The 72,089-nt window shown below is 37.8% G+C and overlaps 2 protein-coding genes and 3 long non-coding RNA genes across 5 annotated transcripts in view; 2 read left to right on the top strand and 3 right to left on the bottom strand.

The window, feature by feature from the left end:
* The window catches only part of LOC113297928, a 2,989-nt gene extending 1,332 nt beyond the window's left edge, over positions 1–1,657 (bottom strand). Inside the window, exon 1 of the long non-coding RNA XR_003333903.1 lies at positions 1,489–1,657. This is a non-coding gene — a long non-coding RNA (uncharacterized LOC113297928). The remainder of the gene's footprint in view (positions 1–1,488) is intronic.
* A 25,679-nt stretch (positions 1,658–27,336) lies between these two features.
* Positions 27,337–33,950, top strand: LOC113294967. Its single transcript, XM_026543334.1, has 2 exons — positions 27,337–27,762; positions 32,925–33,950. Exons 1-2 carry the CDS (start codon positions 27,384–27,386, stop codon positions 33,272–33,274), a joined length of 729 nt encoding a protein of 242 aa, XP_026399119.1. The 5' UTR covers positions 27,337–27,383; the 3' UTR covers positions 33,275–33,950.
* LOC113297926 lies at positions 29,285–30,984 on the top strand. Its single transcript, XR_003333901.1, has 2 exons — positions 29,285–29,626; positions 30,555–30,984. It is a non-coding gene; the product is annotated as an uncharacterized LOC113297926 (long non-coding RNA).
* Positions 33,951–34,056: 106 nt separating the features above from the next.
* LOC113297927 lies at positions 34,057–35,097 on the bottom strand. Its single transcript, XR_003333902.1, has 3 exons — positions 34,913–35,097; positions 34,757–34,843; positions 34,057–34,673 (listed from the first exon to the last, which is right to left on the bottom strand). It is a non-coding gene; the product is annotated as an uncharacterized LOC113297927 (long non-coding RNA).
* A 10,152-nt stretch (positions 35,098–45,249) lies between these two features.
* LOC113297925 (AP-1 complex subunit gamma-2-like) lies at positions 45,250–53,394 on the bottom strand. The gene is made up of 18 exons (XM_026546532.1): positions 53,054–53,394; positions 52,155–52,457; positions 51,933–52,074; positions 50,892–51,065; positions 49,866–50,045; positions 49,496–49,650; positions 49,146–49,236; positions 48,771–48,934; positions 48,584–48,638; positions 47,984–48,106; positions 47,804–47,899; positions 47,398–47,525; positions 47,043–47,147; positions 46,677–46,936; positions 46,288–46,554; positions 46,031–46,206; positions 45,784–45,888; positions 45,250–45,692 (listed from the first exon to the last, which is right to left on the bottom strand). The coding sequence occupies exons 1-18, from the start codon at positions 53,083–53,085 to the stop codon at positions 45,597–45,599; spliced, it is 2,652 nt and encodes an 883-aa protein (XP_026402317.1). The 5' UTR covers positions 53,086–53,394; the 3' UTR covers positions 45,250–45,596.
* Positions 53,395–72,089: the final 18,695 nt, after the last annotated feature.

The following is a 72,089-nucleotide window of genomic DNA, read 5'->3' as shown; positions in this document are numbered from 1 at the left end:
CTAACGGTCAACGGGGTCAATTAACAGTCAACGTCCAAATAAGGTCAAGGTCAAGGTCCTGGTCAACTGAGTTAACTCAGTCAGACACACTAAGTCAGAAAGACTAACTCAGCCAGACATCTGACTAAGCTGAAAGATCACTGGCCTGAGCCACAGTACATCTAAACTTCTAATGCACAAGCAAAACAAAAATACAAATACTCAACCTCTGCAACATTCTATCTATACACAGTTCTATAAATTACAACTAACTTCCATCTCCCAATGTCTTGTTTTCATCAAACATTACACTTTGCAATTCCTAACTCTAGATAACATAATCTTCACATCTATACATAGCTTCATAATCTGGGCATAACCCACTTGTACCTAGAGTTGTTCTCCATTTCAATCTTTTACACAAAATCATACATTCATAGCCATCCATCAACAAAACCACTACCTACAGCTCCACCGGCAATTACTATTTTGCACATTGATCACCAACAACTTCAATGCATTTAACCCACACCAGCTCAACTGCACCAACACTGTTAAGCCTTAATTTGAACCACCTCCATTACAATTTACAGCTCCACCTGCAACATCACACCAACTCCAGAGTTGCAAACTTCTCACTTTTTAAACTTCAGTTTAGGTAGCTCTGTACCTTCAACCTGAGTTTCTACCAGTTCAATTAAACTCAGCTTCTCCCATTCCTGTCACTGCCATTTAACCCAACAGTAAAACATCACAGCAACAACATGTTATTCTCTTTCTTATTCCACCTGCACCATCTCCACATCACGTGATCAACACCATCATCTCCAGGATGAAGTATAACTCCAACTCAACTACAAATGAATCTCAGCTTAATCACTTCATTCCCATACCTCCATCATAACTGCCAATAATCAGTTCATCTCCATCTTTTGTAGTTCAACCCTGCTACAATCTTCTCCACCCCATTACCTACATTGAATCTCAACACAATATGCTCAAACCAAATACAAGCCTTTCCATATTGAAGTACACTTCAACTCTTAAGACACAATTCCATCTCTTTCACAGTCTCAAGACAGAACCACAACCATTACCAGTTTCTGACCAACAACATCCTTCCATAGCAGCACCTCCTAATCAAAACAACCAACTCCACCAGTTCAGCTGAATCATAACCCAACTCATTGAAATCTTCCACACAACTTCCTATATATGTCTTCAATTAAACCACAATAACCCATTCACATCCTGAGTTCCATAATTACACCACCACTGTATCAACACCTCAACTATCATTGCAATCATCTAAATTTCAACTCAGGAACCCTAACTCCAATTTGAGGAAGAACAACTCAAACCCTAATTCTCTATGAAACTAAAATTAAATCTTATTCAATCATGTCAACCCTAAATAATAACAAACCCAAGAAATAAAATACCAAACCAAACTCAATTCCATAAAGGACTCAAATAAAACTGAAACCCTTAATTTAATCTTCAATTTACCTTTTCTGAGAATTCTGCACACGATAATCGAATCAACACCAACACCATCACTCGATCCTTGATTAGTCTCCTCTTAACTCGATCTCAGAATCTCTCATTCGTCTCTCAAATCACCAGCAGGAACGAACAAAGAAGAGAAGAAGAAAGAGAATGAAGAAGAGAAAATGAGTTTCTCTTACGAATGGTTTTGGATAAAACCAACGAAATTACCAAGTCACCCAATGATGATATGGGCAGCCAGGTCGGTTTTTCTGCAAAATACTAATTTACCCTTCAAACAAATCCAGTGATATCTTCTTCGTCTGGTATCCGAATGACACGTTCGAGTAGTCCATTCCTCATAAATTTTCGAGATCTAACCAGCGGTACCAGTTTCATATCTGGATCGTTGTTAGATTAATATCTAAGAATTAAGGTTCATCTTAAATTAATCGAGTCATTAGCGGCTTAATCGTCTCTTGACTGGTCCAATAGCGTTGACGAGCTTGAGGGTCCTTACAGGAGCAGCATCTCTGGTTTCTTGTTGTTGTGCAGGAGTTTTAGCCGCGCCTTTCCGGAGCAGAGCCGTCTGGTGCGCTGGTGTTGCACATTTGGTTTGTTGTTCCGCCGCTGGAGCCTTCCTTTTTCCTCCTTCACTCACTACACTTACAGAGGGGCCGGTATTATACTGTTTGTTAATGACACGCTTGTTACCTCGAGTCTCTCGTGCATCTTCACTCCTGGATGTTCTGGTTCTTTCCAACAGTGATGGTGCCGTTGTAGCCGACCGTTTTGCAGCTTCATGGAGTTCAGAAAATGTCTGGAAGCGCAGATTTTCTAATAAAGCGCGATAAATAGGAACCCTACCGTTAATGCATGACTCCACCAACTGTTGTTCTGTCACGTTTGGGTCATGACAATCCAGTGCCTGAATTCTGTATCTCTTGACATAATCATTTGGATGCTCATTGTTTCGTTGAAACATTCTTCCCATGTCTGAAAAGGTGATTTGCTCCGACACGAAGAAATATTTATTGTATAAAGCGGTCACTATCTCACACCAGTTGAATGTGCAGTTTGGCGCGCTGTTGTTGTACCAGGTGTATGCTCTTCCGGTAAGTTACTTTGAAAATTCCTTGAGGTGGAGGACATGATTGTATTCGTGCTCTCTTAAAGATTCCAGAAAGCGAGAGATGTGTTCAAGAGCATTGCCAGTACCATCATAAAGGGAAAATTGAGGAGAAGAGTATCCTCTCGGGAGAAAAAATCTTTGCACATCAGGAGGATAAGGAGGTTGATGTTGGTGCAGGTCTACCGAGATTTATTTGCTTCGATTTTGAAGGAGTCGCTCCAGATCTTCACGCGTGATGAAATTGGATGGCTGGTTCCTTTCCAATGGGCGTTCAGGAGCAAAAAGAGCCTCTTCATCTATAAAGGTGCGCCCTGCTGAGGTGCCTGCGACGAGAGTATTAAAAGTACTCCTTATTGGCTCCATTTGGGGTTGACATGATTCTTGAGGTAGCTGCTCCGTTTGTGTCTTGAGGAAAGTGAGCACCTCCTGTTTATGGGTGAAAACTATTTCTGCTGGTTTGGTAAATTTGGGTGTGTGTAGATGAGAAACGAATCTAAACCCTAAACAAATGCGCTGCACGGGAGTGCTTTTGATTCGAGAGATCAATCTATACAATTCTGACCTAAACTAAGAAATGGATGTTTCAGACTTGCTCCGGTCACAAAGTGAAGGTGATGGGGTTGATCTTAGGGAGGGAAGAGAAGAAGGTGTTGAGGTTGTGAAGGTGTTGGTTGTTTATTACTTGTATCAGAATGTTGAACTGGCTTGCACAATGTAAGCTATCAGTTCTGGGTGTTTTCTGCATACTGTGACAACACTTTGTTTCTCCGTGTTGTTTGAAAATAGGTGAATGACCTATTTATACAAGTCATTGAGCGCAACCCTCATCTCATAGGAAGTGGAGGAAGTGGAGTGATGGAGCAGTGGGGTCGTGTATGGATGATTGTCACACGATCACGCCTTTTCCCACTTCCCTCATCATCGTTAACCGTCCATGCCTCCTAACACGTTCTCGTAATGGGCGCGTTGCACGCTGCACGCTATAAACCGCCATACCAATACCCCAGTAAGTATCCGCCAGTTTGTGACATGTTTGATGTCTCGAATGAGTGGGTCAGGTCATGGGACCCACCGTAGGAAATAGCATACGGTGCTATTAAATTAAATAACTGAGTTATTTATGGAATTGATATTCATGAAATATCGTGTATGCTCGATGCATGTAACGCATCGCTTTAAAGCAAGCAGCTCAAAACAATCGATATGCATAAAGCATCGTTGTTTTAAAGCTTGATTGAATAAGTCACGGATTAAGCGTCTTAAAATGGAAGCACGTCCAACCATCTTCGAGTGATCGGCTGGAAGCCGCATGTGCGGGCCACCATCTGGTCGATCACTCCTTGTGGTAGAGTGGCGGATGGTGATCATTGAAGTGCTTCATCGTTCGCCTAATTTTTAATCCAAGCCGTCCGACCAAGCTGGCAAAGTTGGACGGACGAGATGATTTACGGCACATATTTGTTGCCGCTGATGGAATTTTAGGGTTTTTAGAGGTGCGCAAGCATCCCCCTTTGACTTGATCGAATTCACACATGGGCGTTAACTTTAAGTGAGTCGTTAGGCGTGCGTGACGACGGCTCACTGACGTTCATGCTTGACCCTCTTGGTCCCACAAATATTCAATCTTGGCCACTCAGTTTGATCGGTAAAGATGAGTGGTCATGATCGATTTGCGACAGAAACATGTTGCCGCAAAGAGGTTTGAAGGTCGTGTGGCATGCCACCTTTGGGCGCGCGTTTCGAGGCGTCGTGCCTTAGTCTGCATAGGTCATCCGGTCACACTCAAAGGTGGCCCCATGGTGAATACGTTTACATCCTTGGGACCTCTTGAGTCTATATCTACACCCTCCGTTTATGCTGGTGAAGATGGATGGTTACGATCGAACTATGACATATATGCATTGCCGCAAACCCTAATTAGGGTTTTGAATCAGTCACGCCCTTACGACTTTGGCCAAACGGTTTGGCACACTGTGGGCCTCCTTTGGGGAGGTCGATCATGTGGGGCCAACGGTGGGCCGGTGGTGAACACATGTGTTCCTTCCTGATGGTCCCAAATGCGATCTAAGCCATCCAAATAGGCTGGCTAAGTTGGATGGTCGTGATCGATTTAAGACGCTAGCGGACTTCCGCGATCCTTGAAAGCATCATGCCCGCCATGTTTTGAGCAAACATTCATTGCTCCATGACCATGCCGTGAGCAAACCGATCAGGTGAAGGAGAAGTGGGCCCGCCAACGTGTGCGTTAGCGCTTCTCATATCATTCACGGGATGATCTAATCCGTCCAAATAGGCTGGCTAAGTTGGACGGTCGTGATCGTTTTAAGACTGCCCTGAACAGTCTATATTCGATTGAATCTCTACAAAGCAGCACGGCCACCCTACTTAGGGTTGGCGTTTGACGTTGCTAGGAGATGTTCGTGTGATGTCTGTTCGGCTATGGCATAAGTGGGCCCTCCGGTGGTCATCACGACAATCGCCTATTCTTGCCAGGGTTTGGCTAGGCTTGTTAAATTGCGAAGCCAACTTGTGTGGCCGCGATCGTTTCTGAGACTGATATGGACAGTCTAGATTTCCCTTAAGGAAATTAAGCATGCTCGATTGGGTTAACCAAAGCGTGTCGATACGAGACTCTCTATGTCAGAGAGTGGTGTAGCCTGTGTGGGTACTTCGTGCATGTCTCAATATTGGCACGGAGATTCATGCTATTCTGCTGAGAGTAAACACTCAGTCGTCATGTCATGCAAATAATGAGAGTTCGGCTCAGCATGGAAAATACTAAGCAAATCATGCATTAATTATTAAAGCTAATAAAATTCACAGAATATTTGGGATTGCTGTCGCACGCACCATTCTGGGTGAATTTTGTGTATTTTATTGAATTGCTTCGAATAAATAAAGTGAAGAGGTTTTATGCACTCATCACTTATCAAAGGGCTTTACCCTTTACAGGATGTCAGCGCATTAAATTTGGTTTTACAATTTTATCCCCGAACTAAAATCCACCATCAACACCTCTTTTTGAGTTGTGGCCATGTCTGTCTGAGCTTTAGCGAGAACTTCTTGTCTCTCCATCAAATCAACAATGGTAATAGGGGTTTGGTTTCCTCTGGCTCCTCCGGTCTCTCGCGCTGATGGAGAGGTGGTAGCGGCTCTAGTAACAATTGGGGGTGTTATGCTCGAAGAAACATTTGGAGTGGCGGAAGCGGCCCTGGCTCTGGTGATAGGAGGTATCACGCTAGAGGAAATGTTTCCTGCGCCGCTGGTGTTGGCAGTAGAGGATGTAGTGCCACGTATGTTGATCATGCTGGTAGGCGGTACATTGGTGTCACCAGCAGGGATGTTGATGCCAGGGATGTTTTCGGCGCCAATAGCATCCGGATTTGTTGCTGATCCAGACCTAAGATCCACCATCTTGAAATTGGGAAAATTGAAATGAAATTGAAAATTGATCTTGCAACCGAGAGATTAATCTCCCACTGTGGTCGCCAGTTGTTTATGGGGTAAAAACTGATTCTACTGGGAATGGTAAATTTGGGTGTGCCGCCGAGAAACGAATCTAAACCCTATACAAATGCACTGCACGTGAGTACTTTAGATTTGAGAGATCAATCTGTACAATTCTGGCCTAAACCAAGAAATGGCCGTTCCAGACTTGCTTCGGTCACAAAGTGAAGGAGAAGGGTTGTAATGAGGTGTCAAACTCACAAAAAATATATTCCTTACTCTTATTACACTAACAAGTAGCACAATAATAAGCAGGTTCGTTCCTAAGGGAGAGTTGAGCTAAAGTTGTCGATTTAATTTCTGAAAATATGAATAATGCAAAAACTACAAAACAAATATGAATGTGAACAATGAGGATGAGAATGATTAGGGGTTCTTTCTCCACTAGTGAACATGAATCTTCTTCAAAATACGTTTATTAACAATTTTAGACAAGTTATAAGTTCAACAAGTCCATTAAACTCCAAAGTCACTTCGTAGAATAAGTTCTCTACTCGTGTCTAGTCAATCAAGCCACTTTGAATAAGCTCTCTAGTGTAACTTAACTAATCGGTATGTTCTACGAGTTGAATTGCTCCTAACCACATGCTCGTAAGTTCGACATGTTAACTTAGGGTTGTAAAATACACATCAAAATTCACAACATCCCATTGCAACGTTGATGCTTTGCTACTTGTGATTATATTACCATACCGATTTCGGATTAGGGTTCTAAAATCTAGCATTAGTATCGCAAACAAGCTATTTGATTGGCCACTCAAACACCCTGCAAACAATTCATGGTCATAAACACGGTAATAGACAAGCAATAAAACAATATAAGAAGAAAAATTAACCTGAAAGTTTATTAAAAACCCATATCACGTAGTTTCAAAATAACCCTAACCAAACAAGATGTTAGAGCACTGCTCGGTCGAACTCGCATGCGTTGCTATCTCAAGCATGTTTGTCAATGTTAGTGATCAAAATTATAAGTCTTGATTTCTAGTCTACTTATAGCTAAGTCTCGGACTAGGATAGAAAGTGTAGTTGAGCTCAAGACTCCATGGCGATCATCATACAAAGACGAAGAACTACTCAAGGAACTTGTGAAACTTCATCGACTAAAAGGTATGTGGAGACTTGAACTTATCTGTCACTCAAAAGTCTATCTACTTTATCTCCTATCTTGAGACAAAAGTCGTATTGTTATATAGACTTTGATTATACACATTTGTTATTTTGATCCGAGTTTATCTCGCGTATCTATTTCTCGAAATATGTGTTGGTAAGCTTTCACTTTGGCCAAGTTCATCTTTACTAATGACGAAAGCCATATTAAGTTTCAATTACTTGAAAATGGCTTTGACGAAAAATGCTTTGTGAATAACAATCATATAACGTCCTCTAAGAATATTTCAATGATTGAAATGAGAGTTTAGAATATATAACCTTGGAAGGATATAAACATTGTGTGGTAACACATATGTGTGTAAGTCCTTATTCCTTGAACCAAAGTATGCGTACTTTGCTGCTCACGAAAACTGGAACTAAAGTCCGCGCACCATCGGAAATTCACGTCCCGTGAAAATCTGCTGGACTTTGTGAACTGAAAAAAAAAACTCATCTCGGGTACTTGAGTCCGCGTACCAGTTCGCGTACTTAGGTTGGTTATTTTCTAAAAACGATTATTCGTGAACTTAAACTTATATAAACTAAGGAATGCATAATTGCAAACCGTGGCTATAAAGTTCATGAATTGATTCGAGTGAATCAAATCGTTCTTGCTTCGATTGTGTTTTGTATACTTCTATAAGATCTAAGCAATTGAACAACTCTCTAACTAGTTCATTTGAGTCATTTGAACTAGTTGTGGTAAATAAGAATATGTTTGATATGAAAGTGCTCATATGGCTAACCATTTGGTTAACTACTGTTGAACCAACTAAGTGTACATGTTTGGGTACGGTTACACAAATCTAAATAAACGTGCATTTCATTAGTGTGTAACAAGCTAAGTTCGATCTAACGGTTGAAAGATATTAGCTTGAATCTAATCAGGTTTTCATCTAACGGTGAATATTGAATGCTTTGTTACCAAGGTAACTTAGATTGCAAACCCTGATTTGAAAGTCTATAAAAAGGAGAACTCTAGCAACTGGGAAACCTAATCCCCACACCTCTTGTGTGATACTAGTTGTATTAGCTAGAGTTGATTCTCCTTTAACCTTAGGTTTCTTCTCGAGAATATGTAGGTTAACGATTTGAAGACTTTAATGGGATTGTGAAGCTAGACCCAACTATTTTCTCTGTAGTTGCGTGATCTGATCTTGTTGTTTCTATCGTATTTGAGTAGAATCGTAAGATTGGCTTCAGATTGATTTCTCAGATAGGCAAGATATAAAAGAAGTCACAAACACCTTCGTCTCATCGTTTATGATTCCGCAATATCTTCTTTCGCTAGCCGATTAATATTATTGTGAGGTGATTGATATTTCTAGGCTGTTCTTAGGGAATATAAGTCCGGTATATCAATTGGTTCCTATTCACCTTGATTTATCAAAAGACGGAACACAAACTTGTAGGTATTTCTGTGGGAGACAAATTTATCTATTACCGTAGACTTTTTTGTGTGATACAGATTTGTTTATTAAAGTCTTCAAATTTGGGTCGTAGCAACTCTTAGTTTTGGGTGAGATCAGCTAAGGGAATCAAGTGTGTAGTATCATGTTGGGATCAGAGACGTAAGGAGCGAAACTGTACCTTGGATCAGTATGAGATTGATTGGGGTTCAACTATAGTCCAGACCGAATTTAGTTTGTAGTAGGCTAGTCTCTGTAGCGGATTAATATAGTGTGTGTTCAATCTGGACTAGGTCCCGGGGTTTTTCTGCATTTACGGTTTCCTCGTTAACAAAACTTCTGGTATCTATGTTATTTCTTTTCCGCATTATATATTGTTATATAATTGAAATATCACAGGTTGTGCGTTGAATCGATCAATTGGGAAATCCAACCTTTGGTTGTTGATTGAAATTGATTGATCCTTGAACATTGGTCTTTGGTATCGTTCAAATAGTTTCTATTGTATTCAATTAGACTCGCATATTTCTATTTTCTTGAGTAAGTATTGAATCGAGAAAGAGAGATATAACTCTTTGATATACTTTTATTAAGATTGAGTCTGACTGTCTAGTTGATTCTCTTAAAAGTATATTGGAGTTTGTCCATACAGATTGTTAAGCGAAATATTGGGTGTGGTTGTTGTACCCCCACTTTTTCACAAGAGTTTAGCTACTGGAGTTCATGGAAAAATAATCAGAAACTAGAACTCTAAACCAACAATGCAAACCAAAACAAAACAACAAGTGGAAGATATTGAATGGCCTGATGGTATATGGATGTGAACTGGTGAGTGGTCTGTATGGATGTTAGAGCATAGCTCGGTCAACCTCGCATGCGTTGTTATCTCAAGCATGTTTGTCAATGTTAGTGATCAAAACTATGAGTCTTGATTTCTAGCCTACATAGCTGAGTCTCGGACTAGGATAGAAAAGTGTAGTTGAGCTCAAGGACTTCATGGTGATTCATCATACAACGACAAAGATCTATACAAGGAACCGTGGAACTTCATCAACAAAAAGGTATGTGGAGACTTGAACTTATCTATCACTCAAAAGTCTATCTATTCTATCTCCTACTTCTTATGAGACAAAAGTCGTATGCTATATAGACTAGATCATACACATTTGGCATTTCGAGCTGAGCATTCATTGCTTATCTTTTATCTCGAAATCGTGTGTTGGTAAAGCGTTTCGCTTTGATCAAGTTTATCTTCACCTAGTGACGAAAGTCATGAAAAGTTTCAATCACTTTGAGAATTGCTCTGACGTGAATCGGTCTGTGAATAACGGCTACATAGCGTCCTCTGAGAATGTCTCAATGATTGCAATGAGAGTTTAGATTACATAACCATGTATTCCTTAAACCGCAGTTTTCGAACTTTGTTGATCAAGAGAAATCGGGAGGATTGTGGAGTTGGCTTGCCAAGTCCGCGAACCCGGTCCGCAGACTCATTCCGCGAACTGTCGGAAGTTCTCTTTCCGAGAATTTCTGCCAGACTTTCCAAAACTCGTTTGTGTGCTAAGTCCGCGAACTCAGTCCGCGAACTGGCAGAAGTTCTCTTTCCGAGAATTTCTGCTGAGTTTGGAAAACTCAACCGATTAACTTAAGTCCGCGAACTTGTTTGTGAACTTAAGAGGTTATGATCTAAAGATGTGCTCTGAACATGAAACATTAAATTACTAAGGAATGCTTTATACAAACAGTGATTATAATGTTCATGAGACGATTCAATCGAATCGAATCATATTTGTTTCAATTGTGTCTTGTGTAGTTACATAAGATCTCATAGCAATTGGACAACTCTTTAACTAGTTCATTTGAGTCAATTGAACTAGTTATGGTGAAGAAGAACAAGGTTAATATGAAATGCTCATATGGTTAACCTTTTGGGTTACTATGTTGAACCAACATACACGTACATGTTTGGGCATGGTTTTCACAAACCCAGTAAACGTCTACCCAAGTGTGTGTGACAAGCTAAGTTTTCGATCTAACGGTTGAGAAATATTAGCTTGAATCTAAATCAGGTTTTCATCTAACGGTGAATAAGGATTGCTTTGTAACTAAGGAAAAACCCTGATTTGAAGGCTATATAAAGGAGACATCTAGCATTGTGCAAAACTAATCCCCATACGTTTATGTGCTACTAGTGCGCCCGCTAGAGTCGATCTCCATTAACCTTTGATTTTCTTCTCTAAAATCAGGTTAACGACTTAAATACTTCATTGGGATTGTGAAGCCAGACCGATACTACTTTTATCGTAATTGTGTGATCTGATCTTGCATCTTCTGTCGTACGAGTACAATCGATTGATTGGCTTGAGATCGTGAGAGTTCTCCGATAGGCAAGATAAAGAAGTCACAAACATCTTCGTCTCATTGTTTGTGGTTCCTCGACAAACCGCCTGTGTAGTCAGGAAGGATTGTAGAGAGGTGATTGATTAATCTAGGTTGTTCTTCGGGAATATAAGACCGGATTATCAATTGGATCCTGTTCACCTTGATTTTATATCTTAAGACGGAATAAAACCTAGGGTTTATCTGTGGGAGAAAGATTTATCCTTTGATAAACTTTTCTGTGTGAGACAGATCTGTTTATTATCAAGTCTTTGAGTTTGGGTTGCAGCAACTCTTGGTTGTGGGTGAGATCAGCTAAGGGAATCAAGTGCGTAGTATCCTGCTGAGATCAGAGGCCTAGGAGTACAATTGTACCTTGGATCGGTGGGAGACTGATTGGGGTTCAACTATAGTTCAGTCTGAAGTTAGCTTGGAGTAGGCTAGTGTCTGTAGCGGCTTAATACAGTGAGTATTCAATCTGGACTAGGTCCCGGGGTTTTTCTGCATTTGTGGTTTCCTCGTTAACAAAATTTCTGGTGTCTGTGTTATTTCTTTTCCGCATTATATTTTATATAATTGAAATAATACAGGTTGTACGTTCGTGATATCAATTGGAAACCCAACATTTGGTTGTTGATTGATATTGATTGATCCTTGGACATTGGTCTTTGGTACCGTCCAAGTATTTTTTTTTATTTTTGATAAAGACTCGCTATTGTTTTTAGCTTGAGTAAAAATCAAATCAAGAGAGAGATATTAACTCCTTGAGATACTTTTATCTAGATTGAGTCTGACTGTCTAGTTGATTCTCTAGTAAAGTATTTCGGAGTTAGTCCATACAGATTGCTAATCAAAATATTGGGTGGTGTTGTTAGACCCCCGCTTTTTCAATGGAGAATATTGTTGTTGAATTGATGTTGCCGTCGATGGTCTTGAACTCAGGCCTGCACAGTGCTCTGGTGGTGGTTGTGTTGCTGATCTGGCTTGTAAACTGATCTTAATGATGTTGTGGATGATGATGATGGTGATGGATGGTGACGATGTATGCAAACTGGTGGGTGTATGCAGATGAGATGGGGAAGTGCAGGTGATATGCTGGTGATGATATGTTGTGGATGGAACGGGTGGAATGGGATGTATACAGGTGGATGAGAGGTTTTGGAGAGGATCAGAGAGCTCCTTTCTGTTGGAGATGAAAAACAGGCGTGAAGGGGGTATATGGGATCTCCTAGCAGTTCAGCCTTTGTTCTTCTTATATAGCTTACTCAAACCCTGGAATTTCAAAACAGATGACAACACATGTTTCCTAATTTATCTCAAACTCTAAGTTAGCTCATATCCCAGCCATTCATCATACGACAGCAGCCTTACTTGGGACTGAATTCTCGGCAGTAAAACTCTTTCCATATTTGAGATTCACACAAATTCTGTAATACAAGTTCCTCTTGCCTTTTTTGAACTCGTGAATTTCTTATAACCGATCATGTATGACCCTCAGACCCACGGCTAGCCACTGGCAAAGAAAAGGAATGTCAACTGATTGCTATGAAACCTGACCTGTGGTTCAGGCTTTTTGTCGAACAGCTGCTGCGCGTCTGGCAAACCGGCCATTGCTAAGCACTTGCTGTATATTGGAGATTGCACAACTCCTTCCCTGCAAAGCTTTCATACACAAGCACAAACCCACATTTCTAATTCGTACTCAGATCTTAGAAACACATCATTTCTGGCACTCATTCAACCAAACATCATTCAACAGGAAGTGTCATTTCTTCTCCCCATATTTCCAGCCTTAATCTCAAGTTCTTGTCTGTATTGCAAATTTGAGATAAACCCATCTCCCCTAAACCTGCACAGACTCTAATTGCTTCTATTTCCCTTCCATTAATCACCCTTGATCGATGGTATCAGCTCATCTTTCTTCCCTGCATTTCTCGGTCATTAATAGGACCAAAATTATTTGGAAACTATACCTTCTTTATCTCGGCTTCAATAACCCATTTTAATCCTTAGCAGGTACTAATGTAGTGCACGAGATGGACTTATGTTGGCATGAAGAAAGGGAGCGTCGAGCACGCGCTCACAACTAATACCGGCTGTTTTATCTAAGTTTGGTTACTTTTGAGGTTAGTTTTGAGTTATTTTTAGCTAGTGAATAAGGAATATCTTCCGTCTTTATGTCTAGAATAGATATTCTCTTTATTTGTTAAGATTTTTTAGCTTTATTTTCTAGTTTCGGTTGAAGTTGTGAAGCCTGTATATAAAGGCTGCGTCAATTATGTTAATGGCGGTGAATGAGAGATTATGAAAATCACTTCTAGTTGATAAGTTTTATAAAGTGTGTTGTTGTTTTCGTTTGCCGGTACTAACATCCTACACCATTTGGTATTCAGAATCCGGGTATCGATCCTTCCAATATGGTTCGTGGTAGAGGTCAGGGTGGTCCTCGCGAAGCTTTGGTTGATGAGGTGATGGAGAGAACTAGGTACGATGAACTGTCACGCGCGGTTGAGCTGCTCGCCGGTCAAGTAGCTACTTTGCTGCAACAACATGAGCGTCGTCGTCTTCCTATTGATGAATCAGACATCGAGCGAACCGATGATGATGATGCTGAAAACCCATTTGCTTATCGTGAACGGGAGAACTTGCATCATGAACGTGACTCTAGAAGGTGGGAATCTGCATTCCGTGTGGAGATTCCTGAATTTCGTGGTAGTGGATTGACGCCAGAAGATTGTATCGACTGGTTTTCTACCGTGGAAGAAGTGCTTGAGTTTAAGAGGGTACCGGCTGCTCGTGTGGTTCCTCTTGTTACTACCCGCTTTCGAGGAAGGGCTGCTGTTTGGTGGCGGCAATTGAAAGCAACGCGTATACAACAAGGCAAACCAGCGATTTCATCTTGGGCTAGGCTTGAAAAGTGTATGCGTGCAGCATTTTTACCTTTTAATTACACTCGAGAGCCATATATTCGTCTTCAAAATCTTCGTCAAGGTTCTCGTTCCGTTGACGAATATACGAAGGAATTTTATGATTTGGTTACTAGATCGGGTATTATGGAGCCTGAAGAACAACTTGTTTATCGCTATATATGAGGTTTGTGTCAAATATTTCAAGATACTCTAAACTTGTTTGATTATTTTTCTGTTTCTAAAGTCCATCAGCGTGCGTTGCGCTTGGAAAAATAATGGACCCGTCAGAATGTTACGTGTCTTGTTAGTCACCCTCCTATGGTCCCGTTACAGAATGCTTCCACGGTACAGGATATTAGTTCTTCGTCAAAGTCTACTGCTAACTCATGTTATCGTTGTGGAGAGTCTAGTCATTTTGCGAAGGATTGTCGCAAAGCTGGAAGGTCTGGCAAGTCCTTTTTAGTGGACAGTGATGCAAAGGATGAATCTATCGCTGACACTAAAGAGAAAACGGATGTGCCACAAGAAGTATTTTTGCCTGGAGATCAAGGTGAGTGTTTAATGGTTCTCCGTCATTCATTTTTGACTCCAAAAAATGATGAGCCATGGCTGCGAAAGAATATTTTTCAGACAACTTGTACTATTGGTGGAAAGGTTTGTCGTATGATTATCGATTCCGAAAGTTGTGAAAATGTCATTTCAGAGGAAGTCGTTCGTAAGTTGAAGCTACCTACTGAAAAAAAAACCCCATCCGTACTCTCTTCATTGGCTTAGTAAAGGTTCGGAGGTAACGTTGTCTTGTGAAATTTTCCATTGGCTCTTTGTACCAAGATAGTGTGTGGTGTGATGTTGTGGTTATGGATGCCTGTCATCTACTGTTGGGAAGACCATGGCAGTATGATAGAGAAGTGGATCATGATGGTAAGAAAAATTCTTATTCATTTAATTTTAATTCCACACGAATTACACTAGTTCCGAAAAAAGAACCGATTTCGGCGACTGTCTCTACTGTTGCTTCTAACTTGTTTTCCGGAAGATATTATGAGACCAAGATGTTAAATACGGAATAATGGGAACCAAATTTCCAATTTGTTCCTAACTTACAGCCAATAAGTGTTACTGACAAGACATTATTCAAGCAATCCCAAGTGGTTCCCAGTGCCAATGCTACTACCCATAACTTGAATGACATTTTCAGCAAGTATAAGTCAAATATAGGCTGTCATTTTCACCACGTTCAGTTTGCTATTGGTGATTTTGTTTGGGTGCTGCTGCGCGAAGGGAAGTTTTTAGCTGAATATTCCCACGACTTGGATCCTCGCAAGGTTGGTCCTTTTGAGATCATTGAAAAGCTTAATCCTGATGTTTACCGTGTGAAGCTTCCAAGTCATATTCAAGTTGCAGATGTCTTTGATGTGTGTCACCTTCTTACTTATGAAGATTCGCTTGACGACCCGCCTAATTCGAGGGCGAATTTCCTCCTTCCAGGGAGAATGATGTAGTGCACGATATGGAATTATGTTGGCATGAAGAAAGGGAGCGTCGAGCACGCGCTCACAACTAATACTGGATGTTTTATCTAAGTTTAGTTATTTTTGAGTTATTTTTATCTAGTGAATAAGGAATATCTTCGGTCTTTATGTCTAGAATAGATATTCTCTTTATTTGTTAAGATTTTTTAGCTTTATTTTCTAGTTTTGGTTGAAGTTGTGAAGCCTGTATATAAAGGCTGCGTCAATTATGTTAATGGCGGTGAATGAGAGATTATGAAAATCACTTCTAGTTGAGAAGTTTTATAAAGTGTGTTGTTGTTTTCGTTTGTCGGTAGTAACGTCCTACACCAGGTACTCACAAGAGTCAATACACCGGCAATTAGCCCCTGGTTTAGTCAAGAAGAACCTATGGCAGTTGACTGAAGAACGAGACTTGTGGTCGTTTCCAGCTTTTGTATCACGACTTTACTCCTCAAACACAATAATGGACTTGAGTGTTTAGCTTACTCGACCTTGTTTTAAATGAGGTGGTGCCCCTTAACGAACTTAATCTGTCGTTAGCAATTCACAAGAGGCAATCCATTGGGAATCAAGCAAGCACTTTTAGTCTTGAAAATACAATAGAAGAATATACACTATGGTCCGGTTGCAGAACCGAATATAATGACTGTGTGGTTTGGAAAATATGCCATGTGAAGAACAAGCAAATTGTTGTTCAATAAAACACTTAAGAATTTAATCATGATGCACGTACATAAGTGTTTAAGTGATCAGTGAAGTCTTAGAAGTGTTTAAGAGAGACATAGCAATGCTAAACACATTAAAAAAAATTAAGTCTTTGAGCATCTGCTAAATTTACTGGGACAGTTGGTAAAACAGTTTGTGAACCGTAAGGCTTGTTCACGAGTCAGGGTGCTACGGTTCGTGAACCAGGTTCCCCAACCCTACAAGAATCCGTAACTTAGATGGATACAGTTCGTGAACCGAGTTAGCCAACTGCTAGTTTTTTAATACCAACATAAAAATTCAGTTCGCCATGATCCATGAACTGTCCCCATCTGAACTTATGGTTTGCGAACTAGTTCGCCAACCTTCCGTGTATTTCTGAAACTCAGATATCTATGGTTTGTAAACTGGTTTTCCAACCTATCTTGAGCAGAAATATCAAGAGTTCATGAATTTGTCTCTTACGATGTTTAAAACATTCCCAAATGATAAAATCACTTATATGGCGATGTTCAATTGATCCACAAACTAATTCTCAAACAACGAATTGTTTCAATTAATTTTGTTAAGGACCGTTGAACATCTTTGCTGGAATCATATTTCGAGATTTTTAACAAGACAAGCTTGACTCGAAAGTTCTTCTCTGTAAATCTACTAGAAGTTATACGACATAGTCTCAACAGATAGAATGGTAAGATAGTGAGTAAAATAAAATGGTTTCAGTCTCACATACCTGATAAAAAAGTTGTCCAAATGTCTTCGTCGATCTTCAGTCTTCGGGGTGATATCTGATACTCAACTACCAAATTGTAACCGAGTCCAAGACTTGAGTTAGTAGACTAAATCAAGATATATTTTGATCATCTAACATTGACAACAAGATTGAGATAGCAAAACTTGTGGGTTCAACCAAGAATTTCTCTAACAATCTCCCCCTTTGTAAATTTTAGTGACAAACTATTCAATACATATGGATTTAAAATAAATAAACTTTTCAGCTCAAAATCCACTATGCTTAATTTTCTTGGTTCTTCAACAAACGTCTTGAATTCTTCGTACTTCAAGTTCTTCTATGGTTCTTCATGTGTTCGTTCAGCACCATTGTTGTTGAAGATCCATATAGATAACAACTTATGAGAATACTCAAAAAGATCTTTGTTAGAATGAAAAAGTCACTCTACTCATCGGTTGTTATACAAAAACATAGTATTGATACCTTCCTCAAAGTTCAATCGCACCGCAACTTTGAAGCAATACTATGGTGATATTTTCTCCCCCTTAGTCAATACTTATATCTTTTGCAAAATAGATAAAACCTATAGATGATAATCCCCGCTACATTATGCTCCGGAAAGCCATACATTGTAGTAAGATGCTACTTAATAATTCTCTCCCTTTTTGTCAACAAAATTGGAAAAGGCGAAAAATATGGATCACAATTTAAACAAAATAGTAATCAAGATCAAAAAACACATACCAACTTTTAGTTTAGACGATTTTACCAAGAAAACTCGTTTTGCGTCAAGGAGACGTTTAGGTACAAGAATCTCCTACAATTCCACATCCGCTTTCCCCATAAAGATATTAGTTTAAGCGCAAGTTCAAATAAACTCTCCCTTATTTGATGGCATTCCCGAAAGAACAACATGAGCGACCTTTACTCTAATCACAAGAGAAGAATTTTCTTTGGACATTAACAAACTTACTTGACAGTACGAACAAAGTGAATTTGTATCCCAATATTTTTCTCTCTTCTTTCAGTTACGAACAAAGAAGTTAAAAATAACGGTCTTAATGTTAGAGGCACTAAGATACAATATTTTATTGAGAAAAATAATCATTGACAAAAACTATTATCTACGCCAGTTATGAACAAGAGAACCATTAGTGCGATATTACTCGACATAAGAATTATAGCTTCTCTATACATGTACGAATGTAGAGATTGAAGTTTACCACTTATCCCCTGGCGGTTATGCAATCAAAAAAGTAAGTAAATTCCTAGTGAATATCTTATGGAATCCTGTGGCAGTATATTCACAAAAGTGTAATTGTGGAGAGATCAATATTGTCCTTCTCAAAATAGTTTACTCCTCTTTTGCAAGAGTTAAAAGCTTAAAACATGAGAAAATATGAGATAAATCACCAGAATATGATAACAAAGAACACATCTCACAAATAGAAAATTTATCATGATGAAAGTTGGTCAAATCATCTATAATAACATTTGTTGATTCCATCATGAAATTGGTTCTGAGATTGTATATCCGGGAACCACGACTATCAGAAGCATAGCCTAGGAAAATTCCTTCATCACTTTTCGAATCAAATTTCCCTTTTTGTTCTCGATCCTTAAGAATGTAGCACTTATTTCCATACACACGGAGATAACTCAAGTTAGGTTTCTTACCATACCATAACTCATAAGGAGTATTTAGGGTTCGTGACCATAGGTAAACACGGTTGATCAAATAGCAAGCTGTAAAAACAGCTTCTCCCCAAAACTTTTGTTATAGAGCATTGCCCTAGCCATTTCTTGGATATTACTGTGCTTTCTTTCTACAACTCCATTAGCTTGTGGAGTTATTGGTGGAGAATATTGTTGAATAATACCCAGTATGTCACCGAACTCAAATACCTTAGTATCTTTAAATATTGTTCCACGGTCGCTCCTAAGTTCTTTAGTCTGCGACCTTGTTCATTATGGATTCTATTTAAAATAATCTTAGATTCACTCAGGAGATCATTCTTATGAGCAATGAACTCCACCCAAACGAATTTGGTGTATTCATCAACCATTACCAAAGCATATTTCTTTCCTCCAATAGTAGGTTGTTGGATTGGACCAAACAAGTGGAGCTTTCGTGGGAATGTTTTGTGATGACTTATGTAGAACTCTAGCTTGTTTACCTTTCTGACAAGCACCACAGAAACCATCCACTTTGGCACTGATTTTGAGTACACCTCTAACAAGTTCTTTGTTAATGATCATACCAAAGTTGTGTAGATTCCACCTTAGTCAAATTACAACAAATACTAAACAAAATATCAAGAAGATAACAGTTATTTTGCCACGAATGCCACGAAAAATTATTTTTCCAGACTTATCTTCAATGTCACATCCTTTAGCATTGAAGATAACTTTATGGCCTTTGTCACAAATTTGACTAACAGAAAGTAGATTAGCAGACATACCTTTGACGTAAACAACATCATGAGTTCCGGGAACTCTTGGAAGTTTGATTGTCCATTGTTTGTTGATATAGCAATAACTCCCGTCTCCAAAAGTCACAGTTCCTCCTGTAAAATCATCTGCATTCACGAACCATAAAAGGTCACCTGTCATAGTCGGCTACATCCACTATTAAGAAACCATTTAAATGGTGAGGTTGACTTTAGGGCAAAATCTCCCAGACAAACATTACTTTTCCTTAGATTAAGATATCTTGTCATGCCTTATGTAAGTCTTTCAATATTTGACGGAAGTTTTCCAGCCTTTTTGTGTAGAACACTGGAAGCTTTTAACTTCTGTCTAAAGAGATTACATGTATGTTGATGGTAATTACACGAAGCACAAAACATACAGGAACCTAGAAAGGTTGTGGGTGAATCATTAGGTCCTTTCGATGAAATATGAGTCAAATCAGGTTTAACAAGGCCTGGACCTCTCTTATATCTTGATTGACGATAAATTTTTAAACAAGAATCAAGAGTAGTATGACTTAAGTTATTTAAGAAGCTATACATTTCTTTTTCATATTTTAAATTCTCAAGAACTTTCACTAAGGTAGCCTTTGATTCATCTAACATGGAAATCGTATCCTTGTTGATACATATTTGATCATCCAACTCCTTTTGAAGAACTTTTTCTCTTTCAGATCCTTCTCGAAGATCTGAATTCTGGATATACAGTTCACAATGAAGTCCATTAATTTTCCTTATCAATCGTTGTTTCTCATGACAAAGATTATCAATGACTTTATTCAAATCAATATTTAGATCAACATCGATGGTTTTTAGAACACACTCGAAATCTGTTAATTGACTGCTTCTTTCAATTCAAGAGATCGTCATGTCGGTTGTAACTTAGTATACGAATTTTCTCTGATACCAATTGAAAACGCGGGGGTACTAAATACACCACCACTTTTTTTGTTTTTGATTGGAGTATGAACCAATGTAGCACTTTTGACAATCAAAAGATGCGGAAAAATAAAAAGCACACACACACACACACACACACAATAATTTTATTAATGAGGAAACTGCAACTGTAGAAAAACCCTGAGACCTCGTCTAGATTTGAATTTCAAACTGTATTTAGTCGCTACAGACACTAGCCTACTATCAGACTTTGGATCGGGATGTAATTGAGACCGAATCCACCCCCAAGCGATTCAGTTACAGTCACGCTCCTTACATCTCTTGAACCTCGCAAGGCTTTATGCAATTGATTTCCTTAACTGACATCCTTTACAGCCTAAAAGTTGCTTCAACCTTAGTGAAGAATTTTGATACCAATCTAACTCTAACAGATAATCCTATTTGATTTCCCTTTACAACAAATATCAAGGCTTGAAAATTTGTTTGCAATAGACAAAGCTAGCAAACCTCACAATCCGGAACATTTACTCACTTAGATGAGAATCCTGGATCTTTTACAACCTCTCAAGAAAAATCTTTAAAAAATCACTTAAGATCAATTTCCAAATATATATATATTGAGGAATCACAAAATCCGAGATGAAGAGAACTTTGCGATTTCTATCTATCTTTCCTGAAAAAGATTAGATAAACTCAATAACATAAAATCAAGATCAGGATACAGGAACTATCAAGGAAAAAATAGTCGTACCTGGCTTCACGAACCCAAAGCGCAGCATTTTAGTCGTAGACCTAATTATGTTTCTCATAGGAAACCTAGGTCAATAGAGGATGACTCAAGCAATTAACTAGGACACAAAGTGTCAAGGTGGAGAGTGAAACTGGGATCCACGCGGTCTCCCTCACCATCTCACAAGAATATTCAGTATACCAAGGACCAAGGCAAGGTGTTGGATTTCAGCAATAACATCCGCCAATGCCATTATCTCCAACAGACTCTAACAGAACTTGATTCGAGTCGGCTAGAACCCGGTTATCTTTTTTAACAGGTTTCTTTCAAACTAAACGGAGTTAACTTGGTTAAGATGGAAATGTCAACTAACTATTAACTTAGCGGCCTTCGTTAGTCTACAACCCTATTGCACCAAGTGCATGTTTTAGGATCCAAACTCTAATTAACTCATAAAGTTACGACCCTTTTACAAAATATCTCTTTTTTGAAAAGGCAACTAGATGGTTAAAAATGGAGATCCACTATCTCTTTAAATATTTTCCTTTTACGTATGGATTCACTATCAAGAACAATGTTAAATGTGAAAAAAATGGCCTTATCAAAGATATAAATTAAAATCTCTAGATATGTTCCCAAGGTAAGTCATCTACTATTTGCAGATGACTGGCTTATTTTCTGTAAAGCAAATGCTAAAACTTGTCATAACTTAATTGATATTTTTAAAGATTTTTACATCACTTTTGGGAATCTTAGTAAATCAGGAGTGTTCGCCCAAATACAGATCCAACAATAATAAGCAAAGAAAATCCTAGGAGTAAAATTTATTAATCTAAATGACAGATACTTAGGATCACGGATGTTTACTAAAAAATCAAAAGTTCAAAGCTTTGAACCTTTGGCTTAAAAATGAGTAGTATGCTTCAAAGTTGGAAAGGAAATTTTTTGAATTGTGTATGTAGAATAGTAATGATAAAAATAAAAAAAATCTTTTTTAGCTATTTGTCAAATGCATTGCTTCAAATTCCCTTTTTATTTATTTATTTTTTGCAAAACTCTAACTAAACTTCAGAGAGACTACCGGTAGAAAGAATAAAAAAAGGGAAAATTAGAAAGATACGAAAGGAATATAGCTTAAGCATGGAAATCAGATTGTAAACCTTTATTTGATGGTGGACTAAGACTACAAAATATTGAAAAGTTCAACTTGGCTATGAATCTGTGACAGCCAAAATGACATGGAGATTGAAAGAAAATCTGCAATCTACGTTTGCAAAAATTTTGAAATCTAAATATTATCCTAAATGTGATACCTTACACATAAAAGATAAAACAAATGGTGGAGATAATTATATTTGGAAAGGGGTTCATTGTGGGTACTAACAAACCAAAATATTTTCTACTGCGAATTTGGAAATGGCGAAACTATAGATATCTGGGATGACCAATTGATACAAGATACCAATGTTCCTATCTGTAAACCTGTCTCAGATACAGAAAATCTCAACAAGGTAGGCCAATTTTTCACTAATAACAATGAGTGCGACGCCAATAAACTGAATGTAGGTTTTGACCATATAAGGATAGAAAAGATAAAGAAACTAATCATCCATAGACACAATACAGAGGATACATCTCATTGGAATTTAAACACAAATGGTACTTTTACAGTCAACTCTTTTTATAGTTCCATAAATTGTAGCAATGATAATACTGCTAACTAGAGTATGATATGTAATCTAAAACTAAACACTAATTATTAAGAATTTTATTTGAAAAACGGCACATTTCATACTTCCAACAAGTCTAAGAGTAGCTATCATAATGCCAAACATTGTTACAAAGTATAAGCTATGTGATGTCGTGGAAGAATCCTTAACTCATATTTTTATTAAGTGTAATTTCTCGTCCGATAAGGGTGCATTTAAACTATATAATGAATAATTGTAACACTTCTCATGATTGGTTAAACTTGTGGTTCATTGACAGTAACAAGGGATATTTGTAGTAAATTGCCTGAATTTTGTAGCATAATCATTTAGCATATATGGAAGGTTATATGTGATGTTACTTTTAAAAATTCAATAGAATAGTGCAACTACAAGAAAAATGAATGTGAGATTCATTAATGGCTGCATGGATGTAAACAAAACAAACCTACAATATCATGCAATCACTCTACTACAACCCTATGAAGGATGAAGCACAAATATTAGATTGAGAACCTGACAAGGAAACAAGGTATACGAGTCTGAGAATAACAATAACTTATTCAATGTTTAGTCCCATAACACTTCAGGAATGTGACTAACTTTAATTGATGTTACAGGAGAAACTATTGAAACAAGGGGTCCTATCAGACTACAACAAGGGAACAAATATAAGAAAAGAGAGTGATGGGCAGCTAAATGGGATGTAAAAATGCGGGTGTACCAAAATACACCACCAACCTTTTCTTAGGAAACCTGTATGGACCAAATTCAAATACAATTCCGAGAGTTACAACTTAATGAATCTCAATCAGAAATTATCTGAAGAGTTTATATTTTTTTATCTCGCAATCAATATGTAAACAGAGACAAGTCTGTGAACTTGATTATACCGTGAGAGTACTTAGACGATTCCAAATATCTATATCCAAGATCAATCAAGTTGTATCCAACAATTACGATGGACGTATCAACTTTGATTGATTTACGTACAACCTGTGATATTTCAATTATAAAGATAAACAATATAATGCGGAAAAAGAAGTAACACAGACACCAGAAATTTTGTTAACGAGGAAGCCACAATTCAAAAAAAAAAAACCGAGACCTTGTCTAGATTTGAACACCAAATTGTATTAAGCCGCTACAGACTCTAGCCTACTATCAAAACTTTGAACTGGAATGTAGTTGACACCCAATCCACCCTCACAGTATTTCAGTTACAGTCTCGCTTCTTACACCTCTTGAATCTCGCAAGACTCTGCACAATTGATTCCCTTAGCTGACGTCCTTTACATACAGCCTAAGAGTTGCTTCAACTCAATTGAAGACTTTAAACAAATTTGCCTCCCACATATAAGCCTATATGTGATTTTCGTTCTGATCAAAAGATCAAGGTGAGATATGAAATCTTTTGCAATAGACAAAGCCTAGAAAACCTCAAAATCCGATACTTAGGACTCCCGAAGAGCAGCCTATATTATTATTCACCTCACAAGTAAAACCTACTCTGATTTTAACAAGGAATCGTTATAGAGCAATATACCTGCGGAATCACAAAGTCTGAGACGAAGAAACTTTGTGATTTCTATCTATCTTACTTGATCGGAGTGAGACTCAACAATCAGTAGCAAGATCAGGATACACGAATTATCAAGATAAAGATAGTCGGACATGGCTTCACGAATCCCTAAGAGAAGTCTTTTTAGTCGCTAACCCTAAAAAGGTTTAAAGGAGAGGGCGAATCTAGTTTATAACTAGGACACACAAGAAAAATGTCGGGGATTAAAATATCCCAGTTGCTTGAGATTTTCCTTATATAAACTTTCAAAATCAAAGGTTGCTTTAGATTTAAGCTAAGGTAGCTTTGGAATCAACCAATCAATATCCATTGTTAGATGAATCTTTGATTTGAGACTAACACAACAAAATATACACTCTGGTTAAGATGAACCGTAATCGAACCGTGTACACTGACTTGTTCATGAAAGGTTAGCCGAAACTATCCAGACGAACTATAAGCTTAACCATTTTCATATAACACTTTAAGACTTTAATCTTGAGTCACAACCATAGGTTATGATGTGATCAAATGTATCTAGATGTGTTTTTAGAGAGTTGTTCAAATGTCGATTATCTCGTAGAAATAATTCTGATGCATCTGAAATATTCAACAGGTTAAGTACGTGTACCTGGTATGTGTACTTACTTTCTATTTCATGAGTTATTTTGTCATTGTACGTGTACCGGGTTTGTATACCCTTAAGACAAAACAAGTTCAGGAGTCCACGGAACTTTTTCGGTATGCATGCTAGGTATGTGTACCATCATGAGCTCACGAGTCAACAGATTTTTTTAGGTTTGCATACTCGGTATCCAAATTTGCAGCAGTTCTATATCTCTCTAATAATCAATTTGAAACATTCCCGAATAACATCAATGACACATATCATTGTTCCACACTATTTTCAAATGTTTAACTTGAATCACGATTTAGGTCATAAACAATAAATTGTTCTTAGCCAAATTCATCAAGTATGAACAAATGTTCTTAAGCTTAGTCAACATATTTCGAGAATAATTAACAAGATAAACTTGACTCGAAATTTCTGTTGTGCATGTAAAGTCCACTTTAGTCATGCGAAATTGTCACATAGATAGAAAGGTGAAAACTTGAGAAATAGGTGGTTCAGTATTCACTTTCCTTTTGTTGATGAAGTTCTCCAAAAGCTTTGGTTGATCTTAGCCTTCAAACGGTAGAATATAGTGATGTATGGTACTCAACTACACACCTCCATCCTAATCCGAGACTTGACTAAATATAGACTATAAATCAAAATGTAGTTTTGATCAACTAAATTTGACAATAAGCTTGAGATAGTTTCGACCGAGCAATGCTCTAACAGGATGGTCATAATGTCATGTTCCAAAGTGATTCAGAACCAACTCTAAAACTAGAAATGGAAGCATATGCAGAGGCTAGAGAAGAAAGATAACTAAGTTTCTTCAATAAAAGTTTGAGAGGCTCTGTCCTCGTTTTCCAAAAATAACTAATTCTCAACTCGGGTTATTATTGGTGCGAATCAATCATTTAGTTGATATCTATATGGGTTTTGTTATCTTGCGCACCCATGCACAGGATAAGAGCAAATTATTGGCATGGGAAATTGAAAAAACAAATAAAAATATAAGAGAAATAGTGCTTCTTTGTAATGGAAAATGTAATTGTACGGAGAAGTTTAAAAATCCATGAATATTTGCATTTCGAGCCGGTACAAGCAAAAACTATAGACATCAGGAAAAAAGGAACCAAGGAAGCAAACAAATGTCTCGTATGAACACGAATTGGCCGGGACGGACGATGGAGCACAGCTGTTGGATGTGATTGTTATAACCAGCAACATCCCTAGCCAACATGTACATGTATATATTTTTGACCAAGTACCAAAAGTTCAACGAGCACAATCTTACCAAATTTTACATTTTAAATCTGGGAATTATGGGACCAAACGATCTTTCAAAGTCAGAAGTTTTTAACACAACAAAACACAAAATTCTTTTCAAAATGTATGTGCGCTATTTATTCCTTTTACGAGCACTTTCATAAGGAATTAGATTGTCAATCAAGCAGTGGCTGACTCGGTCAAAACTCAACACAAAATTCTTTTCAAATACCTATTTTTTTTTAATTGAAAGCCAGTCATAATCTATCTGGCCGTAGTCTCGTAGTAACACGCATCAATGGTTTCATTACGTAAATACTAAATAGAGTAGAACTTCGCTACCTGCGAACTAATTGCAGTGCTGAAGCAGAAATCCTAGCCTAAAATGCGATGTAAACGGACAGAGAATGAGCATCCCTCCGAAGGCATTAAACAAGAGAAGATCAGTACACTCAAGGATGCAGCCGTGCGGTGAGCACAAAGCAAACTATTCTTTCTCCTTTTAACTTCATAGTAATTACAACGATGAAAACATGAAAGTAGAGTCAAACTAAAGACTACTGGTCAAGAATCAAGATTCCAAATTTTATTTGGTCTTCGGTTTGCCCTTTTCTTTTCCCTTCAAATCTATTTTCATGACCTCTTTAAAAAAAAATTTAAATATACAAAATTAGAGCAAGTATACTTCTACTACTAGGAAAAATTAGAGCAAAATTAGAGCAAATGAAATCCTGGAGCACTTCAACACTCTCTACATCCAAATAATCAAAGGAAGATTCAGTAGAAACTACCACAAGGAAAAACAGACAACGAATGAAGAATCCCTATTACATATCAAACCTGTAATTTTTGTTTTACTGGGTCTTAACCTGTTACATAAAACCCAAAATTCCAAGCTTTGAATTTGGTTATAACTTGTAAGAACCTTAGCAATGGGTCTAATGTTTGTCTAAACAATGACCACGCTTGCATTATTAGCAATCCAAATCCTTAGGCTCTGCCCAAGTTTTCTTAAAAAAATAATACTTCTCTACTAGTAGTACAACTACCATTTCAATTCCATGCATGACCTATGCGTTACGTACAAGTGTTTGAACAGAGACTCATTTGCTACTATAAATTTGGATGCAAATCCCATCTCCGTGCATCATCAATCCTCAACTCTCAGCATTGCTAACATACAAGAAGTTTTTGTTCTATATTTCTCATTACTAAATATTCTTATGGCTAGACAACTCGGATCCATTTTTGTTTTTCTTTTTGTAGCCTTAATCATGTTTGTATCGTATATACAAGCACGTCCGCTATCAGTTTTGCAGGGTGGCATTAACTGCAATACCGGAAATGTAGTTTATGCCAACAATCTGGCTCTGACAGCAGTAAAGTCAGGACCTAGCCCCAGAGGGATTGGTCATCTATCTATTATGACGGATGTCATTGGTGGAAAGAAATCAGGGCCGAGCCGAGGAGGGGTCGGTCACTCCTACGTAAATGGTATTGGCGGAAAGAAATCAGGGCCGAGCCGAAGAGGGGTGGGTCACTTCTACGTGAATGGTATTGGTGGAAAGAAGATCTCTGGTCCAAGCCCTGGAAAAGGTCACTAATGCTGTTGTGTTGTGAACAAAACCAAGAATGATCTTTACTCTTGCTCAGATTTTCTGTAGCGCATATTCATCATTATTTTTATGCATATTAAAGCCTAATCGCATGCATTCTTTATGATCTTTCAAATGTAAGCGTAACAAGCAAAAATGTAAATTATGAGTGGCAACAAAATGTAAATTAAAAAATTATTTTTAATTAGTGCTTTCATGTATACTGCTTCGGCTCTAAATAGGCACCAAGATTGTACGTGGATAAATATCTTAACAGAAGAGGAAAACCATGAAAATATCTTGAGAAGAAAGTGCAGAATAAATTAACGCTATATCGCCCTCCTACTGGTCTCACACATCCATGCCTGACGATAGGGTGTAAATTCGGGCAGGCCGGGCCGCCCGACCCAAAAACTAAGACAGGCCGGGCAGGCCAGGCTTAATATTTGTGAGCCCGTAAACAAATTCAGGCCGGACAGGCCGGGCACAAGTAGATAATTTGCTACCCAAAGACCGCCCAAAACCCGCTTTTTATACGGGCAGGCCAGATCGGGCCGGACAGGCCACTATTTTGATTTTTTTTTTTTAAGATTAAATTTTCAAATGAACGGTATTAAATACAATATCCTTTCCTTTCCAACATCGCATATCATAAGTGATAGTATTATTTTATATTTAAATTACACTGACAAATATTTAATTTTAGCCTATAATAAATAATTAATTAGAGTACAATAAACTTTCTAATAAGAAAATATATTACCATTAATGTTTTGAAAAGGTTAATTATAAGTAAAAAAACAATTATATATTTTATTTTTCTTGATACAAAATTGACAATTATAAAATTGTAACTTTTAAGTCTTTTAAGAGGATATTAAATGATTAATGGCACATAAAAGGCTTTCAGGCCGGGCACCAGGCCGGGTATCAGGCCGGGCATCATAATTAATCGCAAAGCCCGAGACCGCCCAATAAATTAATCCAGGCCAGGCCGGGTGGTCCATGACGGGCCATAACAGACTTTGGGCTACTTCGGGTACAGGCGGGCTCGGGTGGATACAAGCAAGCCGAGTATTTTCGAGTATTATTTACACCCTTACCAGACGATTAAGACCTCCACAAAAACTTCTAGACTTCTAGTGATCAGGTTTCCTTGCCAGAGGAAATATACGTGCCATTTAGCATCGTAATATTAATTGCTGCACGATTTGCCTCTCAAAGGTAACTCTTGACCCCGACAGACAGCATATCTCACATTTCAAATGAAATGAACAACAGAGATCAAGATCAAACCAGAAGTTGCAAGTTGTTTACGTATCTTACTTGCGTTTTTTTTAGTTCGTGACTATGACTCAAGACTTGCATTTTTCTTAGAGCATGCCCAGGATTAACCTACCTAGTACCAACCCTCATTGATGTGATAGTCAGCGCTAATCTAACAGTACGTACTTGACCCTTTTCTTGTTTCAAAATATAGTACAAATTAAGATTTTTTTCTTTTGTTTTTGTTCAGACAAATTTAGAAAGTAGGTTGGGCCGTTGAACGCGGTACAAGGTCCCCTTCATCCGGAGTAACTACAGTTGAAGCGTTTAGCACAGAGGAAGGGGATATAAACGTGTGAAATTTACAGCCTCACCCAATTTTTCAGTTTTATCCCACACTCAAACCCACATGCGTGAAACTTAACGCGCGCACCCATTTATTCTGAAAAACTTATCGGCAGAACCATTTTTTTAAAGTTTTAAAGTTGATGATTTTTTTATTTCGATGGCTAGTATTCTTTACAGGTTCCTGCAAGGAAAAAGAGGGAGGCGCGATATTCATAAACTGAAGATTGAGAGTCGAAGAGGGGATCTGCAATTGATAGGTAAAGATCATTCATCCTTTTTATTTCATCGTTTCAAAATCTATTCGTCGTATTGTTTCTTTTCGATTTCGATTTTTGTGTTTTTTGATTTTAATGTTTTCTAGGTTTCTTAGATCTGTTTTTTAGGATTACGATCTAAACATTGAAATTGATTAGTTACGATCAAACCCATCTCGTAACATAGTTTTATATTAGTGTATATAAATCTCTTTGAACAAATCTCCCCAGAAAATCCCTGGGTATCCGAGATTAGTAGGTTACCCATTTGTAATCAAAGATGATAATTATCAGAGAGGTTATATAAAAAAATGGATCTAATTATTTGGAAGCTTTTGCTTTTGCTATGATTAGAAACTCATTGAACTTACTAGGTTTGAAACGGAGGTTTTGCATGTTGGATTTGCTGAAATGAGATGATAAGGATGCGAAGAAATATGGGTGATTAGATCGGCTCCAAAGATGAGTGGTGGAGAATCTATAGATTGGTTTTTGGTTTGAAGATAAGAATATGTGTTTATCTGTGTCTTTGTGTTTTTTTGAGTTCAGTATATAAAATTCTTTTAAATTGGAACTCAAAACTAGTTTCCAGATAGAATTCCTGCTGATTGCTTAAGCGGCATGCCAAAGGTTTATATTTTTGTTAGTGGATTTCATTTAAATGCTATAGAGGGGTGTAATGTTTTCCTTTAATTTATGGGAGTTCAAAGGATTTGTGGAGCTCTTTGAGCACTTGCAGTTGTTGCCATACGACTTTCTTTCTCTGATAATCATTTGAAACCAAAGAAGTTTCAAATGTACCGGATGTTTTGGAGCTGCCCTTACTCGTGCAGTGTGTGCTTGCTTTTATAACATTTTCTTCAGACTTGTATTATAGAAAAGGCTCACGCCTTTATTGTAGACTTTATTATCTCTTACATGCTTGTTGCAGTGAAGGGGAGATGAAGCTACATATGGTGTGCTACTGAGTTGAACTGCAGTCGATGTGTGGTGCACCGTGGTTGCTGTTGTTTGTTGCAGTGAAGGGGAGATGAAGCTACATATGGTGCAGGAAATGGTGTTGTATGTTATTGGTGGTCTGAGATGTGAAAGAGTGTGCTACTGAGTTATAGAGCCCACCATTATTATGTACGGTGTATATAATTTTTCATAAGGGAAGATTTAGGTTAGAAACTTTTGTCGCTTGGGTTGGTGAGAGATTTTCATTTTAGGTACTTACTCGGCGTTTTTTATAGCCATTAATACTTTAAAATGTCTCATATATGATCATGTTTTTCTGTGGAGTTTGTATCTGCACATCCCTTATGTTGTTTTCAAAGCTACGGATGAAGGATAATGGTTGGATAAGCTGAGTTCGAGGAGTTGGTGTTGTTGGTTGGAAAATTACAGATGTATTGGTCATGTTGGTGTTGATCATAATGGTTGAATAATTTGTTATGCAACTATGAAAATGTATGCATAACCTGTTATGCATCTACAAAAGTTGTTGCATAACTTGTTATGCAGTCCAGAAAACAGTTGCATAACACGTTATGCAGCAACTTTTTTGTTACCATTGAAACCAACAAAAACAAAGACTGCAGTCGTGAAAATGGATGCATAACGAATTATGCAACCACTTTTTTGTAAACACTGAAATAAAAAAATTGATGCATAACCTGATATGCATCCGTAAATATGGATGCATACTGCATTATGCATCAATTTTTTATGTACGCACTGAAATCAACCAAAACAATGGTTACATAACTTGTTATAGATCAGGGACGGATCCAGGAAAGATAAATTTCCTTTTAAGGCCCGGGCTAGAAGCTTTGGTCGAGAAAAAAAAAAAGTCTTTGGCTTGTGCACTGGGAAGCCTACCCGGGCTAAAGCCCCCTTTAGCCCAGCTGTAGGTCCGTCATTGTTATAGATGCATAACTTTGTTATGCAGTCGAGAAAATGGTTGCATAATTCGTTATGCGTCTGCATAATGTGTTATGCATCTCTTTTGGTGACTGCATAATGGTTATGTAGTCAGTTTTCAAAAAATTTGCCTAAAATGATGATCACCTCCGATTTTTTCGTGAAAAACAAAAATTTGATATTGTTGTTTGTACTCGTTGCGTAGCTTTCTTAAAAAAAATTCCAACAGTATAAAATTTGTAAAATTCTAAGGCGCGGCTTTTTAGATATGTTATCTCCAAGTTGCGTTGTCAATTATACCCCTGAAAAATTAGGCTGCATAACTGAGTTATGCCTGAAAAGATAGTATGCATAACCAGTTATGTATTGATTCCTAATAATTTCGGATAATTTTGGGTGTCACAGTATCTAGTTTCCCTATAAACGTGCATGTCAAAAACAGAAATCAGAGGCGACCATGTATTGTTAGTCATTAATGAATATACTTCAAACAAATCGTTGTGCTGCTTGTGCATGTTGACCATCAAATTACATATGCTTATGCTTCAAAAAAAAAAATTACATATGCTTACCTTATTCCATTGTGGCAAGGCTGCTAATGGGGTGCCGATTTGTTTGGGGCTGTACCAACCCAAAGGCAATGGTTATTTTGTCCTATATGTATTTTGGTACACCCCCAAGCAATTCGGTACCCCTATTAAAAATCTTGCATCGTGGACCATCTTTCAGGGAAACCATACTACTACGTATAAAATGTACATGCGCCGCTAAATGCTTTCAACAGCTAGTTTTATAACCAAACACTAATAGACAAGATAGTTCTATAAAAACAAACTTACCATCTTTGCATTTTACTTTGAGAAATTTGTGACCTAATGCATGTTTCAAAGTCAAAACTTTGATACAACACAAGTTTCTTTGAAAATATCAAATGCATGCATTTGACTCACTCGCAAGTAATATTTTCCTAAGTTTGATATTCAATCATGCAATGGCTGACTCGGTCTTAACTCTAACAGTTATTACCTCATGCCAAAATTAAACCCCAGTATCAGCTAGCAACTTCGCAGTAATCTCACAACATAAAAAATGATGTAGTCAAGATTTCAAATCTCATTTGGTCTTTCATTGTCACGCATCTGCTTTCTTCAAATCTAATATGGTGGCTTCTAATCAGTCTTTAGCATCCTACTAGTACTGCAAGTAATTCAACATTCATTTCTTTCGTGCATGACTTAAGCCTCTTACCTACAACTGTTTGAATAGACCCGATTGCTACTATAAATTGTGATGCAAACTACCCATTTCTGCATTCTCAATCACACTGCTCACAAACCTTCCGTTCATACAAAAACTCTAATATTCTTTTTCATCCCAAGGGAAAAATCGCTCTGAGTACGAACAAACATCCTTCAAACTATCATGGCTAGACTAGTACTCAAGTATTTTCTTCTTTCTCTGCTCCTAAGCTGCATCATGTTTGCTTCATCTCTACAAGCTCGTCAGTTGCATGTTGTGGAGGATGGTTTCAACTGTGATGAAGGAAATGTGATTTACGAGTTCACCAACAACCTGGATCTAGGAGCAATCAAGAAATCAGGACCTAGCCCAAGGGGGATCGGTCATCTATCTGTCGATACCATTGGTGACAAGAAATCAGGGCCAAGCCCTGGGATTGGTCATTCTTACATCAATGATATTGGTGGAAGGAAGACCTCTGGTCCAAGCACTGGAAAAGGTCACTAACGGTGATGTGGAACATCAATAATAATTTATCATTCATTTATACCTTTATCATTCATTTATACCTCAAAAAAATTACAGTAATACAGTAGCATGCATTCTATAAATACAAACCATTTTTTTAAGAGCACACATTACGTAAAAATGTAAATCACTGACAAAGAAGAGATAATGATACATACAGAATACAAAAGTTTATTTTTCTCACTATTCCATTTCTAGCAATCAAATCCGAACATGGTTGGCTCAAAAATAGCAAAGCACAATCGAGTTTAACTTAACTACCAAACATAACCAAAGAGACTCAGGTAGATACGAACAAAAGGCTCAAAACTATCCACAGAAAAGGAAAACCAAAAATGCTGAACCACCCCCTAGCGTTTTGCCACAAGACACCATGTCATATCTTGGTCATGAACCCTACAGGTCTTACACATCTACACCTTAATCAAAGGTGGCTGTAAGGTTTGCATGCCAAAGGAAACATACTATCTAGTATCCTAGGAGAGCGACACAAGTTGCTCTTGAACCTAGACCCAGGCCTACACAGCATATCCCATATGTCAAGTGAGTGAACAGAGGTCAAGATCATTTAAAGAAGCTAAAGCAGAAAGAAGTACCAAATTATTCACACATATATAACTTACGGTTTCTCTAGTTCCCTGACTATGACTAAGTTTTGCTGATTTTAATGCCATCCAACATATTCTTCTGACCTTCTATGTCCATGAGCATCACAAATCGACCAAGATTAACCTATCAACCTACCAAGTACCAACCCTGTCTTGATGTGATAATTAGTGCTATTTAACAATAAACTTGTTTCGGAATAAAAACAGAACATCACTGAAATACCAAGGAAAACATTATCACTCATTTAAAATTCGTGACACCTAAATGTTCATCGATTAAACTAGTTCATAGATAAGTTTTGCAAATTCTAGACTGACGAAGAACCTATTTACTTACTAAATCTTCACTGCGACACCAAAATCCACAAAATCAGAATATGAAAGTACTAGAAATCCCACGATGAACATTCCAGAACACATTCCCAGCATCATCAGCTTTACCTGTATCAACAGCAATTGCACCAAACAAACCCCGAAAACCACTACAAACAACTGGTGGAGCTGAAGAATTCCCTTTCATATGAACCCTAATTATATTCTGTAGTCCTAACCTTGTTCCTTCAATTGCACAAGTATTCACTGCAGTTACCTTTGTAATCTACCTGTTTAGATCTCTAACAGAGATATCAATGTCTTTTTTCAAACAGTTGAGAGCAATTGAAGTCTTGATTACATCTAATCCTAAATCACTTAATGCTTTGTTGTTTTCTCCAGAGTATGAGGCATGTGTCATTGCTCTTCGTAGGAGATTAACGTTCTTGAACTCATAACTGCAGTACACAAATAGAGTGATTTAGGGTTTGATGCCTGTGTGAAAGAGAGTGCTTTCGTGATTAGGGTTTAAATAACTTACCCGATTCTTTTTTTGAAGAGTTTCAAGTGAAGTTGAGAATTCTGATGAGGTCAGTTGTGAGTTATCATACTGAAGCTGATCGGTAACCTGCAAAATTTCAAGAAAATGTTGAGAATGAGAGAGTGGGCGAGATAGAATGGGTGTTTGTTTAATTACCTGGAAAGGAAGAGAGAAAGAAATTGCGATGGATGCTAGAGAGAAGATGATGAAGAATTGAAAGTGACGAAGGGAGTTCATTTCTTATAAATTGCTCAGTAAAACTGTGAAAACGATTATCTGATCACTATGAGTGGAAATGTGGAATGAGGGTTTTAGTTGAAAGGGAAAGTGAATAATCTCGATGGTCCTGTTTCCTATGAAGCTAGGGGTGTGAGAGAGAAAAAAAAACAAAGGTGGCAAGCACATCCAAATCGGCGGATTTTACCCAACCCAACCCGTATTTTGGCGAGTGGACATCCGATCCGTCTCTCGATGGAATGAACGCGGGAGAAATCCTTAGTTTTTACGAGTTTGACGTGGGTGGAATTTTGCCCATCTGTTGGACACACCCCACCCTAATAACATCACTTATTCGGTGCCTAGTATATATACGAAGGTTATTACTGTATAAGAAATTTGGAAGATTATACATATAGTTTTTTTTTTTTTTTTTTGAAATGCACTAAGATGAAAGATATTCCAGAATTGAAGTATCAATTTTAGATTGATCGGAGGTCTTCATATCGATGAACATTTTAATTTTAGTCGTTGAAAAAACATTATCTGCTCTTGCTATGTTGCAATTAATTAGATTCCAAGAATACAAGTTTTAAAACTAAGTTATATTATTTTTATTAAATATTTATCGATTTTTGTTTAGTTTTTTAAAAAGTTCATAAATCTACCCGCATCTAATTAGCTCATCTGCTCCCTGTGGATATCAAATCCAAGGGTAATGGATTAGATGTGGGTGACATTCTCAAACCCATCATTTAGGTAGATTGGACGTGGATGATACCGAAGCCGCATCCTCCCATTCGTTGCTCACCTCTGTATGCAGTAGAAAACGTAACTATCACTTCTTTTTTTTTGTTGGCTACAGTTGGGTCCATACCCCTGAGCAAACCCACCATCTAGACTAGCCTCGCTGCTGATCTAATTTCCATCTCACTCGGAGATGGAGAAAACAGGAGATTCAACCTTCCCTAATGGTAATTGATCCTCCTACCGCACGCACACACTATCCTGCGGGATATGGTAAGCACATAAAATTTAATATTTAAAAGATGGGTCTCGTTAACTTGTATACCCAATTAACAGGGGTATAATCGACTTAAATTAGCTTAGGAAAAATAAATCAGTTATTCGGTAATTGAGATTAATGTTCGATCGCTGCCCTTAGATTTTATGAAATAAAAAATGAAGATAGTCAAACTGAAACTGACAATCACGAAGCTACGTCTAAATTAAATATCTGTTCACCTTCTACAATTTAATCACACTGTAAACCCCTAAATTAAATATATGTTCACCTTGTATCTACTATATTCATTCATAAACAAAACCTATCTAATGATGCTCTGTTCTCTCTTTTTTTTTTGTTTTTTTTTTCTGGTAATACTCAAGGTGAGATTTTTAATTTTTTTGATCGGTTTATGAATAGGCTAAGAGAATTGAAATACAAAGGCAGAAATATAATGATTCTAATGGGTTTGAGTTGTTTTTATGATAGGTTGAGATTTTACCGGTTCCCAATTCTCACCCATTCTGCCATTAATGGTCATAAGTAATCAATCACCTTGAAAGCCCTAAATCGCCCAAGTTCGGTAGATTTAATTTTCCTCATTTGGTATGGGTGATTAGATGTGAAGATAATAGATAAACTAACAATTGGTATTGCAATCAGTAATATTATTTTGGATTTTATGATGTTAGATCTATGGTTTCTAAACAAATCACTTGATTTGAATGATTAAATATCATGATATAGATTTTTCTGATCAAAGATATAATCTTATTTTTTAAGTAGTTGATTTATTTCAAAAGGGTGTTGGATTTCAATGGGGTTCGTGTTTTCCAGAGAATATAAAGAGAAGAAGAAGATGAGACCTGCGTTTACCGTCCACTCAAAAATAAAATAGAAATACTCCCTACAATTCCAAGGGTATTTATGGAAAAACGCAGCTTTTGTTAAAACAGTTTTTTAAAAGTACAAATGTAGAATTTCCAAACAAAAAGTGATATAATCTATGCAAAATTTTAATGCCTAACGTGTGCCTTGGTATACAAGTTAACAAGGGCCTTAAAAGATATATGAATATTTCGGTTTCGGGATATCGCCTGAAAATCAAGGAAAATACTTGAACATTAAGTAATACTAAGAGTTTAGCAGTTGTTCAAATTGCTATGTCGACATTAATATGGACATTCCAAGTTCAGTTAGCATGCATCTCGATGTTTCAACAAACCCGAAGATCACTAAAAAAAATTGAAATTGAAAATATATATTAAATTCTGAACAGGATCGGTCAGGGATCGACGCTGCACCTAGGATCGGTTTCAGGATCGGTCCTTGCCACAAGGGATTGGTCCTGGGATCGGTCCTCAATCCTCTTTCATCTATGAAACGTGATTTCGCAAGTCTACTTCCATAGATTATGTTTATAATATTCCTTCATATATAATCTCAAGGGTTGAACTCATTCCAGAAGTTCAAACACACAAAATAATAACAAGTACCAATTAGTGTAACGTCGATTCACGAAGTTATAGATAATGTATACTTCATAGCTTCGTACACCAAAGTTGTAGTATAGAATAACATGTACTTCCTCCGTCCAACTTTACTTGCTTAAATTGTGTTTTTTTTAGCAAAATTGAACCAAAAAATGGAGATATTTCCCACTAAATTTTTTTAATTATCAAGACAAACAAAAACTAGGATATCAAAATTTGTATATTAAACAAACAATTTGGAAGATCGATGGTGTATGTGGAAGTAATTTGAATTTCTTTCAAGTTTTTGCAAAATCCAATTTAGGCAAGTAAACTTGGACGGAGGGAGTATATATTTTCTTGATATTTCGGTTATAGTATAACGACCAAGTCACCGATATTAGAAAAAAAAATAAACAAACTCTACTTCGTATGTTATGTTTTCAATAAATGCTGACTTGAAAGAACAAAGATAGAAATTGAACAAGTCAAGTCGGTTGTTACTAACCTCGAACTAAAAGGTGACGTGTTCGTTGATGTCAATACGTCTTTAGGTTTTTCATGAGTAACAATAGCAAGTGTCAAGCAGTTTCGAGTTTTGAAACTAAAATATGACAACCAAACTTCATATACCAACGTTTGTAGGGTTCGACCGAGTAATGCTCTAACAGTTTGCAAACCAAAATGCATCATCAATAAACCGTGACACATTCAATGAATGGTAAAGTTCTGTCATTTTTCGTTGATGCTTGCTTGTTTACTAATATTTACTTTTTCCCCACGGCATCATATATCATTTTTATCTATATCTTAGGTAAGTAAGTTGCCTGGAATTTAAGCTAGTTAATGTCTTTGTAAAGAGACTTAGATTGAAGTTACATCAAAGCTTGGGTCTCTGCATCACTAAAAAAATATAAAGAGACTTAGCTTGGAGATACATCAAAGATTATTTCTACATCACTATTAGAAAAAAATAAAATATGATCACCTACGCTTTACCTCAACCCCCTCACCCTTGTGGTAAAGTTGTGCATAGGTTGATACCTGCATACCTAGTTCCTTCTTGAACTAAAGTTAAGGGAAAAAAAATATTTATCTTGAGGCTCGAGAAACACGTTTAATACTATTAGCACCAATAAACTCGTTTAAGGCAATACTATTAACTTGGCTAAGTAGAAAATGATGCAAATTTGAGAGGTACATTTGCAATTCCCCCTAGCATAAAAGAATCCAAGTTAAGGACTAGTTATATTCAAAGTTGAGCTCCTGAGTAGACGCGTTAAGAGTTGGACGTCTAAAGTTAAGAATGGGATATATGAAGGGGTTTGAACTTAGAAATGATATAGCCTTACGCTCATTAAGTCACTAAGACCTGAGAAAGACCCCTGAAAGAAGAAGAGAAACAAGAAAAATTGATCCCGCTGACTAGGACTGTACATGGTACGGTTCGGTTTCCTCTCAAACCAGAATTCAAACCGTGTTACTCAATTTTTAGTTTGAAGAACTAAAATCAAGCCATTAATACATCTGTTTGTTCTTAGCAAACCGATTTGGTTCCTGTAATATCCAGTCGGTTCTGGTAAACCGAGTACTATGTCAGTTTCAAGTAACCGACAATTTGAATAGAATTCTTATGAAATCAAACAAAACTTCAATAAAAATCCTTGTGAAATCGATCCACCATATGTTCATTATGTTTCATGCATTCCACAACACTAACATTAACACATCCATTCAAATTCAATAAACAACCACAACTAATATAAACACACAAAAAAATTGTCTCACATGCAACAGAGCAAAAGATAATTGAGAAATTGTCCACAACTAATACAATTTTGAAGGTGTTGATTCTTCCATGAATTTCAGCCCCATTTTAACCCTATTACAAGAATCATAAAATCACAAACCCTTATGAACAAACTCATTAAACGTAAACCCAATTCATAGTATTACCAAAACAAATCAAATCAACCCCAATTTTGGAAAATCCTTAAAATAATGTTTTAACTTTATGAAATCCTAATTTTTAAAATTTGTGAAATTTGAACATAACTTATCACAATCATCTAAGAATGAAGATAAGAAAAGAGAATATAGCTAAATGGTCTTAGTATTAGGATCCAATTCACAAAACCATCATATTATTGCAAACTGTTAACAAAATGGTCATATTTCAGTTAAGAAGCGAGTTAAGTGGTGACTCACCGTTAATATGTTAATGAAATTACATATGTATCCTTCCTATTTATCCCTCCATACACAATTTTAAATTTTGCCTTCATTATGGTTGTTTTGATGGTGGTGCTATTTGTAGGTAGTGGTGTCGCCGCTTACATGTCAAAACATGAAATTCGGGATCATTACACCACATTCGGGATCGTTACACCGCGTTCTCCCAAAGGGTTCACCGCTTTCCCTCTAGGGTTTAACGAAGATTCTTAATCTTTCACCACCACCACCACCACCACTGCTTCATCACCGCCACCTCAACCAATTAGTTAAATGAAGAGGGTATTTAAGAAGAGGTATATTTTGGGAAAAGTTAACACCGTTTTATCCAAGAGTGTTAAATCGGATGGGAAAAGACCACTTTGTAAAACAGGCTTTAAAGTATGATCGATTTGCAAACTAATTATAAAAAGTAGGAACATTTCGTGGATGCCCATAAGAAATGCTACAACATATGATACATACCTTTGTAATGAAGATATTGATCGAAATTCTTGTCTAATTCAAGTGAAGTTGGTAGTGGAGGCCTGATAGAAGAGTGGTAGTAGTGTTAGAAGAAAAAAAAGAAAAAGAAGATAGAAAAGAGGTAGTGTTAGACTATCAGTTGCAGGGTGGTGCGATGGTGGTGGATTGTTAGATGATTATGGTATTGTGGTTCGTTAGTCTATTGAAAATTAGAACTTAGGCCGGTGGAACGAAGAGAAGTAAAATGAATGGACAAAATTATATTTAGGGTATTGCATAAACAACTAAAATATAAAAATATAAATGGTGGAATCGTCGATGTTTTGGTTCATTTTTTTTTCTTTTGCATTAAACCAGAACCAATACCATTAACATCGGTATTTAACATTTTAAACTAAAATCAAACCATTAATGAATGACTCCGTTCATTTCTCTCCTGACCTGGTTCAGTTTTTTGGTTATCCGTTGCAATGTAACCTTATGTCCCTTACCGTTGACGGCGTTTCGATGGGAATTCTTGTAATAAGATGGGCCTTCCTACTTGAGAAACAATTTACTAATCCATGAAAAGAAATCTGTTTTGTGGCATACTTGAAAATTTTGTGTCGTGCTAAATAAGATGAAAATAAGGCCATAAGCCATTAATTAGTAAAATTAAATCGTCCATATATATCCACATATTTTTTGTTACATGCAAAACTGACGTTATCCGTTATACCTGTTTTATATTTTACAGTGTTTACTTTTTACCATTTTTAGTTTGTTTATTTTTTATTTTATTTTTCGTATTCTAGTTACATTCTTTTCAATAAAATTTGTTTACTTTTCACCTTTTTAGTTTTTTTTTTGTATTCTAAATTAAGAAAATTTTTAAAATCTTTTTAGTTTTTTTAGTTTTTTTTTTTAAAAAAAAAATTAGTTCTTTTATTTATTGTTTTTAATGATCTTTTTTCAATGAATAAAACAAATTAATGTAAAAAAAGAGTTTAAGGGTAATTTGTTAACTTACTTGTCCCTAGGACACCCCTTACCACCATTGTTAGGATATGATTATAAATTTGTAGAACATAAAATGTTGTGTGTACGCCATAAAACCAAAAGACAGAAACAGGCTTCCTTGAAGCATTAGCAAAAACTAACCTTTTGAAGTATTTTATGGTCTTTCAACCAATATCAAATACCGACACAGCACTTGAATGCTTATTGGTTAAAATCTTATTTGTCGGCTCATCTTCAACATCTGTCACCAATTGCATTTGATCATTCTCCAATACTCCTCTCTACCACTTCTTCAATGGAAACTAAGCAAATCCCTTTCAGACTTCAAAGATATTGGTTCTCTATAGCCTCATATTTCGAAGTTACTAACAATTTTTGGTCTCAAGACTTCAGAGGATCTCCATCATATCAGTTTTCATCGAAGCTCGAATATACAAAGCATGAGCTACAACTTTGGAAGAAAAAGTCTGTCGAAAGTATAGAATTGCAGATATCTTTTGTTCAACAACATCTTCAACATTGTCATAATAGCAATATCCCAACTACTGATCCATTATTTAGTAATTTAACAAAATCTCTACAACATTGGTTAATTTTGCAGAAGGATTATTTTATGCAAAAAAACTAGAGATCACTCCCTTCAAATGGACAAAAATACCTCTTATTTTCACACTAAGGAAAATTTCAACAAAAGAAGAAATCACATTTCTGCAATTCAAGATTCTCTTAGTATCTGGCATGATTCAAGGGCTGACAATGAAGATACATTTATTAAGCATTTCTCTGTAATCTTGACATCTATAAAACCTCTCACTAATACTTCTATTTTATCATAATTTCAGAGTTGTATTTCTGCAACAGAGAATGATATGATTCTTCGGCTTACTTCTGAGCATAGATAAAGATCTTGTATTTCAAATTAAACCATGGGCTTCTCCAGGCAATAATTATTTTCAAGCAGCCTTCTATCAACATTGTTGGTCAACTGGTTCAATATTTCTTCACTCATAAACATATGCTTATATCAATCAATCACACCTATCAAGTGTTGATACCTAAAACTCTTCATCCTCAAAACACCTAGCGACTATCGTCCCATAAGCTTATACAATGTTAATTACAAAATAATATCAAAGTTTATTGCGAACAGATTGAAAATTTGTTAGATTAACTTATAGATCCACCTCAATGCCTATGTTCCTGGTAGGCACATACAGAAAAATGTTATAATTCCTCATGAGATGATATATTTTATGAAGAAATAAAGAAAAGATAAAACCTCTTATATTGCCCTTAAACTGGACATGTCGAAAGCTTTCGACGGATTAGAGTGGAACTTCTTGTTTGATATTCTTCTTAAACTTGGTTTTCATCATGATTGGGTGCATTTAGTTCAGCAGTGTATCACAACTACTAATGTATCACTTCCGATTAATGGTAGTCCATCTGCTTTTTTTACTCGATCTAAAGGAATTCGACAAGGTGATCCACTATCACCTTATCTTTTCGTCATTTTTATGGAATATTTTTCCAGAATTATTCAATCTCATGTTATGCAAGGTCATTTAAAAGGAATCAAAGTTACTAAAACAAGCCCATAAATCAGTCACTTGTTCTCTGCTGACGATTGTTTATTATTCTTAGAAGTTGTTGAGATTATTAGTCCCACATTGTTGGGCAATCTAAGATCCTGCGGTTTATAATCTCTTAGGGCCTCTCCACTCATTTCCAATTGGTTTTGAGTTGGATGATCGTATTCTAACATGGTATCAGAGCAGGCTATTTACGACGAGTCATTGACCGCGCCTTTACTCCGCGCCACCCGATTTAATTGTCCACGTGTTAGACCCAACGAGGCTACACGTGAGGGGGCGTGTTGAGATTATTAGTCCCACATTATTGGGCAATCTAAGATCCTGCGGTTTATAATCTCTTAGGGCCTCTCCACTCATTGCCAATTGGTTTTGAGTTGGATGCCCGTATTCTAACAGAAGCTTCTCCAACACATCTGCGACATCTACAACATATCATTCAGCAATTCAGCTCTACTGCTGGTCAAGTTATCAATCTTCAGAAGTCAACAATATCCTTTAGCAGCAATGTCACTCCTTCTCTAAGAAGTAAAATTTCAAATATTCTTAATATGCAGGTTATGGATTTGGAAGAGAAGTATCTGGTTATTCCCTTATTGATGAAGAGATCTAGAGTTCAAAATTGCCAACGCATTCTGGACAACATGAACTCTAGGTTACAAGGTTGGCAAAGTAAACTAACACATCAAGCTGGGCAAGACTACTCAATTTAATTCAGTTCTAAGTATTATGAGTATGTATTATATGCAACTTTTCAAATTGTCAGACTCTACTATTCAGCAAATGGATCAACTTCAACGAAATTACTGGTGGAATGGTTCCTCTAGTCATACCACTAGGCATTTTATTTCTTGGAGCAAGTTTAAAATGCCTAAAAGACAGGGAGGTTTGGGTCTGAAACAACTGAATCATTATAACACTGCAATGCTAGCTAAACTTTTATGGAACATGATTCATAACCAAACAGAACATTGGGTTCAGGTTCTCAAAAGTATTCATTTTCCTTACCATGATCTAAAATATGAGCCACCTCCAAATCTTCAAAATACCAGTTAGATATGACAGAGTATATCTCATGGATTAGAAACTATTCATAAATTTGGTAAATGGCAAGTTGGTTCGGGTAACAACATCAATATTTGGACTCATAACTGGATACCAAGTGAATCAGAAGCTTTATACCACTGGGATGATTTAATATAAATGAGTATTAATGGGTTTTGTTGCAACTTATTGTTTCTGAAACAACTCAATGGAATGTCCCTCTTTTGTGGCAGCTTTTTACGCGTATTCAGGTGGATTTAATCTGAACCATCCCTCTTCAGTTGCAGAATCAAGATAATTTATATGGCCCCTTACTACAACGGGTATTTTCACAACTAAATCTACTTATCATCACCTTTATAGTATTAATGTTCAACCCACTCAGCTGCCTTTATACTCCAACAACTTCTGGCTAAAATTTTAGAAGCTCAAGATTCCTTATAAGATGCAGATTTTTGTGTGGAAACTAATACACAATGAACTCCCAGTTAAAGTAAATTTGAAACATGTTCAATTTGTTATTGATATTGCTTGTGTTCTCTGCACCAATAACCAGACAGAAGGTATAAATCATCTTCTTTTTACTTGTTCTTTTGCAACAACCATTTGGAGAGCATGTCTTCATCAACATTTTCATCTTCTACAACAATATCAACAAATTCAGAATTGGATTAGTACTTGGTCTTTTCCAGATTTTGTTGTTAATTTTGACATGGCTTCTCCTTCTATTCATGAAATTATTGCAATAATGTGGCATCTCTGAAAATTTAGATGGCAAGTGCACTTTCAGCATAAATTTTGTCCTAATCCCTTTATTTAAATATTTAGCTAATATTACCACTGCGTCAATCCATCTATTGCATCGTAGTCAGCCATTACATCATAAGCACCTCCATCAGATGTTCTGAAAATTAATGTGGATGCTTCTTTCCGTAAAGGTTTCTATTTAGCTAGTGTTGCTTTGATAATAAGGAATTCTGCAAGGAAATATGTCACATCAAAAGGGCTACTTAACAGAGTAGCGCAAATATGTCGCATCAAAAGGGCTACTTAACAGAGTAGCACATGTTCATCAAGGAGAAACTTGGGCTGTTTTTTAAGCTATGCAATGGGCAAAATCTCAAGGGTGGAATCATGTAATATTTGAATCACATAATAAGAGTTTAGTTACGTCTGTAAACACAGGTTTACCTCTTCCACCTAGGCAATCCTCTTCCCTTTTAGTTGTGTGTGCTCATGTAATTTACACTATAACTGGGTATGTAGTTATGCTCCTAGGGTGTGCAATCAAGCGGCTGATTGTCTAGCCAAATCTGTTCGCAGGTCCTGTATAATAGGAGTGATGGAATGAACCTACGCCTTGTCTTACTATAACTTTGGCTTATGATGTAGCTTTCTTTTAAGGTGTAATATATCCTTCTTTAAAAAAAAAAAGAAAAAAACAACGCTGCGCCCAAAACTCAAAAGTTCTGTCAATTGTAGAAAAATCAATAACACAGACACTGCAGGCAAATTTTCAACTTCCTTAAAGAGACTCGTAAAACTACAATCACACAATATTCCCTCATCTTCCAACATTACCAGGAGGCTCGAACATCGCGAAGCTGGTAAAGAAAAACATATTAAAGCACCTCAGGTTCTTCATATGGCTAACAAGCACTCTCTCTCTCTCTCCCTCCCTCTCTCCTATGCGCAAGAAGAAAAAAAAAATCGATTTCTACAACTCTCTTATGGGAGCATTGTATAATAATGTACATAAGCAAAAAAGAAAAGAAAATGAAGTTCCCCTAGAAACCGACTAGAAAACCTTGACCTTACAAACCACGAGGAAAGTTGTTGACTTGACCCAGTTCCAAACCTTCTTCACCGTTCACCTTGTATGATACCCTTAAACGCATTGCAAGGGCTTTCTGAAACTCAACGAATATTAGGAGATGTCAGCATAACTACTATTGAGCATTTATAAACATACACATGCAGTCATCTACCAGAAATCCATACCTGCCCTTGTTGGCTATTAGTGACCCTAAGAGTTTGTGTGATTGAACCATTACCACTTGCTGGGAGAATATTACTGCTAGCCGTCTCTAATTGCAGTTGTACAAACTGAGGATAAAACAAAAAATTATAAGTGATACTATTTGGATTAAAAAGACATTACACTTTGGGTAATCAAAATAATTGAGGAGCTATACTTCTATGGTGATGACCGGGAATAAATAAATAAATAACCATTACTTAACATTACCTTCGGAACTGCAGCCTGGAAGAGGAAATTAGTATAATCATTAGATGATAAATTTATGAAAGTAGCAGTGATTAGCGTTGTTTGCGGATTTCCAGGTTCCTTTGAGAAGCTGAACATTATCTTTAATGATTTGCTCTGGAATGCAACTATAGGTTGATGAACTGGACCATTGTCTCCTGTTTAAACAGAGGAAATGATCAAATTTCCGTACCAAATGTCTTAGGAAAGGTCAGGTATGATTGAAAATCAAAACTGACCATTTAGGTTCATGTCCGCTAGAGAATTGGTGGTCATTGAAACAGTGGGTGATAAGCTGTCCAATAGATCCATCATTGGTGCAGCTCCTAGTGGAGAAGAGACTTGCGAAGAAAGTGACTGTGTTCTATCCAGTGAGGAAACTGATGGCCGATTATCCGTACTCATGGACAGCAAATCATTTGAAAAGTTGTTCTGTGCAGGAGGAGTTCCTACGGATAATAGATCCAAGAGAACATCTGTTCCACTTGTTGGAGACTTGCTTGTACCTTTTAACAAAAAAAAAAATGAAAACAAAAATCCATATAGAGGTCAAAGATAAACAGAAATTTGATTCTGATGCAAGTAAGAAAATAATATTAGAAAAATGCATGTTTTGTTTTTAGAATACCTGACATTGATGGAATTGGAGACACACCAACACCCAGCAGGTCATTAAGAAAATCACCACCTGAAGAGCTAGGAGGTGGTGCATCATCTGAATCCAGATCAAGTAAATTTACAAGTGGAGCAGCAGCACTTTTGGCAACTCCATTAGGAATATTAAATGAAGCTCCGCTTGAAGTTGAACCAGTTGCTGGCAAAGTACCAGGCCTCTTTCCACTGTAAGTTGTCTCGTCTAGAACAGGCATCCGTTCAACCAATGCAGACCTGAAGACATTCATCCAATAGTTTAGTGCAAACCAAGAGTTTCGGGCACAATTCTGCAAAAAATGAACTAAATTTTCTGCGTAATTTAAAATAGTCACATAACCACCTGATATTCTGGTGCTTAGCCACAATAGAATTAAACTCGATGGACCTTTGCTGCAATTCAAGCACCAGGCTCCCTTTACTCTGAACAATAATATCCCTTATCCTCCTACACATATATATCATGATAAACTGCATAATCAGTTCTGCTATAAAATAGCCCAAACAGATGCAAAAACGATACAGTGATCAATAACGGTTAACTGCATCAAAACTCTCGGACCAAATTGAAGGAACAATAAGAAAATTAATTTAGAATATAGGCAGGATATATGAGAGCATTTCAAGAAGAGAGAGAAGATAACCTCCCCTAAATACTACTCATCCATGAACGTATGATACCTAAATCAAGAACTTACTCTGAACAAGCTGGGAAGCGTGACGAGAGCTTCAAAAGTGCAATCAAAGACATTTCCCGAGTATCGGTCTCTGATGTATGGCGTTTCATGACAATTTCTAATACATCCACAGCATCAGATTCCGTTACCTGCTTTCAGAAACTTGAGTTGGTGATCCGTCCTTTTTATTATTTGAAACTCCTCTTGACAAAAAAGGAATATTGTACATGCAATAGCTAAATATATATATTTATCAAAAGAACAAACATGAAAGAGCTTTCCAATGCGTGGCACAGACTAGATTTACCTAAGTACCATGATTCCTTTTGTCACAAACATGAGACTTGGTTAACCAATTTACCCGAAATACTGATAACCGTTAGAACTTAATAGGTAAATTCAAACAAACGCAGAAGAATGAACTCACAGTTACTGGATCCTCTATATCAAGCATCCCTATATTGTTGACAAGCATTTCACCATATTCCCCTATACACCAAACTACCACTCGGACAAGACTTTCCTGAATAAAAAATTAAGACAATCAGCCCAGAAAGAGCAGAAGTGCAACTCAGAAATATAGAATTTAGAAGTTCGGGTTAAATACCTGATCACCTGATGTTTGGAATGCCTTGAAAAGAGATCTCACAGTATATCCATGGAGATCAGATGCATTGCTTATCACTACTATAAGGGCATGCCAAACTTCATTCTTTACATAATTTCCAGCCTGTAGAAAATTGTCCCAAACAGGATTAAATTTCTAGAGAAAAATGATTTTCCAAGCAAATTCAAATCTAAGAAGAATCATAGCGATAAGCAATTTGGAATAATACTAGTCAGGCAACATCAAGCAAAACTGAACAAGAGTTTATAGTAACCATTAAATTTCACGCCCACTCAATAAACCATCCATAAAACAAAAATGGACTGACTGAAGCTAATTTGATTTGATGCTGCACTATGATATGGACTGCCTAGAGCTATTTTGATTTTGATGCTGCACTATGTCCAAGCTGGATGGGGGATAATAAAGATTCAAATATGCAAATAGTAATTCAACTTGTAATTGTGAATAAACTTCTTCAGTTCTATGAAGAAGTTGAAAGCAAAAAATAGAAATCAGGACAAAGAAGGAAAGAAATTAAAAGGCAATAACATAGCAAAATTTCAGAACTGAAGTCCGTGGTTAATCAACATTGCGTACCTCAGACAAAACTTTGAGCATCTGATCGATATACCATATTTTTTTGGGGGGAAACCTGTTAAACAACAACATTATCAATATATGATGTTATAGACATTCATGAGATAGTTATGCAGAAAACTACACGTTAACGCAATCAGATAAACCACCTACAGTCTTCCAAAGAAAAATCATTACAACCACTTACTTCTCAACAATGGAGCAAATTTTGGCAGTAAGGTCTCCCTTGAATTCTTCATCGCTTACTTCCAGATAATCAATTAGTTCTTTGGTTAAAGGTTTAACATTAGTTTCATTCACCAAAAGATATATGAGTTCCAGGGCCCTCTTCCTAATTGAAGCATCCAAATCCTGAGATGCACACAGCCAAGATTACAAATCAAATTATACACTATAGACTTGGAATACTCATCACTCTGAATGTTTGATCATCTATAATGCAGCACAACTAATAATACACCTACTGTATCATGGAAAGCACAAATATTTATAATGTAGAGCAGAGCATTTCCATACCCTGAACAGTAATGTAGGGAGAAAATTAAAGATGCACATAACATACCTTTACACACTCCAAAATTGTCGCCCGGTGCCTCTGCACAGCTTGAGCATCTACTTGAATGGCCTTCATCAGCATGTTCAATGCAACATATCTGCCGATAATGTATTAAAAAGAGGAAAGTAAATTATCTGTCAACAGTGCCGCTAGAAGATTGCTTAACAAGAGTACTTATTTGATATATATAAAGAAGACCGTGATGGCTAGGAAATGAAAGATTACTGACACAAACGAAACTATTATAAATGGATAGCCACACTAACAGTAATCTTAAGAAACTAATTATTCGATGGAAAGCCTGAACCACAAATAAAATGAAGCCATAATGTTAATGTCATAGAGAAAAAGGAAACCTGATGTTGTTGTCGCGATTTGACAAGAATCTTCCTAATATATTTATCGCAAGAACGCGCAAACCACTATTATCCTCAATGCTCATAATAGTTTCAACGCATTCATAAAGAATGGCATTCCCTGCATTTTTATTCGTCTCTGTTTTTGTAGCCACCTAAATTGGCAATCAGTATGTCAAAAAAATAAAAACAAAGGACGTAAAATATAAGTTGAGCACATAACAAAAAAGTCATCTAGACGGAATAAATTTTCCCTTCAGACCATGATTTTATCAAAGATTTTCAATCAGTAGTTAGTAATGCTCAAATTCAGAAAAGAATATCAAGTAGTAACATAAGTAGCTTTAGACAAGAATCAATTTTCACTTACCTGGGCAAGAATGTCATTCATACAATCACTAGCATCAGCATCTCCGTGGCCTAATATACGCAAAAGCCTAAGCAGTCGAATATGGAGGAACGGGTCTGTGATCCCCGCAATGTCATATTCAGGGGCATATGGACTATTCACAACATCCTTTAGAACTTTAACCAAACCTTCTGTGCACTTCTGTAGTCATAATGAAAGGAAACAACATCACGCACTAGATAACCGACACCAAAATACCTTCTATAACACTCAGTAATTACTTTTTAGAATAATATCACCATAGTGATACAAGAATTATGTGTAGATTGATTATCTCAGAGCTTAAAAATACAACAATTCAGGATCAGTTGGTTACAGCTGTTTACAAAGTGATGTGTAATATCAAGAGGTGCATAATGTCAAGGTGATATGCAATCAGTTATACTTTTGTGAAGATTGCTTCTTTCTCCTAGATTCATAGAGGAAGCTTTATGTACTATGTGTATAATTTCCTTTTTAGACAATAATCTTTTCTAAAAAGCTTCGACAATACAATTTTGCCATTCAAGAAAAAAAAAACGTGGAATTGATATCATATAGGAGCTGCAAGTCACTAGTTTATTCTCTGGATCGAAAAGCTGCCGAACTACACAGCTTAGAGGATGTGGAAATTGTGTGTCAGCTACAAGGCAGCCCATTATGTCCTACATTCTCCCCTCGATGAGGTGTGACACCCCAAATTTTAATATAGTGGTTCGCGTCTCAGTTGCAAGTTCAAGAATCATGTATAATGAATACATAAGTTCCTACATGCAGGCAAGGTGCCAGAAAACTTTTAGACATATACATGCAAGTACACCCGGAGAAATGTAAAATAAAGAAACCTAAGCAGTGAAGCAGCTAGAGAGAAGGAATCGATATGTAACTTTAGTATAGCCTTATAAGCAGCGCAAGATTTATTGAAAAGAAATGATGTGCTTCATAATGCATAGGATGGTGGTCAAAGACGCATGTCAAAAACATGTAAAATAAGTCAGTGAGAATCACCTTTCTAAAGTAATCAAGGGCCTCCTCGCTAACTTTACAAAGATCTGCACATAGCTGAAGTCCTGTTATTAGAACTCCGTGATGTTTTTCTTTTAATAAGACAGCTGCTGGACTCATAAAATTCTCTGACAAGTCTGGGACTTTCTTTACAATCCTTATAGAACATAATGCTGCCTACATCACGCACACAAGAAGAAAATACATAGTGAATTATTATCCTGAAAGAACAAGAAAAGCTCAATATAATTTGAGCACACAGAACAAATGACCAAATACAGCATAAATTCTGAATGTCGTTTGTACAACAACAGATGGCGACAACCCACACAAGAACATAGAAGTAACAGCAAACCACAGGCCAAAAGTAATAATAGTTATATGGAAACAAACAAACACTAGCAACATCATATACAGAAAATGTAATTCGTATACCCAAATAAAAGGATTCTGTTGTCTCGTAACATCATAATTTCTCAAATCACATGTTATTTTGGGACCCAATCACCAAATTAAATGCAACTGAAGTACAAGTAATCAAGATGGCCAGAGACTCGGCAAAGATGTTATTTATAGCAAAAGGATCTACAAATCCACATGGACTCCATAACCAAGGGGTGATTCTGGACATCATATAAATGATAACTGATTGTATCTATACTGTAACAAAAGATAAAAATTGTAGGGCTGAAACTGAATGTATCCTACGTTAAAGAGTTATGAGCATTAGATCAAGATATAAGATCCAAGAAAGACAAAACCAGATATGATTGGCTCTAGCTTTTAAATGATCATGTACAGCGTAGATGCTAATTTCAAAAGGTTCTCTAAAATACTATGATGTCAATGTAACAATGCCATAGCTCTAGCATTGGATAAAACTGACAGTACCATTCATGTGACACAAGCATCCAGTCGTTCCACTTAATTGATAAAGAAGCAAGTCACCTGCACTAGACAATGTCTTAATTTCTTGAACTCGTGCCGGTAGAGTCCTGCTTCTACAAATTTAAGAGGAGCTTATTTAAACATGAAGTAAATTACCTTCTTTCTGATGTTAGGGTCTCGGCTCTGAAGCAATCTTTCCACTTCAGGTGCAAGATCACGAGCCATTTCTGCTGAGCAAATATTCCCCAGAGCACAAAGAGCCAGGCCTACGATGTACTGGTTTGAGTGATTGAGATCTCTGCACCAAAAAAATTTAACATGAACTTTAAGACTACAGAAAAAGAAAGACATTTGAATCTACTGTAAATAATTGCATACTGTTTTACGGAGTTCGTAACGAGCATGAGAACTTCTTGTCTTTCATCGAGAAGCAACATGAGGCCAAGATATCCTATTCTCTTTTCGGGAAATCCAGAAGACGCTATCAACTTTAGGCACTCCATTTGACCAAAATGTGTGGGGTAACCAAGCATGTGAATGAACATGAGCTTCGCCAAATTACGATGCCTATAATCATTATCATTTTCACTAACTGCAGAACGGATAGCCGCACACTCTTTCCTTACAACAGCACGTTCCTCGGCTGCAGTTTTACAAGCACGTATAGACCTAATCATGTCCCTGCAACAACAAAAATTCATATAAGAAAGCATGCCCATCCACAATAGTAATTAGATGTGGGTGCCAATACTAATATCCAATCAGTGGTCAGCCATGTGGGGTGTCACACTGTCACATATGGTGCACACTGTTGTAGACTTGAGGTTAGTTTCCAATAGGCCATAAGACCTCACACTCAGTTACAATTTCAATTGAGGTTGGCACATTGGTGAAGATTGTATCCTAGGGTTGTAGCCAGGACTCATGATAACAATGTCAGTAACAATAACAGCCGAAAGTAGAGTTAGCTATGGTGCAGTTATGATCATCTAAACTGTATATTCCCTAATCAATTCTCATTAATTTCCTCTTTATTTACAAGGTAAACCTAAATTTCACATATCAACATTGTTTATCGAGGAAATTACCAAAATTCTGAAGAATTACGATCAATCCAATTCATTGTGCAATTACCATAATTTACAATTATAACTAGTTCTACAACTAGTATTTGCCTACTTTCTTACTTACATAAGAACCTAACAGGCAACAAGTTACTTCAATGAAAACGTGATCCAAGCAGGAAAAGAGATGGAAGAAAAAACAAAAGTACGTACCTTAATCGAGTTCCAGAAGAGAATGGATTCATGATTGGGTCCGTTTTTTAGCTCTTGATGACCTTGATCCGAATAGAGAGTAGATAATCAGAATTAAAGATCGACGGAAAAAAATTGTTGAAGAGAGATGAGATTAGATTGTGAAGTTGATTATCAAGATCTAGAGAGAGATAGAGAAAAACAAGGGATCTGATCAGAGAAGAGAGACAAAGAAATGAAGGAAGAGGGATAATGCAGAGGGAGATTTGGATCTGAGAGAGAAAGAAGGTAGCGAGCGAACAAGGGGACTAGGGATTACGGAGGGAGGTAAAGAAAGAGAGAGAGCGGGTGTGCACTGTGTGTGCAGTTTAATTTTGTTTTTTTAATTTTCCGTATTAATAATGTAATAATGATAAAAGAAAAAAATTGTCCCCAAAAGAGTTGTTTCTTGTTTCAAAATTTTAATTTTAATTTTAATTTTAATGTTTTTTTTTTTTTTTTTTGATAAGCAGAAGTTTATAGACAAGAAAACTAGGTAGCTTTGACAACACGGGGAAAAGCCATCCCCATAATCTCGTTACAAAGAGGTGTTAAAATATAGGTGTTGATGGTGGTTTTTAGTTCAGGGCTAAAAATGTAAAACCCTATATTTAATGCGTCGTCTGTAAAAGGACTGAGTCATTTAAAAGTAATGAGTGCCGGGCCACTCTACTCACACATGTATTGAGCAACTCAGTATATTTATTCAGAATGGTGCATGTAGCAACAATCCCAAACATTCTGTAAACTCTCGCCTGCATTACTCATTAGTATATGGTTTATTGAGTATTTTCTTATGCTATGTTCCCAGCTGAACCCTTAGTATTGGTATGACATGACAATTAGTGTTCACTCGCAGCTGAGTAGCACGAATTTTCCGAAATATCAAAATTAAGGTCTGCATGAAAATGCTCAATCAGAAGACGCGCTAACTGCTCTCTGAGAATAAAAGAATTTTGTGTCAACACACATAATTTGTTCAATTTTGTTATAACTCACAAGATTCAAGTTTTCGGCCTAATTAATGTGTAAACATTAGGTCTTTTGCGCCTTGTGCAAATATCTCGAACCCTATTGGTCAAGGCCAAACCTAGATAAGTTGGGAACTAATTCGCCATGGAGCTAGTAGGAGCAAAGTCCTATAAAAAAACGAGAAATAAAGAAGAACTGTGGCAAATGGGATCGACAACAAAAGAGGCGCGGCCACGCCACATAACTAGTCGGTCCGCTCCAACAGGCACCGCCTGTGGCCGCTCGCCACGCTCCATGTTCCCTTGCCAATCTCTTTTTATATCGACCAATCAGGTCGCTCTAAATGCGCCACACACATTTAGAATGAGGTTGGCCCCACATTGCTTGTCGGCCCTCTTTCTCATCGACCAATCAGGTCGCTCTAAATGCGCCACACGCATTTGGAATGAAGTCGGCCCCATGTTGCTTGTCGGCCCCTCTCTTTTTGCCATCGACCAATCAGATCGCTCGAAACCCGCCACACACACTTTTAATAAAGTTGGTCGATGCGCCTAATTCCATTAGGAACCTAATCTAGACGGCCCATGCCAGTCTCCAAAAAACAATCACGGCCGCACGATTTGGCCACTTGATTTATTAAGCTTAGCCGCACCTAACGCTCCCAAATAGGCATCACCATGCCTCCGCAAGCAACGTGCCAACACCCGCTGCTCCAAAGCGCGCCTAGTGATTGTCGCAGGCGCCATGACGATTGGCTAGCCAACCTGCCATATCGCTCTAGCGTGCCAATTGGCAGGCCATGCCATTCCGCGGCATCAACATGCCAACGTGCCATAACAGCGCAGCTGCGTGCTAGCCCACTTTTCGTTCATGTCCAACGCCATAACGAATTCCAATTAGGGTATTCTGATCAGAACACGCCTCTCGTTCTAGTGGCATTAATCGGAACCCTAATTCCTAGTCGTGGCCTAAATTATGCCGCTTTGGCCCTACAACATGCCACAAGCCATGTGGGACCCAGAAAACCCTAAAAATGGCGTCATGTTATGGCCACCCATGACTATCCTTGCGCCTATGGTCGTTCCCGCATTATGGCCCTGTTATAATTCCTTTGACGCGGCCATGGCACTATCCGCACAAAAAACGTCACCGTGTCGCGACCACATGCCAGACGTGCTAATTAGTTTTTTGGCATGCCAATCCCTAATTTGGATAGGGCCGCTACGCTAACCATGCCAAATAATTCCACCTAGGGCATTAAGTTTGATACGACAACTAGAGCCATATTTTAACCTAACACCAATATGCCAAGATATAGTTGTCGCGGCTACGCCATACGCTATTCGCGTCACTATGCCATTGGCAGGCGCCAATCGTGCCACTATAGCACTGGCATGTGCCAATCGCGCCACTATGCCATTACCAGGTGCCAACGGGATGTGGCCATAATCAACGGCCACCTTCTCTCATAAATAAAAATCTCGGCCGTCCAGCTTCGCCACGGAATTAACCTGCCTATGATAAGTCTTAGGTGACCAACCAAGACTAACCTAATAACGTCATACGCCATTTAATTTCCTGCAGCAAGTCTCATGACTTGACTAGCCACACATGATTATCCGCCACCTAGCTGGCGTACGATTAATCAGAATAACCAGGTCTTGCACACAAGACCCACTCCGCAATCTGCTGCACATTTTCCACTAAAATATTCGAGACATCAAACATGTCACAAACTGGGGGTTGCTCATCAGGGTATTGGTCTGGCGGCTTACAGCATGCGGCGTGCAACATGCCCACTATAAGAAAGTGTCAGGAAAGTGGACAGTTAGTGGCGGGAAGAAGTAGTGGTACCCGTTTCCCCTCATAGTAGGGACGTGGTTTCTAGCATTTAGACGTTACCCCACTTCTCCATCACTCAACCACTCCCACTTCCTACGAGATCATGGTGCGTTCAATTATGACTTATATAAATAGGTTTCTGCCTATTTCGACTAGAGATGAGAGTTTTTGGGTTAACAACAACACAAGTATCCAGAAAAACACCAAGGAATGATAGCTTACATTCCGCAAGCCAGTTCCAAATTCTGATACAAGTCATAAAACAGCCACACCCTCAAAATTCTTTGATCTCAACACCTTCTTCGCTTCCCTCCTTAAGATCGACCATTCTCCTTCACTTTGTGACTGAAGCACGCCTAGAACGGCCATTTCTTGGTTTAGGCCAGAATTGTACAGATTGATCTCTCGAATCTAAAGTACTCTCGTGCAGTGCATTTGTTTAGGGTTTAGATTCGTTTCTCGACGGCACACCCAAATTTACCAAAACCAGCAGAATCAGTTTTTACCCATAAATAACTGGCGACCACAGTGGGAGATTAATCTCTCGGTTACAAAATCAATTTCTCAGGATTCATTCCATTTCTATCAATTTCAAAAGGGTGGATCTTAAATCGAATTCAATCATTAAACTCAATTTAGGTTCAACAGCCAATTTCAATTCCGGTGTTCCGTTCGCAATGCTACTGGAAATGCCTTGGATAGCTGAGCACCAGTAAATCTCCCAGATGAAAGGACCATAAAGCCGTGTGAAGACACATGAAGACGTGATTACTACTTAGGAAGGCACAACGGCTTCTCTCGAGGTCCGAATGGAGCAGCCACATCTGCAACACCATAAGTGTTATATGGAGCAAGCCGGAAACGCCTCAAAGTTATCACCGATATTAATGTCTACAGGGTCCACACTCAGGGAGATAAAAGGAAGATTCGCATAGCCGTTGTTCCAGTATGGAGATAGTCGACAACAAATCTCAACACCAGTGGAGTCCTAGAAAGGCACTTGCAGAGATCACGAAAGCGAGGGTCTATCTCCATTCCACTACTAATACCATTTTATGGTCAGGAGTATCCGCTATCACTTTATCAGCAAAATGTATAGATCCAGACCATGGCGCATGGGAATTCGTATATCTACAATAATAAATGAGGCTTGACACATCTTCAAATCATTTATAGGGGTTCTCCTATTATTCCGACCCAAGCAAGAGCAATCCCGAGACATCCTCAGATCTACTAGAGCCGACACGTCAAGAGAGCAGATTCAAGAAGATAACGGTGCCCGCACCATCATGTCAGGAAAGAATCCGCAGTCGAGATAACTTCACGCAGAGGAAGATTTGAGAAGTTGCTGCACCAAAAGGATCCACGTTTCCCATGAAAGCGGGTAATGTTGAAGAGTTCTCCAAATTACCTACCGAAAGAACCTACACCGGGATGTTCCATCAAAATAACAGGCATCTCGATGACTACGTCAAGAGATCCAGAATTGAAGTCCTCAATTTCCAAGTATACTGCTGGTACTAACACATCAATAGATAACTCACAAAGAGAGACACCTCATCAGCAGCGTCACCCACGGACATGGCATGTGGTTTAGAAAGGTTACGGGTCGTTTTGCAATAACTCCGTCAGAAACGTTTTTACACTACCCTCCGGAAGAATTGAAACTAGTGCTAATTTGTGAAGAATCTTGGAGTGATACATATACCAAACTATTTGTATGGAAGTCTTCTACAACATACTAAAAGTGCACATCAATCCTATGAATGAGCTATAAATAGAAGACGGAACTCTCGACTACGTGACAGCTGAAAAACCTACATAATTCTTTCTGGAAAGTTCTGAATTCTCGGTGTCAGGTACTTTTCACCCACCAAACGGACTCCGTATGAATAAATTCTTTTTGCAAAAGTTAGATTTTCCTATTAGCAAAAGAATGAGATGTCAATCACCTCATTCTGATATCGTACGAAGATTTTGCGACCGTTTTGATAAGAAGACACGAATCTGAAATTTTCATCAAGTCAATACACCAAGGTCGCAGGAAAGCAACATTAGGCAAGCTGCCGCACGCAGAGAATCATGGAAAAGCTACTTCGCCGAAATAATAAAAAAGAAAGATAAGAAGAAATAACCTCACGGACATGAGTTATATTAAAAGGAGGAATCCTTCTTTTGGGCCATAATGTCCGAGAAAATCCTTGCGTGTTATCAGATCCGTGGATGTGGCCGCCATGCCGCTCCTTCCTGCCAAGGATTGTGTCGAAGACGCCACTCCTTCCTGCCAAGGTTCGTTCCCGTAGCCGCCACTCCTTCCTGCCAAGGTTCGTACACATATCTGCCACTCCTTCCTACCAAGGATCGTGACGTAGCCGCCATTCCTTCTTGCCAAGGATCGTGTCGTAGCCTCCACACTCCTCCTTGTCAAGGATCGTGATCGCAGCCAGCCAAGGTTCGTAGTTGTGGCCACTTTTTGTCCCATCCCGCCAAAGCTCGTGGTCGTGGACAGTTTTACTCGCTTACACATCCAACAAATACCCTTGCTTCCATGGACGCCCATGCAATTCCAGCCAACCTATTTTGTTCCCACGACAATGTAGCCTCTTCTGATCACAACTCCTGCCAAAAACCTTTGCTGCTCGTTTGTTGATACCAGCCAGAGTGAAAGGGGGGGGGGGGGGGGGTACAACAACCACACCCAACAATTCGATTAGCAATCTGTATGGACAAACTCCAATATACTTTCTAGAGAATCAACTAGACAGTCAGACTCAATCTAGAGAAAAGTATATCAAACAGTTTATATCTCGATCTCTCGATTTGATCTTTACTCAAGCAAATAGAAATTTGCGAGTATTTATCAAAGAGAGATAACTTGGATGGTACCAAAGACCAATATCCAAGTGTCAATCAATTTAAATCAACAACCAAAAGGTCGGATATTCTAATTGATTGAACAACGCACAACTGATGAGTGCTAAAAAGTGCATATTTCTATATATTTTTCTTGGCATTTAACTCATCTTTTGTGCATTAATTCTACATTTTAACCCATATTCTGTATTTTCATTGTTTTCAAGAATAAATATTTTTATTAATTAATTTTGCATTTTTAGGTAATAAATAAAGACTAGATGAGTTGCGGATCGAAAAGTGCAAAGACACGGAGAAAGCCGACGGAAACTCTAGAGGAAAAGAAATGCAGAATGCGGTATGGAAGACTCAAGGATGAAAATGGGCTCACAAAGGAATAAATTGTTCTTAAAGAAGAAGTGGGCTCAAGATTGTTTAAGCCCAAACCCATTTTCTAAGCCTAAAATCAATACCCAAACCCGTTTCTCTCCTTCACCGTCAGATTGAATCCATTCCATCATCCAACGGTCGCTCCATCAGAGTCCATCGAGTTTTGATGTTCCTGTCTAACACTATAGCACCTAACTCCATCTCAGACCGTCAGTTTTGATGTATCCCAGATCCAAAGGTCGCTTCATATCCATTTCCATCGAGCCGTTGGATCATTCTTTCATCTTTTCATCCTACGCCTTTCACCATCCAAACATCAAGACTTGATGAGTCTGCTCAACACCCAAGAACCCAAATCTATTAACCCAACCAAACACCCCCTACTCCAAAAATATCGAACCCATCTTCTTCTCCTCCCTTCTCTGCACAGCGACGCTGTCGCCTCCGCCACCAACTCCATCTCAACCACCACAACCACCAACACGAGTTCTCATATCAGCCAACAACTACACCCCATCATTCTCCTATCCCCTAGCCACTCATTACATCAACCCCTCAACCTATTCTTCCCACTGAAACCCTAGTTTTAGGGGTTGATGAAATTAGTGAGCTATAAAGGCAATTGAAGGTGTGGGAAGCATCAGGAGACCATAAGGAAGCATGGGTCGACGTACTCAAGAGTTTTCAGAGATTAGGTAAGGGCTAATTCAATTTTTGATAAAACCCTAATTTTGGATTTTTGGGGATTTTATGTTTTAATGATTTTGTATGAATTGAAAGTATGGGTGAGAGCTACTGAGTGAATTCAGAGAATTAGGTGAGGTTAATTTTTATTTTTTTTACAAACCCTAATTTTGTTGATTTGGGGGAATTTTGGGGGTTGAACTGTATGTATAAATAGGGGACTTTGGGTGTTGTAGAGAGTATGCCTGGATTAGCCAGTGTGTCACCCAAGAGCACTGGAATAGCCAGTGTCTCAAGGGTTAGTGTTTAATTTTCAACTGTCTTTGTTTTTATTCCATGTTTCAATTCTATTTAGTTTCAGTTCATGTTTATTCCATTGCTCTTATTTAGTTTCAGTTCATGTTTATTCCATTACTCTTGTTTAGTTTCAGTTCAGTTGCTCTTATTTAGTTTCAATTCAGTTCATGTTTTTGTTTTATGTCTTCTGTGTTTGTTTATGTTCAGTTCAATGCTCTGTTTATGTTCAATGTTTCAGTTCCAGTTATTTAATGTGTTAAACATGTTCTAGTTCTTCAGTTAGGGCTCAGATGAAGCCTAGTGCACTGTTGATTGATGTATTGCTAGGATAGTGATCTTGATGCCTGTTTTGCTTGAGCAATGGGAAGTAATCAGTGCTCTGGTATGTCTGTGATTGACTGTGCTGTCAAAAGACAGTCAATACTAGGGGCATATCAGTGAGCAAGCTGATTTTCCTCCCATTCTAATATATGCTCAAGGTCTTCAACTCAACCTAGAATTGCATTGCTTGATTAGGACACAAGGTGGAAATCAGTGCACAAACTCCTCCCTGCCCTTGGCTTACAGCCTTGGTTCTTAACTGTTTTGCCATATTGCTTTGCTGTTTTGGTTCTTAAATTTCTTGTCATTTGCTTTGTTTTGTTAACTGTTTTCCCATCTTTGCCTTGCTCACTGCCATAGTGCTTTGCACCCATTGATAGCTTAGGAATGCTTCAATACACCCCAAGTCCCTGTGGAATGACCCTGTCTTGCACACATTACTACAATTTGACCCTGTGCACTTGCAGGTATCACTGTAGGCATCCATTCATTTATTGTCTTATTTTCACATCTTTAAATGCCTACCAAGTTTTTGGCGCCACTGCCGGGGACTTGGTTGTGTTGTGTTGAATTTTTCTTGGCTGTTTTTGCATGTTAGTTCATTTGCATCATTGCATACTCTTTTGCATATTGTTTCATTCTAGCATACTCATCATGCATTGCATTCTTGCATTTTAGTGTAACTTGCTGTTTTAGTAGCTGCTGTGTAGTGCAGCTGAACTTCTTAGCTTCTAGCAAGAAACTTACTTCTCTTTTTGAGCCAACAGGTGTTGTTGTTGCTGCTGCTGCTTCCTGTTGCTGCTTTTCTTCCTTGCTGTCTGCTGCTGCTGCTGCCAAGGCAAGTGCTGGAGAAGCTGCTGCTGTGCCTGAGAGCCTCTTGCTGCTGAGGATGCCCCTGAGTTGCTGCTGAACTGCCCCTCCTGAGACTTGCTTGCCAAGAACTGCTGCCTGAAGCCTACATGTGCTGCTGCTTCCTGTTGCTGCTGCCAGCCTCTGCTGCTGCCAAGACTGCTGCTGTTGCTGCTCCCTGCTGCTGCTGCTGAGTCCCTGCTGAAGCTGCTGCAGCTGGTGTAAGATAAAGCCCAACTGGGCTTGTGAAGTGAACTTATTTGAACCAAGCCCAACTGGGCCTTGAGTATTGAAGCCAAAGCTTAGGATGATCCAAAGCCCAACTGGGCTTTTGCAACCAAACTGAGCAGCTGGGCTGTGCTTAAGCAAGTAAGCCTAAACCCATTAAGAGAACCCAACCTGTGGGCTTCCATTTTTAATTTGTGGGCTTGTAATAATTTTTTCCATTTTTCTGTTGGGTTTGTAATTAATTTCTTGTGGGCTTGTTTGTTTAATTTCTTGTGGGCTTGTGGTTTTAGATTGATTTGGGCCTGTTGTTTGAATTAAAGAAAACTAAACTTTTGGAAGCCCAGTTGGGCCTCATATTTTAGTTAGTAGCTAGCCAAAGCCCAACTAAATTTCTGGGACTGTGGGCTTAACATCCATTTGAAAACAAAACATTTACACTGTGGGCTTGACCCAAAAACAGAAAACGTTTTCAAAAGCCCAGTTGGGCCTCGACCTTTGGCTATTTAAGAGCCCAAATTTCAAATTGTTACCTGGGCTTGTTTCTGAACTGTGGGCCTGAACCAAAGTTCAAGTGGGCCAAAATTTCAAAATTCCAAAAACCAACAGTGAGCTTTACTCGCCAGCAGTGGGCCTGTTTTTCAAAAACGTAGCTGGGCTTCGCAAAACCCAACAGTGGGCTTGGTCTCCTTATCCCATTAAAAACCAAATGTTTTTTTCCCATAAAAACCAAAGTTTTCCAAATGTTTCCCTAAAAACCAAAATTTTTCTTTTTCCCATCAAAACCAAATGTCTCCCGACAAAACCAAATTTTTCCAAAAGTCCAATCCCATTAAAAACCAAATTTTCTTGTAGATAGTTTCTTAGTTAAATCTTTTGTTTCTTTTGTATATATAGTGCTAATCCAATATGATCTCGGCTAAAAAAATGTTGGATTTTTGCCTTGAATAATGGAGTTCTAATTTTGCTTTCGCCGAAATCGGGTATTCTCTTTCCTTTTTCTCTACTCAGCATAATCCTCTCCATATGTTGTATTATAATTCTTTACATCTTTTGAAACATTGAGGACAATGTTTAGTTTAGGTTTGGGGGTATAGAGTAGATACCACGATAATATGCCATAATTGAAAACAGAACTCCCTCTTTTTGAAAAAATTTAAAAAATTCCAAAAAAATTAAAAAAATGAAAAATCATAAAAATCGAGCTCATTTACCTTGAAATGTTGACTCTTGTGCAAATATGTAATTATTAGGAGTCTTAGTCTAGATATTTAGGCACCCTGATTCTAGCACAATTCACATAGTGATGAGAAACTTGCACGCGCACGATCTACCAATACATGTATAGCCTCGATCTTCAAGGTGTTTGATAGGAAGTTAGATTGCCAATCACTTTAGAATACTGAATGAGACTTGACTAGCTTGTTCTTTGGTTGGCTGGGATAGAAGTTGGAGAATACGTTAAGAAAAGCAACCATAGAATTTGACCGGATGCATTCGATAAGGGCCACCTCTTGCTAAGAGTCATGTAATTATGTTTTTCTTTTTGTTCATGTATCAAAAGTGTCACTATGTTGTAAAGATCAAAGTTATTTCTTGCAAAAAAAAAAGAAAAAAAAGATCAAGTATTTATTCCATGTTTTGTCATGTTAAAGACAATATTCTCTCTTGTTCCAAAAATAAAAGAGAGTAATCAATGTAAATAAGAGTCATGTAAAGAGTCATCTTTTTGTTGTAAATAGTCTTGTAATAAGCAAGGAGGGTGCAGCCATCGATGTATAACGCGGGTAAACTGAAATATCACCAACTCATTGGGTGAACATTCATAATTCTCGTAAAGCCGGACAGCTAGCTTGGCTTAGAATTCGGTTCTTAGCCTAAAAACTATCTCTTGGTGGTTAGTAGTCATAACTTCAGGTCATTCTAGAAACATGTGTAGATACATTTTACACTCTTATCACATGTCTTTATTTGTTATCAGTGCTAGGATTGTGCCTTTGATAGCTAGATTGACATCTCCATTTTGCTGTGAGCTTAAACTGTCTTGCACATGTCACATTTTGACCTAGAACTTTGTAGGTACGTTCTAAGCAAACCTTCACGAGACTTCACTCGTCCACTAGGGACACTTAGTGGTTTAAAAGGCTTAGTGCATACGCTAAATGCATTCGAGAGACCAGCGACAGTGGTATAGGTAGGATTTCCTTAGTTTTGTTTTACTTGAGGACAAGTAAAATTCAGGTTTGGGGGTATTTGATGAGTGCTAAAAAGTGCATATTTCTATATATTTTTCTTGGCATTTAACTCATCTTTTGTGCATTAATTCTACATTTTAACCCATATTCTGTATTTTCATTGTTTTCAAGAATAAATATTTTTATTAATTAATTTTGCATTTTTAGGTAATAAATAAAGACTAGATGAGTTGCGGATCGAAAAGTGCAAAGACACGGAGAAAGCCGGCGGAAACTCTAGAGGAAAAGAAGTGCAGAATGCGGTATGGAAGACTCAAGGATGAAAATGGGCTCACAAAGGAATAAATTGTTCTTAAAGAAGAAGTGGGCTCAAGATTGTTTAAGCCCAAACCCATTTTCTAAGCCTAAAATCAATACCCAAACCCGTTTCTCTCCTTCACCGTCAGATTGAATCCATTCCATCATCCAACGGTCGCTCCATCAGAGTCCATCGAGTTTTGATGTTCCTGTCTAACACTATAGCACCTAACTCCATCTCAGACCGTCAGTTTTGATGTATCCCAGATCCAAAGGTCGCTTCATATCCATTTCCATCGAGCCGTTGGATCATTCTTTCATCTTTTCATCCTACGCCTTTCACCATCCAAACATCAAGACTTGATGAGTCTGCTCAACACCCAAGAACCCAAATCTATTAACCCAACCAAACACCCCCTACTCCAAAAATATCGAACCCATCTTCTTCTCCTCCCTTCTCTGCACAGCGACGCTGTCGCCTCCGCCACCAACTCCATCTCAACCACCACAACCACCAACACGAGTTCTCATATCAGCCAACAACTACACCCCATCATTCTCCTATCCCCTATCCACTCATTACATCAACCCCTCAACCTATTCTTCCCACTGAAACCCTAGTTTTAGGGGTTGATGAAATTAGTGAGCTATAAAGGCAATTGAAGGTGTGGGAAGCATCAGGAGACCATAAGGAAGCATGGGTCGACGTACTCAAGAGTTTTCAGAGATTAGGTAAGGGCTAATTCAATTTTTGATAAAACCCTAATTTTGGATTTTTGGGGATTTTATGTTTTAATGATTGTATGTATGAATTGAAAGTATGGGTGAGAGCTACTGAGTGAATTCAGAGAATTAGGTGAGGTTAATTTTATTTTTTTTACAAACCCTAATTTTGTGATTTGGGGGAATTTTGGGGGTTGAACTGTATGTATAAATAGGGGACTTTGGGTGTTGTAGAGAGTATGCCTGGATTAGCCAGTGTGTCACCCAAGAGCACTGGAATAGCCAGTGTCTCAAGGGTTAGTGTTTAATTTTCAACTGTCTTTGTTTTTATTCCATGTTTCAATTCTATTTAGTTTCAGTTCATGTTTATTCCATTGCTCTTATTTAGTTTCAGTTCATGTTTATTCCATTACTCTTGTTTAGTTTCAGTTCAGTTGCTCTTATTTAGTTTCAATTCAGTTCATGTTTTTGTTTTATGTCTTCTGTGTTTGTTTATGTTCAGTTCAATGCTCTGTTTATGTTCAATGTTTCAGTTCCAGTTATTTAATGTGTTAAACATGTTCTAGTTCTTCAGTTAGGGCTCAGATGAAGCCTAGTGCACTGTTGATTGATGTATTGCTAGGATAGTGATCTTGATGCCTGTTTTGCTTGAGCAATGGGAAGTAATCAGTGCTCTGGTATGTCTGTGATTGACTGTGCTGTCAAAAGACAGTCAATACTAGGGGCATATCAGTGAGCAAGCTGATTTTCCTCCCATTCTAATATATGCTCAAGGTCTTCAACTCAACCTAGAATTGCATTGCTTGATTAGGACACAAGGTGGAAATCAGTGCACAAACTCCTCCCTGCCCTTGGCTTACAGCTTGGTTCTTAACTGTTTTGCCTTATTGCTTTGCTGTTTTGGTTCTTAAATTTCATGTCATTTGCTTTGCTTTGTTAACTGTTTTCCCATCTTTGCCTTGCTCACTGCCATAGTGCTTTGCACCCATTGATAGCTTAGGAATGCTTCAATACACCCCAAGTCCCTGTGGAATGACCCTGTCTTGCACACATTACTACAATTTGACCCTGTGCACTTGCAGGTATCACTGTAGGCATCCATTCATTTATTGTCTTATTTTCACATCTTTAAATGCCTACCAAGTTTTTGGCGCCACTGCCGGGGACTTGGTTGTGTTGTGTTGAATTTTTCTGGCTGTTTTTGCATGTTAGTTCATTTGCATCATTGCATACTCTTTTGCATATTGTTTCATTCTAGCATACTCATCATGCATTGCATTCTTGCATTTTAGTGTAACTTGCTGTTTTAGTAGCTGCTGTGTAGTGCAGCTGAACTTCTTAGCTTCTAGCAAGAAACTTACTTCTCTTTTGAGCCAACAGGTGTTGTTGTTGCTGCTGCTGCTTCTTCCTGTTGCTGCTTTTCTTCCTTGCTGTCTGCTGCTGCTGCTGCCAAGGCAAGTGCTGGAGAAGCGTTGCTGTGCCTGAGAGCCTCTTGCTGCTGAGGATGCCCCGAGTTGCTGCTGAACTGCCCCTCCTGAGACTTGCTTGCCAAGAACGCTGCCTGAAGCCTACATGTGCTGCTGCTTCCTGTTGCTGCTGCCCCTCTGCTGCCGCAAGACTGCTGCTGTTGCTGCTCCTGCTGCTGCTGCTGAGTCCCCTGCTGAAGCTGCTGCAGCTGGTGTAAGATAAACCCAACTGGGCTTGTGAAGTGACTTTTTTGACCAGCCCAACTGGGCCTTGAGTATTGAAGCCAAAGCTTAGGATGATCCAAAGCCCAACTGGGCTTTTGCAACCAAACTAAGCAGCTGGGCTGTGCTTAAGCAAGTAAGCCTAAACCCATTAAGAGACACCCAACCTGTGGGCTTCCATTTTTATTTGTGGGCTTGTAATAATTTTTTCCATTTTTCTGTTGGGTTTGTAATAATTTCTTGTGGGCTTGTTTGTTTAATTTCTTGTGGGCTTGTGGTGTTTAGATTGATTTGGGCCTGTTGTTTGAATTAAGAAACTAAACTTTTGGAAGCCCAGTTGGGCCTCATATTTTAGTTAGTAGCTAGCCAAAGCCCAACTAAATTTCTGGGACTGTGGGCTTAACATCCATTGAAAACAAAACATTTACACTGTGGGCTTGACCCAAAAACAGAAACGTTTTCAAAAGCCCAGTTGGGCCTCGACCTTTGGCTATTTAAGAGCCCAATTTCAAATTGTTACCACGGGCTTGTTTCTGAACTGTGGTGGGCCTGAACCAAGTTCAAGTGGGCCAAAATTTCAAAATTCCAAAAACCAACGTGAGCTTTACTCGCCAGCATGTGGGCCTGTTTTTCAAAAACGTAGCTGGGCTTCGCAAACCCAACAGTGGGCTTGGTCTCTCTTATCCCATTAAAACCAAATGTTTTTCTCCCATAAAAACCAAAGTTTTCCAAATGTTTCCTCTAAAACCAAAATTTTTCTTTTTCCCATCAAAACCAAATGTCTCCCGACAAAACCAAATTTTTCCAAAAGTCCAATCCCATTAAAAACCAAATTTTCTTGTAGATAGTTTCTTAGTTAACTCTTTGTTTCTTTTGTATATAGTGCTAATCCAATATGATCTCGCTAAAAAAATGTTGGATTTTTGCCTTGAATAATGGAGTTCTAATTTTGCTTTCGCCGAAATCGGGTATTCTCTTCCTTTTCCTCTCAGCAATCAAGCTAATCCCTCCATATGTTGTTTATTATAATTCTTTACATCTTTGAAACTTGAGGACAATGTTTAGTTTAGGTTTGGGGGTATAGAGTAGATACCACGATAATATGCCATAATGAAAACAGAACTCCCTCTTTTTGAAAAAATTTAAAAATTCCAAAAAAATTAAAAAAATGAAAAATCATAAAAATCGAGCTCATTTACCTTGAAATGTTGCTCTTGTGCAAATATGTAATATTAGGAGTCTTAGTCTAGATATTTAGGCACCCTGATTCAGCCAATTCACATAGTGATAGAACTTGCACGCGCACGATCTACCAATACATGTATAGCCTCGATCTTCAAGGTTGTTTGATAGGAAGTTTATATTGCCAATCACTTTAGAATACTGAATGAGACTAATGACTAGCTTGTTCTTTGGTTGGCGTGGGATAGAAGTTGGAGAATACGTTAAGAAAAGCAACCATAGAATTTGACCGGATGCATTCGATAGGGCCACCTCTTGCTAAGAGTCATGTAATTATGTTTTTCTTTTTGTTCATGTATCAAAAGTGTCACTATGTTGTAAAGATCAAAGTTATTTCTTGCAAAAAAAAAGAAAAAAAAGATCAAGTATTTATTCCATGTTTTGTCATGTTAAAGACAATATCTCTCTTGTTCCAAAAATAAAAGAGAGTAAATCAATGTAAATAAGAGTCATGTAAAGAGTCATCTTTTGTTGTAAATAGTCTTGTAATAAGCAAGGAGGGTGCAGCCATCGTGTATAACGCGGGTAAACTGAAATATCACCAACTCATTGGGTGAACATTCATAATTCTCGTAAAGCCGGACAGCTAGCTTGGCTTAGAATTCGGTTCTTAGCCTAAAAACTAATCTCTTGGTGGTTAGTAGTCATAACTTCAGGTCATTCTAGAAACATGTGTAGATACATTTACACTCTTATCACATGTCTTTATTTGTTCAGTGCTATTGTGCCTTTGATAGCTAGATTGACATCTTCCATTTTGTTGTGAGCTTAAACTGTCTTGCACATGTCACATTTTGACCTAGAACTTTGTAGGTACGTTCTAAGCAAACCTTCACGGACTTCACTCGTCCACTAGGGACACTTAGTGGTTTTAAAAGGCTTAGTGCATACGCTAAATGCATTCGAGAGACCAGCGACAGTGGTATAGGTAGGATTTCCTATTTTGTTTACTTGAGGACAAGTAAAATTCAGGTTTGGGGGTATTTGATGAGTGCTAAAAAAGTGCATATTTCTATATATTTTTCTTGGCATTTAACTCATCTTTTGTGCATTAATTCTACATTTTAATCCATATTCGTATTTTCATTGTTTTCAAGAATAAATATTTTTATTAATTAATTTTGCATTTTTAGGTAATAAATAAAGACTAGATGAGTTGCGGATCGAAAAGTGCAAAGACACGGAAAAGCCGGCGGAAAACTCTAGGAAAAAGAAGTGCAAGAATGCGGTTTGGAAGACTCAAGGATGTGAAATGGGCTCACAAAGGAATAAATTGTTCTTAAAGAAGAAGTGGGCTCAAGATTGTTTAAGCCCAACCCATTTTTCTAGCCTAAAAATCAATACCCAAACCCGTTTCCTCCTCCTCACACCGTCAGATTGATCCATCCTCATCCAAACTCGCTCCCATCAGAGTCCATCGAGTTTTTGAGATGTTCCTGTCTAACACTATAGCACCTAACTCCATCTCAGACCGTCAGTTTTTGATGTATCCCAGTCCAAAGGTCGCTTCATATCCATTTCCATCGAGCCGTGATCATTCTTTTCATCTTTTCATCCTACGCCTTTCACCATCCACATCAGACTTGATGAGTCTGCTCAACACCCAAGAACCCAAATCTATTAACCAACCAAACACCCCCTATCCAAAAATCGAACCCATCTTCTTCTCCTCCTTCTCTGCACAGCGACGCTGTCGCCTCCGCCACCAACTCCATCTCAACCACCACAACCACCAACACGAGTTCTCATATCAGCCAACAACTACACCCCATCATTCCTCCTATCCCCTATCCACTCATTACTCAACCCCTCAACCCTATTCTTCCCACACTGAAACCCTAGTTTTAGGGGTTGATGAAATTAGAGCTATAAAGGCAATTGAAGGTGTGGGAAGCCAGGAGACCATAAGGAAGCATGGGTCGACGTACTCAAGAGTTTTCAGAGATTAGGTAAGGGCTAATTCAATTTTTGATTAAAACCCTAATTTTGGATTTTTGGGGATTTTATGTTTTAATGATTGTATGTATGAATTGAAAGTCATGGGTGAGAGCTACTGAGTGAATTCAGAGAATTAGGTGAGGTTAATTTTATTTTTTTTACAAACCCTAATTTTGTGATTTGGGGAATTTTGGGGGTTTGAACTGTATGTATAAATAGGGGACTTTGGGTGTTGTAGAGAGTATGCCTGGATTCCAAGTGTGTCACCCAAGAGCACTGGAATAGCCAGTGTCTCAAGGGTTAGTGTTTATTTTCAACTGTCTTTGTTTTATTCCATGTTCAATTCTATTTAGTTTCAGTTCATGTTTATTCCATTGCTCTTATTTAGTTTCAGTTCATGTTTATTCCATTACTCTTGTTTAGTTTCAGTTCAGTTGCTCTTATTTAGTTTCAATTCAGTTCATGTTTTTGTTTTATGTCTTCTGTGTTTGTTTATGTTCAGTTCAATGCTCTGTTTATGTTCAATGTTTCAATTCCAGTTATTTAATGTGTTAAACATGTTCTAGTTCTTCAGTTAGGGCTCAGATGAAGCCTAGTGCACTGTTGATTGATGTATTGCTAGGATAGTGATCTTGATGCATGTTTTGCTTGAGCAATGGGAAGTAATCAGTGCTCTGGTATGTCTGTGATTGACTGTGCTGTCAAAAGACAGTCAATACTAGGGGCATATCAGTGAGCAAGCTGATTTTCCTCCCATTCTAATATATGCTCAAGGTCTTCAACTCAACCTAGAATTGCATTGCTTGATTAGGACACAAGGTGGAAATCAGTGCACAAACTCCTCCCTGCCCTTGGCTTACAGTCTTGGTTCTTAACTGTTTTGCCTTATTGCTTTGCTGTTTTGGTTCTTAAATTTCATGTCATTTGCTTTGCTTTGTTAACTGTTTTCCCATCTTTGCCTTGCTCACTGCCATAGTGCTTTGCACCCATTGATAGCTTAGGAATGCTTCAATACACCCCAAGTCCCTGTGGAATGACCCTGTCTTGCACACATTACTACAATTTGACCCTGTGCACTTGCAGGTATCACTGTAGGCATCCATTCATTTATTGTCTTATTTTCACATCTTTAAATGCCTACCAACAACCTGTGATATTTCAATTATATAAACAAATATAATGCAGAATAGAAATAACACAGACACCAGAATTTTGTTAACGAGGAAACCACAAATGCAGAAAAACCCCGGGACCTAGTCCAGATTGAACACACACTGTATTAAGCTACTACAGACACTAGCCTACTCCAAATTAACTTCGGTCTGGACTGTAGTTGATCCCCAATCAATCTCGCACTGATCCAAGGTACAGTTATGCTCCTACACCTCTGATCCCAGCAGGATGCTACGTACTTGATTCCCTTAGATGATCTCACCCACAACTAAAAGTTGCTACGACCCAAAGTCGAAGACTTTAATAAACTAATCTGTATCACACAGAAAAGTCTACGTTAATAGATAAATCCGTCTCCCACGAATATACCTACGAGTTTTTGTTACGTATTTTGATAAATCAAGGTGAACATGAACCAATCAATAACTTGGACTTATATTCCCGAAGAACAACCTAGTATTATTGATCACCTCACAATAATCTTAATCGACACAGCGAAAAAAGATATTGTGGAATCACAAACGATGAGACGAAGTGTTTGTGATTACTTTTCTATCTTGCCTATCGGAGATATAAATCTCAAGCCAATTATTACAATTGTACTCAAAACGATAGAAACAATAAGATCAGATCATACAACTACAAGAAAAGTAGTATCGGTCTGGCTTCACAATACCAATGAAGTCTTTAAGTCGTTAACCTGGTTTAGAAGAAGAAACCAAAGTTTAAAGGAGAATCGAGTCTAGCTTAGCACAACTAGTATCACACAGAATGTGTGGGGATTAGGTTTCCCAGTTGCTAGAGTTCTCCCTTATATAGTCTTTCAAATCAGGGTTTGCAATCAATGTTAGCTTGGTAACAAAACATTCAATATTCACCGTTAGATAAAAACCTGATTAGATTCAAGCTAATATTTCTCAACCGTTGGATCGAAAACTTAGCTTGTTACACACAAATGAAATGTCCAATTTTGGGTTTATGAACCGTACCCAAACATTAACATTTGTTGGTTCAACAATAGTTAACCAAAGGTTAGCCATATGATCACTTTTGTATCAACCATATTCTTCTTCACCATAACTAGTCCAAATGACTCAAATGAACTAGTTAGAGAGTTGTTCAATTGCAAGGAAATATTATGTAACTACACAAGACACAATCGAAGCAAAATCGGTTTGATTCACTAGAATCGGTTCATGAACTTTATAGCCACGGTTTGCAAAAGCATTCCTTAGTTTATTTAAACATTAGTTCAAGAACAACCGGTTTTAGATATAACCTGCTCAAGTTTGCGGACTGGGTTCGCGGACTTAAGCTCATGGAAGGAGT

Source organism: Papaver somniferum, chromosome 7 (genome assembly GCF_003573695.1).
Source record: "Papaver somniferum cultivar HN1 chromosome 7, ASM357369v1, whole genome shotgun sequence".
Taxonomy (NCBI): domain Eukaryota; kingdom Viridiplantae; phylum Streptophyta; class Magnoliopsida; order Ranunculales; family Papaveraceae; genus Papaver; species Papaver somniferum.
The sequence above is the reverse complement of the archived record's forward strand: the minus strand, read 5'-3'. Positions and strand labels throughout refer to the sequence as shown.

Excerpts from the sequence above, each read along its gene's own strand:
- LOC113294967 (XM_026543334.1), top strand. The coding sequence starts at position 27,384 with ATGGCTAGACAACTCGGATCCATTTTTGTTTTTCTTTTTGTAGCCTTA. Across the intron at positions 27,763-32,924 it reads AAGCCCTGGAAAAGGTCACT|TACGAACAAACATCCTTCAA; the intron begins AATGCTGTTGTG and ends AATCGCTCTGAG.
- LOC113297925 (XM_026546532.1), bottom strand. The coding sequence starts at position 53,085 with ATGAATCCATTCTCTTCTGGAACTCGATTAAG. Across the intron at positions 50,046-50,891 it reads CCCTTGATTACTTTAGAAAG|AAGTGCACAGAAGGTTTGGT; the intron begins GTGATTCTCACT and ends TTATGACTACAG. Across the intron at positions 48,935-49,145 it reads CAATTTTGGAGTGTGTAAAG|GATTTGGATGCTTCAATTAG; the intron begins GTATGTTATGTG and ends TGTGCATCTCAG.